General features: G+C 39.8%; 1 protein-coding gene across 3 annotated transcripts; it reads left to right on the forward strand.

The window, feature by feature from the left end:
- The first annotated feature begins 9181 nt into the window (after positions 1 to 9181).
- Positions 9182 to 34133, forward strand: pdgfab (platelet-derived growth factor alpha polypeptide b). 3 transcript variants are annotated; one of them, XR_002649464.2, is made up of 7 exons: positions 9182 to 9741; positions 10263 to 10368; positions 18022 to 18141; positions 20379 to 20569; positions 28084 to 28213; positions 28740 to 28876; positions 31230 to 34133. XR_002649464.2 is itself a non-coding variant. In XM_022666193.2 (6 exons), the coding sequence occupies exons 1-6, from the start codon at positions 9679 to 9681 to the stop codon at positions 31241 to 31243; spliced, it is 624 nt and encodes a 207-aa protein (XP_022521914.1). In that variant the 5' UTR covers positions 9182 to 9678; the 3' UTR covers positions 31244 to 34133. The 3 variants fall into 3 exon arrangements, 1 of the variants encoding a protein (XP_022521914.1); XR_002649465.2 differs by having other exon boundaries at positions 10281 to 10368; XM_022666193.2 differs by lacking the exon at positions 28740 to 28876.
- Positions 34134 to 72089: the final 37956 nt, after the last annotated feature.

Raw genomic sequence — 72089 nt, forward strand, 5'->3', positions numbered from 1 at the left:
GTTTTTGACACTGTACAAATTCAAATGCATACAAGTCCATGGAAATATGTTGGCTTTCTGATCTTTATATGTAGTTGGTTCAGTGTAGGACCCCCCCATATAGCATTTAAAGCATTTACAGTGCTACATGTATATGTGACACAAATGTAAGCTGTTTTACTGTATGTAGTTTGTTGCAAAACTGTACTTTTCACCTATGTAAGTACAATGAGAAACATCACAAGGAAAATCAGTTCACATACAAAGAGGAAACAAAAATGTATTTATTATTTATGTATCTAAGGGTCAGGGATTCTTAGGTGACCAAGGTGTACTAAATGATATAATTTGTGTTTAGTGATTTGTAAAGCTGTGATTTAGAATGATATCTGAGTGAGAACATTGTGAGGAATTGTGCTCAGAGTTTAGCAGTTTGGAGTCACAATGTTGAAACTTGAGCTTCATGTTTTTGGATTTGTGTGCATAGTTCAATGTTTTATGTGTATACAGTGTGGAAAAACTGTAACTGAAGGCCAAATTCCAAACACTGAATTCAGTTTTTCACACTTTTTTATTTTCTTTGGCACCTTTTTTTCTGCCAATATATTTTTGACTTGCTTCTTGAAAAAGCATTTTTTTAGCCCAGCAGAAAAATCAATAAAGCACAATACATTTACCATACATTTACATCAGCAGTGTAATAAATGTACCTCAGTAGTGATACACTAATTATAAATGTACCTCAGTAGTGATACACTAATTATAAATGTACCTCAAACAGTGCTTTTCACATCATTAATGTACCTCAGCAGTGCTGCTTTAATTGACCTTAATCCTCTGTTAAAACACTGAAAATAAACACTTAAATAAACAAATAGTTAAGAGCTTTTCACTTTTTTTGGCCAAATGCCCAACTTGATTTTTTTTTTTTTTTGTGATTTTCGGTTAAAAAAAAAATTGGTGCATCCTTAGTGAGTCTAGAGATTTTGTTATTTATTTGAAATACTACAATTTTATTTAACAAAATGTAACTGTGATGTGTGAATTGTTTGTATAAAAATACAAAAGATTTACCCTGCTTTAAAAATGGACAGAATTCAGACTTCAAGCTGCTACTTGTCATGCATTTTTTCCATTTTGTAGCTCAGTTACTGTATATCTGGGTTAAGTACTTATTGGAAATTATAGCTTTAATACATTGTGTCTGACATTATGAATGTCTCACTGCAGACTGAGTCACCTCTGTTCAGCTTTGCTCAGGTTCATCTCAGCAGCTTCCTCGCTCCATCAGGAGTTACGTGCTGCCGGGGAAAACTGAAGTCATCTGCTTGATGAAGAAAAAAAACTGCAGAACTTTATGGCCACGTTTACGGTACGCCAGCTTCTATAAAGCTGTTTATTGGGGTTGATGTTGTTAGGTACACACAGCCTAGTTGCCAGTAAACATGTTGTTAAATAGCGCGTGTGGCGTGGAAGAGCGTGCTATACCTCTCCTCCTACCTCCTTCCTCTCTCCTTTATTCCTCACTCATTCCCTCACCTATATGCCAAGTTTTTTTTACTCCTGTCAGGTCTCAGGTTTATCACTTTCTTCTTTTCTCCTCCAGCCTTCAGTCTTTTCTCACTTCATGGCCCAGCAGCCAGACCTTTTCCCCTTAACACACAATAAAAGCTGAGGTTGTAACAGAACAACAGGTATTTGGAATACCCAGGAACAGATTGGGCACTGGGTCTACTGGGCACATGATCAGGAGCTCTAGCCACTAGGGAGCCTCAATTCACATTGATTTATAATGTATGCTGGTGTTTACATTACTTTTGTGTCACACTATGTGTCCATAGCGAAACGGTCAATTGTGTATCGCACATTGATGCGTCTTTGTTATCATGAAGAAGCAAAAAGGGCATGTACTAATTATTTTAATTAATTATGGGTGTGTTTTGAGCGTAACATCAAATAAACCAATCCATAAGCCAATTGTCATACCCTTTAAGAGTCAGATGAGCTCTGACTTTGGCACGTTGGGATCTTAAGAGCACAGAGCTTTTGAGCGTCTCAGCAGAGGAAACTGACCGTCCATGCTAAAAGTCGAATATGCAGCTACACTAGCATTTCTTTTCTGTATTAAAGCTCTCAGTTAAACTCAGCACTCTAAAATATTCTAATTTAAAAATAATCAAAACTACCCTGAGATTTGCCTAAAAAAGAAATCATGATTTAAATTATGATTAATCACATAATATTGTTGTGATTACTACAATTATAAACAGATATTTTTAAGTGATTGATGTCATTTACATAAATAGCATTTTTTTGTTTGTGTGTGTGCAGAAGTGTTTGGGATGAGGGGCCCATTCAACATGAAAGATATGATTGGGTGGCTGAATGTTGACTGTTGTCAGGGTTTAAATCAGTCTTTGGTGCACCTGTATTTTCTGCCGCCAAGATATCAATACAGCAGACATTTACCTGAACACATCTCACTTCCAGACCACCACACCAATCAGTGTAGATATATTCCTAAACTCTGATGCTATTTAAACAGTAAAGAGGCAAAGCCTGAAAATATAATGTTGACAAGGTGCAAGAGAGTAACAAGCATAGGGTATATAATAGGGCTCTAGGTATTTTGTATTCAACAAAATACAACCAGTCAGTGTTGAAAAACATATTCTAAATGCATAGGAAGTGAAAAAATAGGTAAAAATTCTACATAAAGTTGCTTTAAAGGCAAAATGTGACTTCTTGTCTTCTTTCTTATTTTCTCTGGACACTGACATGACCCCTAACGGAAGAACACTTGATGAGGAAAGGTATTGACTTTGCTGTCATTAAAATGCCACTCCAATCCCTCTCTTTGTTCTCATGAAGTTGATAAATGATGGGCTGGAGCTCTGTAGAATCATTCATTTAGATAACCTGCTATTATTATAACTCTTTCTTATTGGAATTTCCTTTGTAGCTTTAATGGTAAAGCAGTTACATTCCAGTGTCCAATGGCGCTATTTAACAGAACAGCAAAAATACCCATGATGAAATAAATCAGCCAAGACATGCCTGCACTTACAGCTGAAGATCCAAAGCTAATATAATTGAGTTTGGACACCAATCTCATCTCAAAAAAAAAACTCCACAAAAAGAATCAACAATCTTTTTTAATTCAATCTTTTTTTATTATACTATATGATATATTGGTATCACTTTATTTGGATGGTCCAATATAGATGTCTTGTAGAATCTCACATTACTCACTATCTATCAAATTCAACTGAACTACAAGCTGAATGTAGATGATTCTATCTGGAGTTTAACCATAAACCTAACCCTTATTACTAACCTTATCCTTCAACTAACTCTAAAACCTAACCCTAACCCTAATATTAACCTACATACTTAGGTATGTTTTTACCTGGTTGACCAGCATTTAAACTATTTGGCCAACAATTATAAGCTTGGACCACCTGAAACCAGTAACAGCAGCATCATTACTTTACCTTGTGTTTGTTACCTTGTGTCTGTTTTGCTGTTTTTTTATCTTCTTAAATGCAGTAGCTAGCTAATGCTAGCATCACATTCATGCATAGATTTGGTTTAACCAGGCTCGTATACAAACACCAAGGCAGGGCAGCAGAAATGGGTTAATTGAGTGTTTGTAAAACTACAAAATTGTGATGCAGTCCACTTTCTGTTGTACTGTTATAAAAGGGTTATAAAAGACTCTTCATGACAATGACAACAATTATTTTTTTTTAGAGTAATACTTCTTTAAGACTCTATGTTTGTTTTTGTTTTCAACCAAAATGTGTAAAATATTTGAGATATTGTGGTGTAATTGGAGAAAAATCTAATAAAGCTGCAGTGCTAAGCACACGTTGTGTTCATTACAGCCAGCTAACATTTACTTGTTGGGACAGTAAAGGTCGAACAGGCTGGTCTCACAGCTGAAATAAAAAAAAGTCCTGCACTCATAAAATGTCTATGGGTTTAAGCCTAGTGTTTACTTGTGTAAACACTTGTGCTGTAAATGAGATAGATGGTAATATCTAAGTAATGTTCCAAAGCTGGAGGCAGCAGATATAGCATTTCAGCGTGATGCAGTCAGGTCTTATTGATCAGTGATGTTAACAGATGATAATTCATCCAAAGAAGAGTCTCTGTCATGCTCACTCAGCTCATCTCAGGGTGGAATCTCTTCACTCTGCCTCTGTTTCTGCAGTTTTATTGCTTCCACTGCTCCAAATATTATAAATGTAAGTTTGTTTCAAGTACTTTCACTGCATGGCTCGCAGCTACAAAACCTTCAACATGGTACTTTGATGGTATTATGCATAGTGTAAAGTCAAAACATGCTACAGACAAGAAACTATTATGACAGATTATTAAAAGCATGGCTGTGTTCTGTACAGAAAGATGGAAGAGTATTACATTACATTACATTACATAAGTCGCTTTTGTCCAAAGCGACTTACAATAGTAAAGTACAAAAGTAATAGAAGTTTAAAGGTAAAACATCTTTAGATAGGGCTTAAAGCAGGTCGAAGGGAAATAATGGGATAGAGGAGTGAAGGAGGGGAAGAAGGAAATGAGGTTAGAAGTAGTTAGTGTGTTAGAGGTGTTAAGAGAGTAAGTGCTCTTTGAAGAGCTCTGTCTTCAGGAGTTTATTAAAGATAGTGAGAGATTCTCCTGATCTGGTAGTAGAAGGTAGTTTGTTAGAGGTGTTAGGAGAGTAAGTGCTCTTTGAAGAGCTCTGTCTTCAGGAGTTTATTAAAGATAGTGAGAGATTCTCCTGATCTGGTAGTGGAAGGTAGTTTGTTCCACCGTTGGGGAACTCTGTATGAGAACAGTCTGGATTGCTTTGTGTGAATGTTTGTTTGGTAAAGCGTGATGACATTTACTGGAGGAGCGCAGCGGCCGGGAGGTGGTGTAAGTCTTCAGGAGTGATCAGTGCAGGTAGGAAGGAGCTGTTCTGTCATCACGTAGGCGATTGTTAAAGCTGTGAATTTGATGCGAGCATCAACTGGTAGCCAGTGGAGCTCAATGAGCAGCAGAGTGACATGTGCCCACTTTGGCTGGTTGAAGACCAGACATGCTGCTGCGTTCTGGATCATTTGGAGTGGTTTTACTGCACAGGCCAGGAGGCCAGTTAGTAGGGCATTGCGGTAGTCGAGGCGTGAGATGACGACTGCTTGCACCAGGAGTTGGGTGGCCTGTTGCGTCAGAAACGGTCTAATTTTTCTGATGTTATAAAGCACGAAGCGGCAGGATCGAGCAACTGAGGCCACATGGTGCGTGAAGGAGAGCTGGTCATCAACCAGAACATTTTTCGGTGAGAGAGAGAGAGAGAGTCGATGGTTATAGAGAAGTTGTGTTGAAAAGATGGTTTTGCTGGTATGACCAGAAGTTCAGTCTTTGAGAGATTTAATTGAAGGTGATGCTCCTTCATCCATAAGGATATGCCAGAGAGACACTGCGATATCCGTGCAGAGATTGAGTGATCTTCAGGTGAGAACGACAGGTATAGCTGGGTGTCATCAGCAAAGCAATGGTAGGAAAATCCATGTGAGCTGATAACCTGACCAAGAGAGGCGGTGTATATTGAGAAGAGAATTTGACTATTGGTTCAGTATTGATCAATACTGATCAATTCAGGGACTGGAGACCAAACCTTCTTACAGCACAGTGTGTCCAGTATTCAGTCATCACCACATTTTCCCTTAACTCATCCTCTCCTCTACTTCATCTTCCTCTGGCCCTTTGCTTTCCGGCAGGGGTCAGTGTGGTCAGCACTACCGTGATGAGGTGAGTAAGTGATGACACGTTTATCTCCAGGGAGGACCTTGCAGCCTTTCGAAAGAAAGAGGCTCGCTCATTGCTCCTCAGTTATTCATGGCATTCTGCAGCCACGGGAACAGACAGCAAAGCCACGGAAAGTTCAGTGGCACGGAGGAAAGTGGAATCTTTCCTTTCCTTTACAAAGAAGGTTCTGTGCGAAAACTGTGAATAAATACTGACTCAGGTGCCAAAAAGGGCACTTTTGGGCGACAGCATAGAAGAAGCATGTTTGGTTCCCTAAAGAACCTTTCATTGGGTGATTCAGGACTCCCCAAATGGTCCACTTTCTTTTTATACTGTATTTCCTGCCAGTTGGGTTGGAGTAGAATCTGGTCTGCCTGGAGATACTTGAGGACCAGTTTGAGAGCCACTTAACTTTAAAGAACCATGTGAAAGTGAAAAGAGCTCAACATTAAACAATTTTAACAGTTATTTAAAATAGTCAATTGGTTTGGAAAAAAGGGAAAATTGATTTCTTATTGTGTTCTGTTCAAATATGACAGATTTACAGGCTTTTCTCTGACGAACGTAGCTTATTTATTAATTAAGAAACTTTGTCCCCACAAGACAGACAAAAGACAGATAGAAAATGTTTAATTCATTTGTCTTTTGTACAGTCTTCGTGTTTCTGTTAAAAATTAACAACATTTGTTTTCCAGTACATTATTATACTCTTAAAGAGGAGACTATTCTTAGAAGAATATCTTGTTCTGCAGTTTTAAGACAACATTCCATTTCCATATTTTTTTTATATAAAATCAGTATTATTAAAACTTTAATGAAAACAGCACTATTCACACACACTTAGCAACACCTAAACAACCACCGTAACCACCCTAGCAACCATCAAACAACTCCATAGCAAACAGCATTGCCTGAAAGTGGAAACTGCTAATTTGACCAGTCATTCAGGAATGCATTTAAACACAAAGTTTGCTAATGTAATTCTGGGTCTATTTCATTAATTTACTGATAAAATTATAATCATATTCTTGTTAACCCGACATAAAGTAGTCTGTGATAAAGAGCAAAAAGCAAAATCATCTAAGAATTATGCTCTGTTTAATCAAGAGCAAGCAAATTAACGTAAAATAAAAATAATGTTCAAAGGAGCTTAACTTGATTAAAGATCTATCAGAATATTATGTGTTCATATTATGTAATTATTGATTTATAATCAACTGTTTTAGACCAGTCATTTTAACCAGCTTAATATGTTAACAGTCAGTATAAAATGAACACAGCAGGAGGGTTATTGTAACATAATGAATAAAACAAGCCCTTTAATTAGTGTTTGTTAAAGTGAGTAATAGTATGCAAACATATCATATAACTACTGGGAATTTGTCCAATGGCAAGAAAAAAAAAAATCAAAGCCTCAGATGTGATATTTGACCTCATTTGGAATTATCCAGATTGCAGTTTTTTCTAAAAATATCCATTCCCATATTTAAGGTGCATCATCACAAGGGGGTTTTCCAAGTTTTTAATTACAATTTTATTGGGAACATCTTGCTCCTAAGAATATTACGGCACTGTTAGCATGTGTAGGTGTAGCAGGTGTAGCAATAGATAAATTGTTCCATTTGCTCAAAATCCCCCTTTAAAAAAACTAGCAATTCATTTCAAAACAAAACTGAATTGTTTCTATTGGTCCACTTACTAGGTAAGTATTGCAGGTCAGCTGCATGTATATTTGTTATATGCAGCTTAATGCATTCAATTCTCGAAAAGCCCCTGAATTAATGAATATACAGTGATGGAATTATTTCCATTAGGCACCATGCCTTAACCTGACCCTGCTCAACTCATCTCTTTCCCCCAGAAGCTGCAGTGATTCCTGCTGTGACTTTACAACATCTCATAATCTACCAAACCCCAGGGCTTCTCTGCTTTCGTCTGCACTGCTAACACATTACTTCCACTGAGCATGTTTAGACGCGTTTAACTTTCCATTAGTGTCTTTGATCAGACTGGGCATATCATCCTTAATATCAAACGTCTGTAATAAAATTAGTTGTGGTAAAGGCCTAAAAAATGATTTTTAACTATAAACACTTATTTTGCTTACTTGTTTTTTCAGTAGATTTAGTAACTTTAACTTTAGTAAAATTTAACATACAGGTCTGGAAAAAAATAAGAGATCGCTTAAAATGTTGTGTTTCTTTGATTTTATCAAAATGAAAACCTCTGGAATGTAATTGGAAGAGGACGATGGATGATCACAAGCCAACAAACCAAGCTGAACTGCATGGATTTTTGTAGCAGGAGTGACAAAAAGTTATCCAAAAGCAGTATGTAAGACTGGTGAAGAAGAACATGCCAAGATGCATGAAAACTGTGATTAAAAACCAGGGTTATTCCATCAAATATTGAGGTGTAGTAGGTGTTTCTAATAAAATGGCCAGTGAGTGGAAGAACATGGTGTTGAAAGTGTTTCTTATAAAGAGTGACCAGTGTGTGGTAAACACAAGGTACAGTAGGTGTTTCTAATAAAGTGGCCAGAGAGTGGAAGCACAAGATATAGTAAGTGTTTCTAATAAAGTGGCCAGTTAGTGAAAGCACAAAATCTAAGAGGTGTTTCTAATAAAGTGGCCAGGTAGTGGAAGCCAAGGAGTAGTAGGTGTTTTTAATAAAGTGGATAGTGAGTAGAAGCACAAGGTGTAGTAGGTGTTTCTAATAAAGGGACCAGACTGTGGAAACACAAGGTACAGAAGGTGTTTCTAATAAAGTGGCCACTGAGAGGAAGCACTAGGTCTAGTAGGTGTTTCTAATAAAGTGGCCACAGTGAGTGGAAGCACAAGGTGTTAAAAGTGTTTCTAATAAAGTGGCCAGTGAGTGGAAGCACAAGGTGTTAAAAGTGTTTCTAATAAATTGTCCAGTGAGTGGAAGCACAAGGTGTAGTAGGTGTTTCTAATAAAGTGGACAGTGAATGGAAGCATTATGTGTTAATTTTTTTTTATAAAGTGGCCAGTGAATGGAAGCACTATGTGTTGAAAGTGTTTCTAATAAAGTGGCCAGTAAGTGGAAGCACAAGGTGTAGTAGGTGTTTCTAATAAAGTGGCCAGAGAGTGGAAGCACAAGGTGTTAAAAGTGTTTCTAATAAAGTGGCCAGTGAGTGGAAGCACAAGGCGTAGTAGGTGTTTCTAATTAAGTGGCCACAGTGAGAGGAGGGGTCTTTTTAGACTGATTATAAAATAATATGTTAAATTGGTCCTAATTCAGCTCTACACACAGACTCACTGGGGGGCGTGGTTAATTTCACATTCAGCGGCCAACCAACCAGCTCTGCGCTGGAGCGCGCGGGGGGAGGCGCGTGCGTGCCCGAGCGCTCGGAGCGCTATATGCAGCGGCGCGCGCTGGACTCCGCACTCAGCGCGCGGCGGAGAGTAGGACAGCGCGCCTTCCTGCCTCCGAACTTTAGAGAGAAAACTCCGCGAGCTCCAGCAGCTTTGATCTTGTGTGCGTGCGCGTGTGCGCGCTTTTATCCTCGGACACGAGCCTGGGAATTGAATTGCTTTCCTGAGGATATCTGAGAGTGTTCTTCTGGGCTGTTTGAGACGCTTAACGTTTAATTTAATCCTGAACTAAATTACTTTGTTAAATTATTTAATTGATTAATTTGTTTAATATCAGTCGTTGTGGTGAGTTTAGCTGTTGCACGTGGCTTCTTCGGGGATTGTGCAAGCGCTCTATTGGGAACGGTCACTTATGTCGTGAGAGGGGACGCTGGATTTTCACCCCCTTCCTCCAGCCCCCCGCCCTCCTCTTCCTCCTCCCCCCGGCGCTGTCCGAGGGATGGTGGTGGTCCCACCGCGCTCAGGCTCAGGAGCCCCGCGTTTCGGGGTGGACTCAGATTGAGGGGAGATGAAGACCACCACTCTGTGCTGCTGCCTGCTCTTAACCTGCCTCAGGATAAGCACTGCTGAGGTAATGCACAAACCTGCACACTCACACTCACTCACACACTTACTCACAATCATTCAGCAGCATGTCTGGGAAAATATATTCTCATTTTAGAACAATGCTGGAGAATCAAAAAGCCAGAACTGTAAAGACCCTCTCTTACTGGTTTGGTAAAATAATAAAATAAAATAATATTTTTTTAATACTATACGCAAGTATTCATTTTTTTTGCGTAAAAACTGCGCAACAAACTGCCACAGACTGGCTGTTGCTGAACACTGTAGCTAATATAATACTGCGTCACTGTGATCAGTGTAAGGTGGTAATAATTTACCCTTCAAAAGGTAGGATTCACTCTAAAGAGCACTACTACAACAAGTGCAGCTAAAGTGCGTAAAACACGTAAAAACGCCACTAAAAACAAGCCTCCAGTCACACACTAAAAATAATGCACCCACATTAAGTTAATACAATAAAATCTCCCCTCAAAACTGCTGAACTAACCCCCCTCTCCTGCACCGATCCCACCTTCACCCTGCCTGCAGGAGCTGGGGATTCCTCAGGATCTGATGGACAAGCTGGCTCACAGCGAAATCCACAGCATCAGCGACCTCCAGCGGCTGCTGGATTTACACTCCGGACACTCTGCAGGTACAGCTCTGCTTTTATTGCTGCTTTCCCTTTGTGAACTTTGCTCAGACAGCAAATGAGGTGGTGCATTAATCACGGTTTGTTATTGCATGCTGTGTTTTGCTGGGTAGCTAGGTCTGATGTCTCAACTTTCCCACGACTTTAAGGCCAATCAAACTCATAATATGAACTATGGAGCTAAATATAGCCAAAGTAGATTTCTCTGTTTCATATCACTTTCCATCATTAACTAGCAAAAGTATAGTAATAGTAGGAATTTGTGTTTTTAAATTTTGTGTTTAATTCAGTGATTTTAGTGATATGTAGTTGGAGTTTAAATGAAAAAACACTGTCTGAGCTTTAATTAATTAAAATATCAGTTTAATCTAATAAAGGTTTTACAGTATAAAAAGTCTATAAAAGGACTTTTATTTATTTTGTCTCACTTTTGTTAGTCTGAATAATTAAAATGATTACATAATAAATATTTATTTTATGCATTGTTGACAATGTTCATATTGGTGAATCTCTATTACTTTTATATACTGGCTTACATAGTCACTGCTGGAATTTTTATGATGTTGTTCAATATGTCAGACATTTTTACACTTGAAATACTGTTAAAAAAATACTGTAAAAAATATGTTGTTTATTTCAGTGGTTGGGTTTGTTGTTGCAGTAGCATAATTGCACAAAAATGCTGAACAGTAAGCAACTCCAAAGTCAGGACAGTTCCAGCTGACTCCAGACAGGGTGTGTTTTCCACACATTTTCAGCTGTATGTGCTCCCTGTATGACCCTGAGTGTGTGTGTGTGTGTGTGTGTGCTCTTGCACAGTTTGGTCGTAATGAGTTAAACATTCTCTCCAAGAAAGATAGAAAAACTAGACAAAACAGTCTGTCCCCAATGTTTAAAGTGCTGAGTTGGTTAAAATTGGTAGTGTGTATCTAGCTCAGACACAACACACTCGCAAGTACAGTAAATAAGTGTTGGATGGATGATGAGTTTGAGTTTCTCATGTTTAAACTGGTGCAAACTCTCTGTATATTAAAACAAGAATAGTAAAGAGAATAGTGTCACTATCGTTGCTACACCAGGGTCTACACTATTGGCCCTTTTTGAGCAAAAAACTCGGGTTTTCTTGGTGGAAATCCGCTGAACGTTTAACAAAAAGGTATGCAAACCAGAATGGAGTCGATGGCAAAGGACTATCAGAATTTTTAAAAAGTGGCCAAGATAATTGTTGCTAGAACCTGTGTAAAAATGTGTCATATTCTCATAAAAACCTGTAATATTGCTCTTACTGTTCAAAGTATAGGTTTCTTTGGACACTTAAGGGTTTTTTCAATTGGAAACTATAAAGAAGGTTCTTACGGTGCTTTATGGAACCTATAAGTAGCTTCTCGTGCTTCAAAGAACATTTGTTTCCCCCAAAAAATCTTAAAGATTTCTTTGTTTCAAATTGATCTTTCAGCTTGTCCAAAAAGAAATGTTCTTCATGGGCAATTTTATTTGTGCTGCTTTAATTTTGTAATGTGTGAACTAGAATTGGTTGTGCTAGAGAATTTTATTATACTATAGACTTAGTATAGTTTAGTAAAATGTGTTCATGGGAATAAAATCCTATAAACACAATGACATCATCAGTAAGCTACACAATAAAATAACTATTTTTACATCAAAAAACACTGCAAAAAAGTAAAATGTTGAAATTCCCCTTTTTTAAGGTTTAAACACAGACACAAAAATATATATGGTGTTAGTGTTAGCAAAAAAGTTCAGGTCACTCCAATAATGATCAATGGCTCAATCTGGGGCCCTGAAGTAACAGCTGGCTATGAACCTTGCTACTAGAATCTCCAGTTCACTGCTGCCTCCCAAAGGTAGAGTTTTTCTTCTTTATTTGAGCCTGCCTCTCTCTCTCTCTCTTTCTCTCTCTCTCTCTTTCTCTCTCTCTCTCTGGATAATGTTACAGTGTGTGGAGGCAGTAAATGTGCGTATATTCCCTGCAGCTTGTATTTAGACAGGCTGTTACTAAATATCAAACATGCGCTCCTCTGTGATAAGAACGCTTTATGTTTCCACAGAAACTCAGTGATATTCATAGTTGTGGTCGTGCTCTGCAGTACACTTGAAAAAATGAATATTTACTTCACACAGATGAATATAGCCTGGCATGTTAGGCATGCTGGCCCTGCTAGCATAAAAAGAATAGCTTCACTTTCATCCCCTGTTGAGAAGTATGTGTCCAGAGTGCAGGTCAGGCACGCTAACAGTCCCTCCGGAGAGATGACCGCAGCACAGTCAGGCTGTTTATAATCTAATTAAAATGCTTCTGGTGGTCTGTTGGGTGGGACAACTGTAATATTTAGTAACAGTAATAAAATTATTATCCTGAGATGAATCCTGAGATGAATCAGCCTGTCTGCCACAGTGTTCGTGACAGGGTGCGCTGATGCCAACGACAAGCCGTTTTTAGCCCTTTTGTTGCTTTGTATGCTAGACTGCAAAGTTAAAGTGGATTTTATGGACGAATGGCAGGTGTAGGTATGGATATGTGTGTGTAAACAGACACTTAAGACATTTTAAGACACTTATCTAAAGAATTATTGCATCACTACTGAAGACTATAACAATATAGTACAGTAAAATGCTCCAATTGGTTTCAGTCTTAATTTTTAAAATAATACTAACACTTCCAATGTAAACACCAGGGCAAATTTTAGAGACAGTGTGGTGCCGTAGCCACTTTTAAACCAAACACCAGATGCCTTCAGTGCCTTTAGGATGATGTAACACACCTGCCTGTGTGGATATAACTGCTGCGTTGGTTTGGCAAAAGAAACAGAATTAGACTGCAGAACATTTCAACCACCTCTTTGGCCTGACCACAGACCTCAAAAAACGTTATAGCTATTGAATCCTGTTGGATATAAGGAATAAGGTTCAGATAGAGAAAATAAAAACGTGTATTATTATAAAATGTTTTAGAAATATAGAGATATCATCATAATTTTTAATACAGCTGTATAACACATTAATATTATACTGCTTAAACCTAGATTTCTTGGCATCTCTTAACATAAAGGTTCATGCGTCAAGCAGAGATTCATTTAGGAACCTTGGTTTCGTGGATGTAGATCTTTAGGTTGCTGTTATGACAGAATCAAACTGTCATAATTTCATGTGTGGCCTATCATTAGCAAGTGCATGACCATACAATGTCAGATATTGTTTTCAGCACTAGTAAAGTACTTGTAAAGTACTGTAATGATGAGTGTTAGTGCTACTCTGTCTAACTTCCAGTTTCACAGTTTCACAAGTGTTTTGTTTGGCATCAATGCAAAAAAATGAAATGGCTGGGTCCTGATGAGCTGCTGTTGTGGTGTTTTATGGCTATAAAAACTATAAAAACCAGTGTGAAGCTGTAGACCTTTTGCAAATAGGAGAGATACCCACACATTCTGAAATCTAATGTGAGATCCCCTTTTTTAATCGATTGGGAATATAGAACACTGAGAACATATATGAGTATATATACATACAGTATGTTCCAAGTCCAGAACTAGTGTCGCCAGCATTTTTTCCCACTCCAAAGTTCACACAATCTGTTCCAGATGAGTTTATGACTTTATAATCATCGAAACTTCACACCTGCTTATGGCCCTCTAAATGAGTGATTATTTCTGCTTATATCAGTGATGAACTTTTATACTGCCTGTTGCCACAGTTATCATTCCAGTCTCAGAGGCAATAACAACAAGTTAGCCTTTAGCTCATCGAGCTCATCATGTCATTACTGCTTAAGTGGAATTGTGGTTGGAAGTAGTGATTAGACATTGGAATGCACTGATATGGGAATTCTGGCACAGTGCTGAGATCAGATATTTTGATAATGATTTTGCAGTGTACCTGGATGCATTTATAAAAATATTCTTAATACATGTTTGTCTTTAATTGCTTTAGTGTATATTATTACTTTTCCTCTTCTCCATTAATGACCTAATGGTACTGGAGCACTCTAGGAATTTAGGAGTCCAAGCACTGAAAGAAATGTTATGTTATGTGGAGTAAAATTTAATGTCAGAATTTTTCATCCATCATCATTACATAGGACCACACAAATAATTACATGATACCTTGGTGTTACCTTGGATACTTCTTGGTGTTAGCTTTCTAGTAAAGTGTTTACATTCAGATCATGGCTTTCTAGGTTTAGTCTGTAGTTATTGAATTGTAGAATTGACCCATAAAGTCACAAAGTATATAAAATAATAATAAAAATCTTAATTGTTATTGAATAATGTTTATGTTTACTACTATTATTACTTAAACGTATCATCTGTGAAGTTGAATTCGATGTAACCTAAATAAGTACAGCCTTGCTCCATTATGTTATTCTTTATGTCGCATGTTATAGCTACAATATAACTTTTTAGTTCAGGGATCATCAGTTATTGTCATGTTGGGCCAGAGTCCAGCACAGTCTGGTGATTTCTGTACTTGTATAACCAGGTTATTAACTGATGAGTTGAATCAGGTGTGTGGCTGGAATTTGTTGGATTTGTTACATTTAGTTTCTGTTTAAATTTTCCCATATTCCTTTGATTATACTTTACCAACTGTAGAGCAGTGCAATGCATGTGAGGTTCATACTTCATGCAACAGTCAGTGTTTAGTCAGTGTGCATGCATATAGTATATCTGTAATGGCAATGCTGTAGTTGACCAGCTTGTACAATTGGACTATTCTGTCACTATATAAAAGATGCTTTATACGTGTTGGATGCACTATAGTTTGTATGTTTTTTTAAGTGAGCATACATTTTCATTGAGAATGTAGTATACTTAAAAGTGCTCATCTCTGATTCATGTCATCATTGTAAACAAAGGGATTAAAGGGTTAAGAGAAGGGGAAGCTAATCCTGAGGCTAATCACTGGGAGATGGTAGTGAAAGCCTTAGTGATGGAGAAGCCTCCTGCTGTTCTGAGATCGTAGTTCTTTACATTCTGTGCACAGCAGACCACCGTGCTACAATGCAGCCCAGCCAGCCCAGCCCCCGTTCCTCGTCCCCCATCCCTCTCACTCTACTGCTCTATCCATCTCAGTCAGTCCATCTCTCACTGCCACCTTGCTCCTTTTTCCTCGATGAAAAGCATACAGCAAAGAGGCAGCAGGGTGCCGAGTTGCAGGAGAAAGCAGAAGTCATTCTGTAAGGAAATGCTTTCTGTTCTCAGCTCTGCTTCATTCACACCATGCTCCAGAGGGAGTGGCTGCTGGGACTGCCATAGAAAGAGAAAGGAAGACAAGGGGGATGGTTAAGCAAACTCTGCCGATGACCCGTAAGGATAGGCGTCTGTAAAGGTATTAATGCAGAAACTTGGGGGTCAAGGCCAATTCACACCAGAAGCATTTCTGAGAGAGTTTTTTACTGGTCCATCTAACAGGACAGAGACCACTATTTCTATCACTCCCTATGTTTAAATGTAGACAATAGTGCACAAACATAGCCAAACTACTCCATTTATTGCACACCAGCATGCTCTGACTTTATAATGTAAAAGCAGTGGCTTGGTCAATCTGAGAGTGATGAGTTACTGACCACAGGGTTGTGGGTTCAATACACATGTCCGCTAAGCTGCTACTGTTGGGCAGTTGAGAAAGACCTTTAGCTTTCTGTGCTCAAGTCAGTGCAATAGCATGGCTGACCCTGCACTATGAACCTGGCTGTCTAAGCTGGGATAAACAAAGAGAACAATTCCATTATACCAAATACATATATATATATTATAGCGATGATAAACCATAAAGATGGTTTTGCTGGTATAACCAGAAGTTCAGTCTTTGAGAGGTTTATTTGAAGGTCCTTCATCCATGAGGATGTACCTTATTGTACCTAACATACTGTTGAGCTATACTGGTTGAATCATGCCTATACAAAAAGCTGTCTGTATGTTATTGTGTACATTTTAGGACATCCTCAGACCACAACGTCAGCTCTCAGAAGTCAGACTAAACAATTTCAGTGTCTCACGATAAATCATGTGTGAGCTTATACATATGGCTAAATGAGCCGTTTCAAATGGCCCAGGGCTGAAGGGTTTTAGAGAAGTCGCTAAGTGACCTCATATGTTAAAGTGTGTGAGATCATGTGCTCCTGTGATTTTTTTTTTTATTTCTATCAAATTACCATTTAGTGAATAAAAGGTGAATAAAAAGCTGAAAGTATAAAACCACATACTGTCAGTAGAGATTCGACTATTAGAGATTAATGTACAAATAGAAACTTTTATTATGTGCTATGTTCTTTTATTTAGGGTTAGGGTTACTTATAGGCTGACATACAATAAATACTGCATAAACTGTTATGACATCAGACATTACTGCAAATATCATGACAGTGATATGGTAACCTGATAATGTGGTCATTACATCATTTGACAGTCTATGGCATTTGCCATGGCATGTTTATGTATTGTTAGTTCAGTGGGAGCAGTACTTAAATAAAGTGTTGATAAAGAATCTTTAAACAGTAAAGGCCGCCATTGATTTCCTTTGATAAAATCTTACTGAATCCTGCTTGTATTGATAAACTTTGATGTGTCTAGAACTTGAAGAAAGCCTAGAGTGACCTTGATTTCTCTGTGACTTACTAATTGGTTCTTCAGTCCAGCTCGAGAAGGCCCAGGCTGTATACACTTACCTACTACAAAGAGAAAAAAAATATATTTTGTTTATAGGTGATCATTATATTAAATACAAATGAATTAAAATTACATTCTCAGAAATCGTCAGGCCTACTCATGATACCCTAGAAGGTATTTAGTCTGGGATGTGTGTATAGCGAGTGAGTAGGGGGAGGCTGAAACTTCCTTCAGAAGATTTAGTGAATGGAATAACGCTTTTGTGGACGTGGCGCTTTTGTTTACTGCCGGAAAATGGATCTCGTTGCTATGGAGACAGAACGTGGCGTTGCTGAGGAGTTCTTGGTGCCGCGTAGCTGCCCTCTTGGCAACCTCCGCACTGGTGCAGTTGTGCTCAGAAGTCACATGGCTAAGGCTAAGTTTTGTCTGAGTTTCTGTGGTTTCTCACTGGCGAGTTATGTGAGGAATTCTTATCATGAATCAGTTTTAGAAGCTACAGAACTCTACAGAAAGATGAAGCTGAACTGAATGACTCATGTCTTTAAGCACAAAGTCAATGTCTACAAGGAAGAAGGTCAGATATATGGTCATGGTGGTCACCGTCTGCCCTAAAACTAGGTTATTTGTGCTTTAGTGATGTTTAAAGATGTATAATCTCCCTGCAGTCTGAAGGCAAGTCCAGTCACTCCCTGCTTCAGTGTGGTGGTATGACATCACCATTCCTTAGTCTATGGTAATCAAGGTAGTTAATTTCCAATTAAGCCGGTGACTAAAGCAGTCATTGTTTGTTGTGGAAAGAGCTTGTAAAAAGCTTTAAATGGGAACTTTAATGGGAAATTACTGGGCACTTTTGGTGCAGCCACTCATCACAGAGTAATTTAGGCTTCATTAAGCCTCAGGGAGTTTAGTAAGAGCTTTGAAAAAAGGCTTGTTGTAGACGAGGAGGTGACTTGCCTGTGGGATGATTTATTTTTTTCCCTTTTTAAGTCTGTAACATGGAAGTAACATGAGTGACTTGTGTTTTGATGAGGTTTGGGAAATGAAGTGATGGAGCACTCCAAACAGAAGCACCACCAGAAAGGCCACTCACACCACCACGGCTATGAGCTCAAGAGCAACCAGGTGCACCGGCGGCGCAAGAGGAGTATTGGTAAGTGTTGATTAACAGCTGGTTGTTTAAAATGGAAAATATGCCTTAATACTAATAGGCCTACATTTATAGACCAACACTTACAAAAATACACATACTTACAAGAACATTCACAAGAAGTCTTAACCATACTGTTTGTTTAAATTAAAGTTTCTTCTCTGCACTGCTAACTTACATGGGTTTGATTTGATCAAGTTTAAAAGTTGTAGTGCAGCCAGCCACCAGAGGGCTTAAGAGACCTCACCGCTGAGTGGTGGTGGGGGTACCTAAACTAAGATGAGTAAGGCTAAGCAAACAAAACTGTACAAAAAGCAAAGTAAACAAAACTGTAAAAAAAAAAAAAACATTTTCTTTCAAACAAGCTCTGAATATTCATCTACACATATTTCTCTCCTGATAACTGTTTATTCTGGTGAGAGCTACACTGAGTAACCCCTTAGTGTTCTGGTAAGCTCTGCAGGCTAGAGTTTGATGTACTCGCCTCTAAATGGCAATAGCTAGCACCTTGCGCAGTAAGCGACTAATGCTAATGCTGCTCCAGCAGTGCTAGCCGGGGTAAGCAGCAGGCCACAGGCCATCAATACTCACCTCTGCGATTAGCGGCTAATGGAGAAAAACTTGAAACTTGAAACCTGAAACTTCTTTATAACACTATAATTCAGCGGAATGGCTTTATTCCTTCGTACAACATGATTGGTAAAATTCATACATTAAGGTGCACCATAGGAAAATAAAAGGATTTAAAGTGTGCCTTATTGTGCGAAAAATACGGTACCATACCTCAGGTTTGAAACTGATTCCAAATACAACAGCGCCCCATTCAGTCAGTCAATCAGTGACTTCTAAATGCAGTAATTACTTGCATCAGTTGTGGCACATAAGGGTTGCATCATAATCATACATAATCCAGGTTATTTTGAAACTGCACCTAGATATGTAATTAAATAAAAAATTTCTGATGGCATGACTTCAGGATCCTTCCTTAGAATCCATGCACTTCAGTGATGGCTTTGAAGTGACACAAGGCTCAGTGGGAAGCACAGTCATTTCAGTCAGCCAGCTCAGAGTTAATTACCTCTGTGTTTATTTCCCACCAGTAGACAAATAATCTTGCTTTGATTCAGGGAAATGCAGCAAGTAGATCTGCCAGCCAGCTCTCGGATTGGCCATGCCGCGCTGCTTGGTTTACACAAGACATGGGGTGTAAATGTATCCGTGAGCGAGGAAATTCCTGACATTCAGAGTTCATGTCGCAGCTCGCTGAGCTAAGCGTTTAGACTAGCTGGTACCTCGTAGAGCCAGAAACATAAAACTACACTCATGCACTTCCTGACGTTCTATGTAGCCCCTCTATGTGTACACGGTCATGCCCATCATCAGAAAGATGCACTGTTTGATCTTAAGATTAGCCGCTATGTTTTATATCTGTGGCACTCAATGGGCCCTCAATGTCTGGCCGGAGCTGTGAGGCAGTTACTGTGCTCGCTAACTTATTTTAGAATGGCCACAGGGTAAATATGGAGGCTTGCACATCATATTAATAGCCTTCCTTTATGTCTACCCTCACTCGTGGGGGCCTGTTGGCTTAGGCTCTAGCTGAGGAAAGAGAGTAAGAGAGTTTGATAAAGAAGGAGTGCATTTGGCTCTGAGGTAACAGAGCAGCTCCAAATGAACAGCGGATCCTTCCAGAATCAACATAAGCTACTCATAAACCATATTTAATTCACTGTATGAAAGTATTCAGGTGAGGCTTCAGAGTTCAGTGTTGGAACACTTATGTACTGTGTGTACTTCAGTCACATGGAGACACGTATCAGCATTTAGTTCCTGGGTTAAAATCCAGTAGCACATACTTTGATAGATGTTCTGGTGACTTAGGGTCAGGGTTTATAATGCTGACGAGGCCTAGTCTTAGTTTGGAGTGTTGGAGAACTATTTGATGAGTATTTTAATCTAACTTTGCTAAAAAAAAAAACACTTATAGTGATAGTTAGCACCCCTTATATTTTCAGCTAATGAATGCACAAACATTTATCTTGTACAGCTGATATCTTGTATAAATAATGGACTTTTAGATATTTGTTATTTAAGTGTAAACATAAAACATGGCTAATTGGCTAATGAAGCATTTTTGAGAAAAGTGATAAGGCATTATATGATCTCCATTATCTGGACAACACTGTCAACATCTTCATCTTCTTAAACTTTTCCGTTATTTCCTTTCACGCACTCTGCAGTAGAGGAAGCTGTTCCAGCAGTGTGTAAAACACGGACGGTGATCTACGAAATCCCCCGCAGTCAAGTGGATCCCACAGCCGCCAACTTCCTCATCTGGCCCCCCTGCGTGGAGGTGAAGCGATGCACAGGCTGTTGCAACACCAGCAACATGCGCTGCCACGCCTCGAAAAAACACCACCGCACAGTTAAGGTACGTAGACCTTGACACACACATTCTCTCACACACACACACACACATTTACACGCACACACACAAATAGCACTGGTCCTCTGCAAATCCTCCAATAAACCTTACGTGCATGTTCTCCCATTCTTGTGCATGGGTTGTCCCCATGCAACCCCTCAGCTCAGTTCCGGGAAGGCTGTAGCGTCTGTGTCTCAGATTCACTTTCCTCTCTTTTGGACCGGATCCAGATCCCTCAGTTCCAGGCCAGAGGGACATACAGATAACCCACACTAAAACACCTGCTGCAGACCCACACAGTTAGCTCATGTCACAGTGTTCCTAATACACTACATCAGCATCAGTACACCAAAAAACTGCGATCATGGGTGTTGGTTTGCCTTCCTCTAGCAGTTTAGGCTTAGATATTTGTCTAATAGCTAGAGCTTTAATAGCTAAACATTGGTAGCTAATAATTTAACTGTTTTTTTTTTATTAAGACTTAAATATTACTTAAATTAAAAAAGCAACCTCTACAATTTATTCAAGTTGATCATAAAAATTCAATAGGATTTAGAACTAATCTGCTAAGCTGCTATAAAAGCTTTATTCTAGTGGTAGCTAGAAGAGTATTAGCATAGCATAGAAGCTAGCTAGCTTGGTGCAGCTTTAGCTGATGTTCAACTGTTCAACTCATTTTAAAGTTTGATTCTGTGTATTTTATGTTAGTATACTGTCATTAAATGGCCTAATTAGGTAAGTGATCATTGCTAAAAGCTAAAATGTAATGTGTCTAGCTAATAAAATTGTTTGGCTTGGGGCAAAGCTAGCTAGCTTATTGGCTAAGTTATATGAATGTGTTACCATAACACTAAAGTAGAGAGCTAGGATCAATTTTAGCTGTCTGGTCAGCCTTGTTCATTTGTATTTATATTTAGTATATTTGCCATTATTTTACTTGAATAGCTTACCTATGTGACACATGACTAATTAGCTACTTAAATTCAGACAAAACAATTACAAGCCTAGTCTTAAATACAAATGAATAGACTTTAAAATTTTAAAGGAGATTTTCAGGATAAAGGAGAGAAAAGATGAAGAGAGAATGTGAGAAATAGAAACAGAGAAATACAGAGGAAAGATTTAGAGAAGAGGCAGAAGTGCAGCAGTGATCTGTTAGTGTCTTGCGGCTCCAGAGCCACCTTTCTCTGTTTGTGCTTCACCGCCCATAAATCCCTTGCATGAGCCAGGGCAAAAATGTGTGTGTCTCTGAGTGTGTGTGTGTGTGTGTGAGTGTGTGTGTGTGCTGTAAGTCACTTCTTGGCATTAGTCCCAGTGTTCAGTCTGACAGAGAGCAGAAGCCTCAGTGGCTCTGGTGAGTGTGTGTTGCGAGGGCTACTGTTGGGGACATACTGTGGAAGTGTGGGATTTCAACATACAGGCAGTGTGTTTTACCTGGATCTGTTCAGCAGAAGTGAAAAAACATTTATATTAGAACCATTTTTGGTCCTTATATATATACACTAAAGTACAGGCCAGATGTGTTTGGAGGATATTTTATTAAATGCTTTAAACTGCTTTAGTATGTATGTTGCAATACTTTTGCACATACACAGCTTATCTAGTCCCTGTAGAGAAATATTCCAAATAGAATAAGGACTCTCTGGAGAAGATAAACAACCAAAAGCCTAGTGTCACCATGCCTGATGCCAGCTGTGGGCAATATGTATATGCACTTGTCCCCTCTGATTGGTCAGAGCTTTCTGGCGTGGGAGCAATAAATAAATATATAAATATACTGAGAAGATTCTGTGTTTCAGCATGAATATCTGTGTGATTTGAAGAATGCTGTACACTTGCTGCTGCACTTTTAAACACAGTGTTTTTTAAATGGGACGTGCAGTGTAGATGTATTTGTGAATGCAGTGAACACTGCACATGCCGCGCTCTTATTGTGTAAACAGCATGAAGCAGCACAGATAGCATTTGTTCATAGCAGCGTATTATCTGTCTAATATATCAGATTAAACTGCACCTTATCAGCAGTTTAACTCAATTAAAAATAAGTATATTTAAAAGGTGGTTGGATCGAGACCAGATTGCTGAGAGTCAAACTTGGTATTTTAAATTAATTTGTGTAAAACAAATATATAATAACACATTACTGAATCCATATTAATCACATACATTAATGCTTTACTTTGACAGCCGTAATATTTATATATTAAGCTGACAGGTCCAACCTGTGAGTTTTTATTGGAGAGGAACTGGGACGTGAGAAGTTTCAGGAATTAAAAGCAGGTACACACAGGTGCAGTGTCCTGCATGGACACTGTCTCTTGCCAAGTTTCCCTATTTTTCCCCCTCTTCTTCTTTTCCTCACTGTCCTTTTATACACCCTCTTCCTCTCCAGGTTTAGCTGAATGGTTCAGTTCAGAGTAGCTACTGGTTCCGCTGGTTTATAAAGACTTTATTAAATGAGCTGAAACCGCTTGGTTTGTCTTGCTCACCTGTTTTTAGTGTGTGTGTGTGTGTGGGAGGTGGGATCCTATGTATTTCTTTCCAGAGACAGTGCTATATATTGGAGCAGATGTACTTAATATATTTATTTATATATTTTTGCTTAAGCCCTCTTTCCCCTCCTCTCTGCTAAATGAGGAGCAGGCCTGCACAGGCTGCTGCTGTTCTGAGCAGGAATATAAAAAAAAACACACAGCCAGTGTAAATAGGCTAGGCTGCACTGTGTGTGTGTGTTGTGTGTGTGTGTGTTGGGCAGGGTTGCTGTACTTTGGTTCATTGCAGTGATAAGCTTGTCTCAAAGGAGAGGCCAGCGGCTGGGTGTGGAACGCAGTTCACAAACGGAGATTTATTAAGCTATACCTTTTATTAACACTGGAATATTTTCAGTTTACAGCATAACAGAGTATGAGTGTCACAGTATTGAGTTGTCAATATTGTAACAGTATAACAGTGTAGCAGTAACAGAATAACAGTTTATTAGTGCTGTATTTAATTGTATTATTATCAAAATAGTATAATAGTACAACAGTATACATATACATATAAACATATACAAATCTGTAAAGGTAGCAGTATAGTTATGTTACAGGTTCACATTAAATGGTATAGAAGTATAACATTATAAAAGTAACAGTATAACTATAATAGTAGTGTAACAGACAGTGTAGCAATCTGACAGAATAACAGTGTGATTGTATGTTATTGTTGCATTTCACTCTTTCCTTTTCCTGCTCTTCTGAAACTGGAATTGTTCTGATAGCATTCTTTCTGTCTTTGTTCTCTCCCCCCATCACCTCTCAACTCTCGACTTGCGCACACATTCACTCCTCCATCTCCCATCATTCCATCCCTTCCTCCCTCTATTTCTCTAACCGCATAAACACCAGGCTTATCTGACTTTAATTGTTTAATTCGTTCTTTCTTTCTTTCGTTTATTTATGTTTGATCCCCTGCGGCGATAAGCAATTGCTCACATGTCTGTAATTACAGTGTTTTTTTTGGGACTCATACTCTGCTTATCAGATTATCAGATTATCAGATTATCAGTTATGCTGCCATAATGTCTGTATATGCCTGCATGTACATGTATGTATTTATGTGTGAATTTGCGACTACAAAGAAATGATATGGTTCAATTCTTCTGGTCCACTTTTAAAGTACTGAAAGTTCCCTCAGTGATGTCGTTAGCTGAGAGCTACAGAAAGCCTCTGCCTGAAGCCTCTGAATAAAGAGGTAATGCAGTTGAGTCTTCTCCCCCAGCTCTTCTCCACCCTGCTGGAGCTGAAAGAGTGTGTGTCAGTCTGGCCTTTCTTTTCATGTCAACCCCCCCTCCCTCCCCTGTAGTTGCCATGACAATCAACCTTGACCAAGCCCAACTCTCCAGTTTCCTTTTTCTTCAGTTTAGCACATTCTCTCACAAGCAGACTGACACCCTGACTGACAGACTGCTTAAAATAGTGATTGACAGACCAGCTAACATGCTGACAGACTGACTCGCTGAAGCACTGATTGACAGATCTACTGATAGTTAGGCAAACTGACGAACATGGTTGCTAACAGACAGAATGACACACAAAACAACAGAGTGGACACACTAACCTATACACTGACCAACAGGCTAGACTGGAGTGATAGACTGATTGACCCCAGCTTGATTAATTGTGCTTCAAGTAGTGCTTTACAGTAGTGTGTATTAACAATATCAGTACACACAGCACACACTATATTAGGCGTATGTTATTGGGACAGTGGTGATAAACTGGTCTATTATGTCTTTCTAGTATTCTGACTTGCTGTTATTTTGTTTTGGCACCAACTCAAACAATTTCCTATAAACCACCTAGCAATATTATATCAACTGATTCAGATACCAATACATCCACTTTATAACCAACTAGCAATACCATTGCAACCACCTGTGAGATTTTAGCAACTTTGTAGTATCTCTATAGCACACACCTATCTTATATACGACCTTGCAGAACCTTACCAACCATCGGGCCATCTGATCAACCACCTGAAATATTGTTGTAGTTGCATATCAACTCCCACCTGTAAACACCAGATACTAAGTACAATGACAGCTGCATAGCAATAGTCCAGCAGTCAATGCAGTGGCAATACTATAGAAACAACACTCTACTGACCCATAGCAAGTAGAAGTGGGAACCATCTGTGTTTTGCACTAATTAACTTGTTAGTTTTGTCACGAATTATCATGATTCTTATTGGTGGAGGCTATTCTATTCATTTATAGTATATATTCATGAATAGTATTAGTGTTAGAACTTTTCATTGAGACTTTTCCTTTAATGCTACTGAACAGCGGCGGTTCTTAAGAACCGGTAATGATGCATGGCTCAGGTTTTCTCCCAGTAGTAACAGCTGGATACAAATCTTGCTACCACAGTTTCCAGTTCACTGCTACTTCCAAAACATAGAGGGTTTTTCTTCATTTGAACTCGTTTCTCTCTCTCTCTCTTTCTTTCTTTCTGTCTCTCTCTCAGCAGTGCCTTTTAATGCCCCTGAAGCCTAATTTGGTCACTGACAGATTGAATATCGCTGTGTTTATTTTCCTTTATTCCAATGCCGGTCCCACTCTGATTTCCCACTGCACACCTTCAGGCGTGTTTTCTTTGGAACAAGAAACAAAAAGAGCCCCTTCCCACCGAACCCATACTCTCGCTCTCTTCCTTTTTCTTCATCTCACTCTCTCTTTCCCTCCGTCTCCCTGTGTCTTCGGGGGGAATTCCCAATCCTGGCCGACTGCAGACAATAGTCTTCACAGTGCGAGTGGAAAAGGGGGTTTGAGGGGGTGATGGGGGACATGCTGGTGGATTGGTGGGGATGGGATGGTGTGAAGCACTTGGCTCGGTGTGTGTGTGTGTGTGTGTGTGTGTGTGTGTGTATTTGCGTGCTTGCATGGATTGTGCTGTCCGGTGCAGGGCTTTGGCTTTAAACAGAGGGTTAGCACTCTGATTTATAAATAGCACCCCAGGGGCCTCCTGCAGAGTAGGGGGCTTTTTATGGTGAGAAATGGAGTGTGTGTATGTGTGTGTGTGTGTATGTGTGTCAGAGAGAGAGAGAGAGAGAGAGAGAGAGAGAGAGAGAGATACTCTGGGGTTTCCAGCAACAGGGCTGTGAAATCAACTGCCAATTAAATTAAATGTCAGAATAAATAGCACGGGGGGCAGTTCCGTGGCCGGACACCTGCAGTCCCTGCTGACTGGGCTGGTCAGTGTGCAGATCAGCTCTGCAAAATCAGCAAACCCTGACCTGTCTGAGAAGTCAGAGACTCAGACAGCAAGAGCAGGATGAAACAGAGAAAGAAATGCAGCACAGTGTTTGCAAAGAGGGCAGGGCTTCCACAGTGTGTGTGTGTGTGTGTGTGTAAGAGAGTGTGTGTGCTGGTGTCTCTCAGATACAGCACTTGAATGTTTGGTCTGCACACACACTGAGGCTGCAGAGCCTCCTGTTAAGGTTTTAGGTGGTTTTGTTGGCACGAGTGTTGAGTACAAAATTCCCAAATCATTAGAACTATAGTAGCAATAACAGGAACTGCTACTGTGAAAAAGACATATTTATGAAAGGGACATTAATTATACATTTCCATTTTACATTAATTATACATAGTTGCTTGGCTGTTACTTTGTGGTCCGTAGGGTGAAAATTTTGTATATTTGCAAGGTGGTTGCTATGGTGTTGATACATGGTTGCTATGGGCAGTCAGTATGGTGCTTTCTAGTGGTTGTTGTTACAGTTGCTGTGTTTTATATGTTAGATGTCACTAAGTGGTTGCTGAGGTATCCCAGAAATGTAATATGGTGTCCAAGGTGGTTGATGAGGTGTTATGCCCGGTGGTTAGAATGATGTTGCTAAGTAGATGGTAGGTGGTTGCTGTGGCGTTGCTTTTGAACAGTTTTACATGTTAGCATACTGTAGATCAACCATTATAATGTAGTGTACTGTGCTGGTCAGTGTTGGGCAGTGCCTACAGAAAACCTGTTGAAAAATCATCCAGCAGCAAACTAACAGAGTGAAGCTCCAGTTTCCCACAGTCTCCTCTGTAACAAGAATCCTTGAGCTGATCTAGTGAGACACACACAAGACCTCTCAAGGCGTCCTGTAGTATCTGGCACCAAGACGGCATTCAGTAAGCCTTCAGGAGCCATGACCCTGTTGACAGCCCTCTGGTTGTCCTTCTTTGGTCCATTTTTGGAAGTTAGCCCACCAACCTCAGCATACCAGGACCACCCCACAAGACCTGCCACTTTGGAGATATTATGAGGCAGTCATCAGAGTTTGGTGGTCGTTTTTCCTGATTTTATTATGGAACCTTCAGGAACTGACTGTTCACATGCTGTCTAACAAACAGTACAGGCCAAAAGTTTGGACACACTTTCTCTTTTTCAATGCGTTTTCTTTATTTTCATGATACAGAAGAGATTCTCACTTAAGGCATCAAAACGATGGATGAACACATGTGGAGTTTTATGTACTTAACAAAAAAAAGCGAAATAACTAATATATTTATATGTATTTTCTAGTTTCTTCAAAATAGCCATCCTTTGCTCTGATTACAACTTTGCACACTCTTGGCATCATCAGTGAGCTTCAAGAGGTAGTCAATCACCTGAAATGGTTTTCCAACAGTCTTGAAGGAAGGAGTTCCCAGAGGTGTTTATTAGCACTTGTTGGCCCTTTGTCTTCACTCTGTGCTCCAGCTCACCCAAAACCATCTGGATTGGGTTCAGGTCCGGTGACTGTGGAGGACAGCTCATTTTTTGTTAAGTACATAAAACTATATATATATATATATATATACTGTACTGTACTCTATGTAGATCTGGACTCTCAGTAATATAATGTTATCACTGATTAGTATTTATATATTGCCCCATACATGCAGCACATGCAAAACAAATTACATTGAATATGTAATTCATCACATATATTTTACTTCTGTTCTCTCTCTCTCTCTCTGTCTCTCTCTCTCTCTCTCTCTCTCTGTCTCTCTATAGGTGGCGAAGGTAGAGTTTGCATCTCGAAAGAAGCCCAAGTTGAAGGAGGTGTTAGTGCGGTTAGAGGATCACGTGGAGTGTGTATGTGTGTCACAGCACCATGTGACAGAACATGTGGAAGCAGAAACAGGTAAGACAACACACACACACACACTCACACTGTATGGCCTGATATCCGAATGTAGTTCAGTATGCAGGAACACATCCTGTAAATAAAGCCTGCTCTCGGAGGGAGTGTGTGTGTATGAAGAGCTTATGATGTGTGTGTGTGTGTGTGTGTGCATTTCATGTGCTCTCGTCACACTTTCAGAGATGAAAGTGTGTGCTGATGTGCTAAAGTGGCTGAAATATTTACAGGCTGCTCTGCTTCAGAAGCTACAACTAACAAACTCTCTGTCTTTCTCCTCTTCTATTTGCCCTCCTTCTTCTTTTCTTCCCTGTTCTTTTCATCAAATGAAATACATTTAAATATATTCCAAACAAACTGAATATGTTTTCAATATATTTCATTTTCCTTTGGGGTTTACTGCTCTCCATCCTTCCCTCTTTTCCTTTGATACTTGTCTTCTTTCATGCTGTCCTGTACTAACTGCCCCCCCTTCCCCTGCTCCATTCTAACTGCCCCCTCCACCTCTTTCACACACTTATGTTTCCAGGACCCCTTAAGGTCAAAGGTAAAAAACGGAAAAACAGAAAAAAATCAGTGGCATCTCATCTCAGCAAGGATTTATTGGCGACGTAATAAAAACAGCAGGCGTTCCCTAAAGTGCGGCGGATCCGTGCCTACTGCAAGGTAGGACTGGAGAACCACTCCCCTACCCACCCGCCGACCGGCTGACACGGGCCAATCAGGGAAGAGACTGGCAGAGCAGATTGACTTTGTGCTTTGGCTTTGGCTTGGCTGCATGATTTCACTCCAGCGTGTTCACTTACACTCGCTCCTATGAGCACAGTTTATAATGCATGCTCACTATGTGGGGGTATTGTGTGTGTGTGTGTGTGTGTGTTTTGTTTGTGTTTATGTGAATATACTATGTTTTGATGTATTTGATCACAAGCACTTGTTTCCCCTTCTTTAAAATTGATTTTTTTTTTCATCTTTCTGTAATTTCTACTCTAAATTGTATAAAAATGTGTTCTCATTAACATCACAAAAATTTTGATTTTATTCTGGCATAGTCTAAATTTCATGATAAATGGAATGGAAAAATGACTTAATAATACCAATGGGGTTTTAAGGTGGTGTAAAATATATATTTTTTAATATTTTTTTTAAATATTTTTTTAAGGTTCTCCTATCGCCATTTTGGAGTCAAAAACACTTATTTTGAGAATGAAGTGAACAATAAATATTTATATTTATTTATAACTTCACTCCATTATAAAATAACCAATTACTGAAATTACAGAAAACAAAATAAAGGTTTTTTTTAACTCAAGGATGGACAAGAATATAGATTGTAAAGATCATAGTTAAGACTTTTATTTGTCTTTAACTAACTTTTCAGAAAATATTATATTTGTGCTAGCAATTGCGCATAGTATAAAAATGCATCACCCAAATGTTAACTACTGACAGTCATACTAAATTACATATTGACCTCCACAGTTCCCCTTAACTGCCAATTCGTATCATTCAACACTTTAAAAATGGCAAGCTCATCTGAGTGCATGTTTAATGAATGTTATTAAAAGGTTGTTAGAGTCAGATAATTTCAAATTCCAAATGGTAACAAGCCTGAATTATTAATGTAAATACTGAAAACACATTTTTATTTGATTCGCTACTGTATTTTCAACTTATCTTTTACAAAATGTAAGTTATTACTTTAAAAGTCTTACTTTTTTATGTAAGACTCTCGTCCTGTAAGGAAGTTATAAAACACCTTGAACCTTCAACAATGTTTATGTCCAATTCTTTCCATTCATAAATGTAAGAGATATTTGGTTATCTGTGATATAACCCTTTTATACAGACCAGCTTAAACGTTACAGTTCTAAAACATTCATTAGAGTAAACAGAGTATGGTCCCAGTCAGAAATCCCAGGCCAGTTTTTGTTACTGCAACGACAGAGGCGCACTAACAACAGTGCTGCTATTAAAAAGCACAATAGCACATTCATCACGCTCTGTGTTCATGCTCTCTGCAGTGTTTAGGATGGTAACTAGGCCACTGAGGCACAAACTTTGCAGTGAGGCTCGACAGAAACTTCAAACAGGAACAGCAGAACTCCAGATTTGATGTTTTGCCATTTACTCCCACCACCCTCACCCCTCCCTCTGTGTGTAACTAACTGTGTTGATTGTGAGTTGATTGTGTTTTAATTCACCAAAATAAGATCATCACATGAAGTGAAATTCTTATGATAAAGATTATGATATTATCAGAATTAGTTGTTTTTGTTTGTGTCTAAAGCCAGGTGTATGCTACAATACAGAGATCTAAATTACAAAAAACTAATATAAACTAAAAAAAAAAAAAAAACAATATTCCAAATTTCACTGTTATTTTACAAAGTAGACCAAAAGAAAAAAGCAAAAGTTAAATGGCTCATTTATCCTTTACAATAAATATAAGTGAACCAAATAAATGCAAAGACAGAATAATTATTACTGAACTGAAAGTACTTTAAGTCATATCGGCATTGTCCAAATGTTTCATTCTATATAAATTCCATTTTAATTAGATGGGTCTGTGTTTTAACCCCCTATGGCATGCCATTTGGTTTTTACACCATCATTTTAATTTTTGTAAAGTTTTTATTTGTTATCTGAGAGTATTATATTATGCAGCTAGCCCTGGATTGCAAAAGTGAAATTTGGTATGTTGTTTATAGCATTTCAATAATTATTATTACTATTAAATATACAATGAACAAACAAAGACGTGATGTCATACTTTGGTGGTGTATTTCAAGCTAAACTTTTTTAGTTAAAAGGCCCGTAGTTTGAGTCTGGTGTAGATCTCCAGAAAGTTTTGCCACAGAAAGCAATACTACATATTTGTGAATTATGTAGCATACCCCTGGCTTAACATATATGTTGTGGATTTAATGCTAACCCTGTCTGACTCTATTTCTGGCAGATCTTATCATTTTTGTAATGTTTGTACTGACGCTCCATCTTCTCTTATCTTCTCTCCTAGTGGACGTAAGGTGAAAGCAGGCCAGAGGAGGGACTGTAGCGACGGAGGGGCTAAAGCGAGGTCACTACGCTCCACCAGCGCTGTGGCCTTGACCTCTGCCACCCTACCCCACTGCGACCGTCACAACTAAAAAGAGATGAACTGTAACCTGAGATTCAAAACACCAGCCCAACACCAAAGGTGCTTTCTACCCCACCCCAAAGCAATAAACTCCTCCCAACACTGAAGACCACGACAGTGATGATGATGGTGATGATGATACATGATACACTGGCTGGAAACGACGATTATGAGTTTATTAAGGACTTAATGCTTGAGGAGAAAGTCTTTTGGAGTAGCAACATTTTGGAGTACTGAACTTTGGAGGACCTGCGAACATTACCACACAAAGTGGGCTTCAATCCATTCGAGGACATCTACAGGAGCCCGGATGAGACGGATTTATCAGATTTGTGGGATTTATCGGATTTGAAAAGGCTCAGCATGATGAACTCAAGTGAAAGACTGAAGCAGAGCCACATTTAGTGCTGAGTCAGGTGTTCCTGAGAGTAAAGTCGTGTTTTAAAAGGGAATTTTTTGGGGACGTTTATTTGCTGGACCTTCTTTTCTCAGCTGCACCTGGGCTGATCGAGCTGCTCTACAACTTCTCTGTTCTGTAGTATCCTAACTGCTCCTTCAGGAACTGCTGAGACTGCCAGTCTGAACTGTGTAGACCGGGAGGAAAAGTCTATTATGCAGTAGTTACTTAAGAATAAACTATTTATAGACTCTCTATCTCTCTATCTCTATCTCTCTCTCTCTCTCTCCTGATCTTTCTCTCCCAGCACAAAAACTACAAACCAATGTAATATCCGCATAAGACTGTTATCTTCTCTACTGCCAACATTACCAATGTCATTAACTGTCCATAAATGCTTTTTGATGATGTTGCTTATTATATAACAGCAAATGTTCAATCTCAGAACCAGCATATCAGCTGACAGAGTGTGTGCGATGGGAAGAACAGGTGTGAAGAGACCTAAAAGGAAAGATGTTTTATTTTTGTTAAGAAAATATGTGCTTATGTATATTCCAGCAGGAAGTATGTTTTTATTTTTATTTCTTTGGTTCTTGTTGTATGCTAACTAAAGTGCTGAGCTGAGAAACGCTTACTAGCCTTCACCCACTGAGAGGGCTAGCAGTAGACAAGAGTGAACTGTACTGTCGTTTGGCGAAATGGACAAAATTTGGATCGAAAACAGGGAACTGACACACATCTGATAAAGTTTGATGGTGTAAAATTTTACACCATATGTAATGTTCTAAATGTTGGTAATAGCAAGTCAAGCAGACTGACCACGCTGACTGACCAGCAGATACAGCACCAGACCTGCATTAATCATCTTAAACCCAACATTAAACAGCAAAACTACAGAATAATGCATTTTTAGTGCTGGTATGCTGGTCAGAACCGTAATGATCATGCTGACTGACCAGAAAAAACAGTTCCACACCAGCATAGACCATCATAAACCAATTAAACATGGCATAGACCAACAGACATGCTTCAGCCTAAGGTCTAAGCCTTTTTTCCATCGCTTCTCAGAAGGGATGCCAACAACTTTGCTAAAAACTAGCTAAGATACTAAGCTAATGTGCTCAGTGTGATCAATCAAACAACAGCCAGGGTTTTCCCAATCATATTCAAACAGTGTACTATTGCTAATAAGGTCACAATATAAAAGACAATGCAAAAAGTCGCTACACTGTCACACACTGGCCCTAGTGTATTAGCAATGAATGTTTTCTAGCCCTAAGCAATGTTCAGTTTAAAAGCATTGGAGATGGAGTTCTAATCTAAATGCTTTTGTACCAATTTGAGGTTCTAATTTATTGAGACATTATGGAAATAATTCATCATGTTCCAGGAAGGTGAGATACTGCTATCTGTTTCAGTACTCTTTTTAAATTGGTCATAAATAGTAGTTCAAGCGGTAGCCTGAGAAAAAACAAACCTTGTAATACATAACATTCAGCTCATGACATTTTTATACATGCTACAGGACTTCTGATACTTCAAGTTACTCCAATAACCTTAGCGACTTAGCAAGTTAAAGACTACACAGCTAACAGTAACAAAACAGAAGAAATGCCATGATATTTTACATATTTACAAATATAAAGTGTAAAGTTATGGTTAGCTCCTTCCTGATGGTGCCATAGCCATTCATCACCAGCAGTCTGTTAGCTAATGTAGCTGAACTGCTTATCAGTGTTCTCCTCCAAGCACACTGAGCTGTACAGCGATGCTCCTCTAGTGGCATTTTGATGCTTCTCATGTCCTGGAGGAAATGTGTGCTGGCCTTCAGTTAAGTAGCACTGTGTGCACAGAAAAACACCCATATGGACTAATTCCCTTTTCTTTTTTTAAAGATATTAAAAACAGTACTGAAACATGGCTCTACTTCCACAACCACCCTACCAAATGCCCTTTTCTTACCCCATCTCTTCTTGGCAGTACTTCAGAAGGTAAAGTAAAGCATTAAACAGAAAAGATATTGAGTAGTTTGTACAGAGTGTACTGGGTGTTCTAAAGGGATTCCTGCTGCTGTTTTTGTATTAAGAGCTCCAACATTTCACTGAATATTAGAGGTCTACGATGATGTAATTGGTGCTATATTTATAATGCAAGCTAGCAATGTATCATAGCCGACCTTCACCCTAGCCATTCATATAAACATTCTTTTAGGTTTATATGTAGAACAGGGACCATGTTCAAGGACTACACCATACATATTATCACTGAGCTTTTGTTTTTAATTTCTATGCCCTTGATTGGATGAAATAACAATGACTATAATTTATATATTTATGGTTTCAGTAATAAAGTACATTTCTGCTCATTAAACTTTATATAAAAGATAATGCACTTGTGTTCTTCTTCTTCATACAGTTGACACTGCATGTTCTATGTGAGAAATGGTTGTATTATTATTGTATTTATTATTTTGTTATACAGTGGTATGAAAAAGTTAAGGCAGCCCTGAAAAATGTTAAGATTTTCCTTTATAAATGGTTGGTTGTTTGGATCATCAATTCCAGTTGAATATATCATATAGCAGAAGACTGCAGTGACCTTCATACACAGGTGAATCCATTTATGAGAAAGAGTTAGGCTGCCAATTGCAGCTTCTCTGAGGAGTGGCAACATGAGAACCTCAAAACAACTCGCATGTGTAATGGTCAAGGTGTGGAGTACAATTTCACACAGAGCCAGATCACCTTTAATCGTCATTACAGGCTATTTGACATCAGGTGGCCCCAACTTGTCTAGACATACACTCTGATGCAGCATTCTTACAGGACAATGCTCATCCACATATTGCTGCCATCTCTGAAGAGACAGATGCTATGCCGTAGCCAGGTGCATTTCCAAACTGACCTGATTGAAAATGTGTGGGTGGAATATCACAGAAGATAGATAGATAGATAGATAGATAGATAGATAGATAGATAGATAGATAGATAGATAGATAGATAGATAGATAGATAGATAGATAGATAGATAGATAGATAGATAGATAGAATCTTCAAAAATCAAATTCACCAATCAAAGTAAGATAAAGACTTCTTTCATATTTACCAAAAGCATCTGCTGCCCCTCAGGCCTTTTGTAAAAAATATTCAGCGGACAGATGAGTCAGAAATTGAGCTTATTGGAAGAGAGGCATCCCATTACAGCTGGAATAAACATAACAGCATTCCTCAGTGAGAACAGCATCTACACTCAGACATGCTGGTGGCAGTTCTAAATTCATAAACCCATAAAAAGAACCATCATTTCTCTCCTCTACCAGACAGTCCTGCAAGAGAAAATATAAATAAAATAAAATAATAATAATAATAATAAGAAGAATAAGAAAAATATATAATCATTATAATGTATAAGTCTCTTACAGGACATTCAATGTACTATATAATTAAAAGAAAAGAGAGTCAAAGAAAATTAAAGGATATAACCCATTTATAATATAATATAACCGCAAAAATAAAGCATGCTCTATGAATACATTAAAGTATATTGTCATTGCTGTCCAATGAAAAACAAATATCTCCAAAAAAGCAATTTCACAGGAGAGAGAAAAAAACCTTCTAAACTTTCAATAGAAATCAATGTAAAAATAGTTTATTTCAGGTAATTTTTAAGTATTTCTATTGGTCCATTCATTAATAAATTTTGGTACAGTGTAAGGGATAGTTTGTCTGTTCAAATTATGTAGTAAACTAAAAATCCACAAAAATTAAGATACATGATTTTCTTTGGCCAGCGACGATATACAATGAGCCTGGACAAAAATGCAGAAAAATAACCTGGAGCAAGTTTCAAAAAACAAAAAGTCATTTCCTGTGAGAGTCGAGCATTTTAGTTGCGATTTGGCAACGAGAGGCAAAAGAGATTTTAGCTTTAAATTATGATGCAGTGCAGCAACACAGTAAACAGAAACCTATCATTTTTCTGTTTTATATGATGCATGTTTGCACATACACAGTGCCAATTCAAGGCAAAATGAAACATTGAGGAGAGTGCTGGGTGTGCTCATACACAGCCACACACAACAACCTGAGACCCCTTAAACTTGGAGTTGCATGAGTGACTTGTTGCTTTGCTGTGTGAATGACAGATGTTAATGCTGTGTGTAACACTGATTTGATTGCTTATGGACCAAGAATACTTGCTTTATGATTGATTTATGTATTAATTTACCATATTATATTTTAGCATTTTAGCCTGCAGTTCACCGTCACTTTCTACAGTATATCTCTCTCTAAGAGGCAGTTTACCAGTGACTTATAAAGGTGCTTGTAGACCAATAAATGCTGCAAAAATGTCTGATTTAAACAGGTGTGTTTCAAGCTAAAAAAAACTCTGCAAACAGTATGTAGAAGACAAGACTAATGTAAAATTGTGGTGAGGCATTTGAAGCACTTTTACATATACACACTAAGAAAAGTAAGTACAGATTTGTACTTAAAAAGTGTATAAAGCTTGTCGCTGGGGCTGTACCTTATATTGAGGTACAAATAAGTACATTTCAGTGAAAGTCCTTTTTTGTACCCATGTTTTTTTATGCCAGTAAAGATGATAAAGATTATAAACATTATCATCAACTGAATATGTTTCAAAAACTTCATGATGCAAAACTGTCTGGCTTTCAAATAAAAATGTGCAATTAAAATATTTATATTGTTTATTAATACAGTGATACAGAATACTTAATGTACATTTTGGCTGCAGGTTAAATGGTACAAATTTGTACTAATAGCTGTTAGGAATGATTTTGTACTTCCAAAGACCAATATTGTACCTTTGAGGGTACAATTATGAAGAGTGTACCTTTGAGTACAAAAAAGTACTCGTTTCATACCTCTGTTTTTTAGAGTGTAGAGTACCAGTCAAAGGTTTGGACACATTCAGTGTTTTTTTTATTCCATCATTTGATCTTCCATTATTATTTATCAGTGTTACCAGCTTCACAGAGTATTTTGGTTTGTTTAACATTTTTAAGTTACAACATGATTTCTTATGTGTTTCTTCATAGTCTGGATGACTTCAGTATTCATTTACAACGTAGGAAAACAAATAATAAAACCACACAATGAGAAGGTGTTGAAACCGTTGACTAGTACTGTACAAATAGACACCTTATGGAGTCTCTTTACTGTTATCCACAGTTTGCAGTTTTGTTTCCATAGTTCTATAGATAATAGTGGCACTCAGCAGTTTTTGGATCAGTGTATTGCAGACAAACCAAGTCTCCCTGAAGCTGCGGGAGTCTCCCGCATTTCGGAAGTGGCTCCCGGATGCCCGCGAGTCACATATAATCTCCTGGAATTCAGAACGAGTGCCCCACAAACGCGCACTGCAAGCAAACGCGCACTCAGGCCACAGACTTTTATTCTCTAATCGCGTGTGGGAAGGAGAGAGAGAGAAAACAGAGAGGGTTCTGATTGGCCTGTTCTCTGCAAAGAGTCTGTGAGACAGCCAATCAGTTTTTAGTGTGGGCGGGCAGTGTTTTTCCCCCCTCCCGGACGGGATTTGTTCAGAGAGTGAGAGAAAGCAGATCTTGGCAGAGGCAATATTAATAATTATTGTAATATGATACCAAATGTTTTTGATTTTGTGCAATTTCTTATTGTTACTGTCAGGCCCGTGCAGCCAAGCCAAGCACTCTATGCCCAAATAAGGACATTCCCCTAAGTAGAGCATGCACACACACACACACTCTGAGAAGCACTCCATGCCCAAATAAGGACTTCCTCTAATCAGGGCACGCACACACAGCCATCCAGCCCTGATTAGAGATCAGAGGCACCTGGGCAGAGTTGCTTAAAAGCACGCTGTTTCTCTCTGCTGTTGCCGAGTATTGGTCGCTCACATGGTCTGTGGTTCCTTGTGGTTCCAGCCTGTTTGCTACTCTACAAAGCGTTCTTATTCCCAAGCCTGTCCTCCCTGGTTCCTGGTGTTTCCCTGGACTCCTCCCTGCCTAAGTATCCCTGTTTAATTTGGTTTTGTTTGTTTGCCCAGTTTACTTTTTAGTCTAGCCGTTTTCCTAAGCTCTGCTTAGCAGTTCTCTGTTTGCCATTTTTTAGTCTAGTGCTCCCTTTGTTTTTCCCCATTCCCTGTACTACTTCCTGGTTTCCTAGTTTCATTTATTCCTTGTTTTCTTTAGTCCCTGTTTCTTTTGGCCCAGTCCAGTTTACTTTGCCAATTTTTATATTTGTTTCTTATTTTGCCCAACGTTAGTGTGTTGCACTCACCCCTTGATTATTGTTTATTTTGTAGTTTTGTTGTTTGACCTCCCTGAAATCAACTTTTGCAGCTTGGGATGTCTGGTATTGTCTGTGTGTACTGTGTTCTGCTGCAGCTCAATGTTAAATTTAGCATTGTGGTCTGGATGGACTGTATTTAGTTTGTCACCATGTTTTAACACATGGTTGTGGTAAGAACTAACAAAGCGGACTATTTTGTCTTTCTTAAGTAGATTGAGTTTGGAAAAGAGTTTAACCCTTTGAACCCTAGACTGTTTTGGTGAGTTTTTTTTCTCCGTTTTTGTCGGTTCCTCTCTCAGGTCTTGTAACACAGTAATTATATCAGACAGACACATGCCCTGATCTCTTTTACTCCAGAAGACATACGGCTGCTGAAAAATATAATCATATATATATATTTTTTTAATGCTTATTTTTAAATGTTTAGACTTTAATTATATTCACACCTAAGATTTATTTTCAAAAATTGTTAGACTAGAGTGTTTATGAGTTAAAAGCATAAGAATATTGATGATAGTTCATTACATGGCTTTTGACAAAATACATGAAGAGCATCAGGCAGAGTTATTTTTCTTGATAATCAATAATCACACCTCTAGGATACATGTAGATATGAAAACCTGACACTCAGAGCAGCCTATGCCTTTCAGTATTTTGATCAGGACACACAAAGAAAACTATATACAAATATGTAAACTTTTAGTCTAAATAAAAAAAAAGTTTAGAGCAAAAAAACTGCTTAGTTAAAATGTGCAAGTAAAATAGAAACTATAAAAAGTAGTGCGCACACCATACCTAGCTTTAGTTTGCATAAAGCAGGTAGTTTAACTCTTTTTCTGTGGACACTTTTGATTCATTTACTGATATTTGGTTTGAAACATCATATAAATATGTTTGAAGCACTAAAAGTAAATAATATTGGTTGGGGAAGGAGATCTCACTTTTTTAAGAGTTTTTCTCAATGGGTTTCTTGTAGATTTAGCTTTACCGCTCTGGGATATTATTGCTATTTTTAGAAAGAGTAAGTTCCGCCCTTTCTAACCATATATAAATTATGTTTATGTGTGAAGGAATTCCTGAGTAATTAAGCTGAGAACACAAGGTGAGATTTTGAACGGAAAATCCGTCTGTAGGGTTCTAAGGGTTCTAAAGTTTATGGTTATGCTTTAGATATTAGATAAAAGATTAAAAGATTCTGAAAAATACAGAGTACAGGGAATACAAAATAATACAGATACAGTCTCCCATTTTTTCACTAATGTTTGTAAAGGAAGACTGCATGGCTACACAGTAAAATTAGCAGTGCTGGATCAACACCTAAAGAGTTAACTTTAACACTCCTTTGGAGCATATATGGTCCCAATCTACAGAGAGTAAAAACTACACTGATATCAGTGTTAAATGTTCAGTGTTAATATGACACTGTGCAGTGTACTATTTACTTATGCTAGTGTTGTTCATTAGTGTTATAGCAACACCTAAAGTGTTAATTTTACACCGTTTGGAGTATGTACACAGGAAAAAGACAAGTGTTAAATTAACTCCCACATAGTTGACTTTAACTCTTTTTTTTTTTAGGGAGTTAAATCAACACTTTCAAAATAGTTAAACATTTAACGCCTTGCTAGAGTTCCTTTTTAACTCACATTTGTTTTTCTTTAACTTCCTAAATTGTTACACTAACACTGGAAAGAGTTAAAAAAAATGATAAATGAGAAGAAGATTAGTCAATTAATATGACTGTTTATTATTTAATTATTATTGAGGACAGGTTAGCGTGTAACTTTCCATTGTATTTCTTAGTGCGTTACTAACACTTTATCACAATTTACTGTACAAAGGATGGTAGCTTGCTCTTACAGCCTACAATATACTGGCTAGACAATCAACCATTAAACAAAATATAACACAATACCCAATGGAAGGTAGCCCTGGTGGGCAATATTTCACACTGATGGTAAGTTAGGATCTGAGGGACACACCCATTATGCAAATAACGTGTTTAACTAGGCGGAGTTTAATTAAATCTCTCTGAAATTGGCCAGTATTTATTGGGTTTAGTGGGATTACCACTGAAATATTCAACTCTGTCAAATAACTCCAACACTGAACACCATTTAACACTGAATGAGTCAAAATTACACTTTGAGAGTAAAAATCAACTCTTAGCTGTTTAACTCTGAAATTTCAGCTCTCCTGTTTTTGCTGTGTAGGTGGTATCAGGAGAACTGAATAAAACACCTCTATTCAGTGGTTAAGAGGTGTGTTCCCATACTTTTATACACATAGTACATGTAAACATGTTCAATGTTTTCTAAGAAATGCTTATTTTAAACATTAGGCTTGTTAGCACCAGACAGAAACTATAGTATATACCATGTTAACAGCTGATTTCAGGTAATTTGCTTCATCACTGATTCATACTATCCATTGCTTCCTGTTAAATCTTCTGTATAATTTGTAAGATCCTATAGATAGATACAATAGCAGAGATAAGCTGTTGTATTGTGAACTGTAGGTTGTATAAGCCTGAGAAAGTGTTTACTCTTCCTGCCCATCACTTGATTTAAACCAGACCATGCATGTTAAGCATTATCTAAATAAACTGTATTATATATTTAGACCACTTTTGCTTTTTGTGCTGCTTAGAATTCCTCTGTAGTTTTCGAGATTTCTCTTTAACCCATTACCATCAATTACATTATAAATAGTTCTTTCAGAATAATTCCTCAGACAACAATGCAAGAAGAAATATTTTAATCTCAAAATGATTTAACAATTAGATTTTGAATACAACGATAAGTTATATTCATTGGCCGAGGTCATGTCACATCTAGACCCACACAGATCCTGATGTATGTGGAAGGCAGGAACAGAGCCTACCCTGAACAGCTGACGAGACCATCTTGAAGGTGCTGGAAAGGAACTTAAGAAGTACTAAAGAAGAAATCTGAAAGCATTGGTTGCGTTGGCATCCCATTACATACACTAAACAAAAATATAAATGCAACACTTGGTTTTATTCCAATTTTTCATGAGCTGAACTCAAAGGGCCATTCCACTGAATGGGTGCCATTTTCGTCCCCAGGAAATTACATGTATAAATGTGCACACAAAATAACTTTAAAATACATTTTATTAATAAGCATATTGTCTTGTACATTGACCTAATGGCAAAAGTAAGATATGTAATAAAAAAAAAAACTACTTACTCTAACATTAAACTTGACCAAAACTGTATTCAGGTGGAGCCCTAATGAGGACGATGAGCATGCAGATGAGCTTCCGTGAGAGGTTCCTGACAGTTTATGCAGAAACACTTTCCACTCTCCGAGTGGCTGGTCTCATACAATCTTAGTGTAAAGGTGCTGGTGTGGTTACACAATGTCTGCAGTTGCAAATTCTGCAAATTCTGTGAAACACCTTTGGAGACAGGCTATGGTAAAGAAATTAACCATTAATTTACCAGCAACAGCTCTGGTGGACATTCCTGTGGTCAGCATGCGAACTGCACACTTCCTCAAAACTTGCAACATCTGTGGCATTCATTGTCCTTGGTGGCAAAACGGCACATTTTAGAGTGGCTTTTTATTGTGGCCAGCCCAAGGTGCACCTGTGTAATAATCACTGTGTCTAATCAGCATCTTGATATGTCACACCTGTGACTGGTGGAGGGTTTATCTCAGCAAAGGATGAAGTGCTTACTAACAAAACTGAGAGAAACAGGTATTTTGTGTAAGTAGTAAAAGTCTTAGATCTTTGAGTTCAGCTCATGAAAAATGGGAGCAAAATCAATTGTTGCGTTTACATTTTTGATCAGTGTAATATGAGGTTCTTCTTTACAGCTATGATGGAGAGGAGAGCACAACTGTAAATAAATGTGAATAAATACAAATATAGATACAATACATTTCTACCTCCCACTCTAAATACACCGTCTTTAATTAATGACTTAACTTAACTATTTAATGTTCTGTCTAGTTCCTCTTCATTCTACATTAAGGTCTAGTGTATTTTCTGGCTTATCTTGTTTATGTTTAAAATGAATACATATAAAAATATATATGTTAACTCTGTTAAAGTGAATGATTCCTCTGTTGGATACAGTACATGGGTCTGGACAGGTAAACATACCAGTGTGTATTTTGGTAAACACATTTACTCTTTTGTAGTTACTGTTTACATCTGGCAGGTGACATACTTGAACACATACTGGCCAAACATACTTTATGAGGATGCTTCACATATTTTACGACCATGTGACTTGTGGGGACAGACTACAAATATTTGGCCAGCACCTGTCTCACACACTCTTCACTAAAACGTGCACTGAGGAAACTCTAAAGGTATGAGAGACACAATTGGAACGCAAATAAAACTTTATACATTTAATTTCATATTACATACAAATAACACTGTATGTGTACAAAACACATAGTTGAAAAACAGGCCTTAAATCAGCGTTTCATAGCTGTAAAAAATGCATGGATGTTTTCTTAAGATCTCCAATGTCAACAATACAGTGCAAAAGCACACTTCAGGTGACTCTGTTTGTGGCGTTCATACAGCTTCTCCTTGTGTAAAGTGCGCTGTATTGTTGACCGATGCACAGTGACACCATCTGCAGCAAGATGATGCTGCAGCTCTTTGGAGGTGGTCTGTGGATTGTCCTTGACTGTTCTCACCATTCTTCTTCTCTGCCTTTCTGATATTTTTCTTGGCCTGCCACTTCTGGGCTTAACAAGAACTGTCCCTGTGGTCTTCCATTTCCTTACTATGTTCCTCACAGTGGAAACTGACAGGTTAAATCTCTGAGACAACTTTTTGTATTCTTCCCCTGAAGAACTATGTTGAACAATCTTTGTTTTTAGATCATGTTGTTTTGATGAGCCCATGATGCCACTCTTCAGAGGAGATTCAAATAGGAGAACAACTTGCAATTGGCCACCTCAAATACCATTTCTCATGATTGGATACACCTGGCTATGAAGTTCAAAGCTCAATGAGGTTACCAAACCAATTTTGTGCTTCACTAAGTCAGTAAAAAGTAGTTAGGAGTATTTAAATCAATAAAATGATAAGGGTGCCCATACTTTTGCACCGGATAAATTTTGGTTTAATGCATATTGCACATTTTCTGTTTCTGTTTGAGTACAATAAACCTCATTTCTATCCTGAAATATGACTGTGTCCATCAGTTATTAGATATATCAAACTGAAATGGCTGTTGCAAACACCCAAATATTTAGAAAGTTGTTAAAAACAAAAACAAATTCTTCTACATTTCAACTTTGCAAGACATAAATGCAAATATCATAGTTTACAACACCAGTTCCAAAAAAAGTATGAGGTGTGTTGGATGGAATGTGTAAAATGTGAATAAATAAAATAATAAATAAAAACACAGGGCAATGATTTGCAAATTTCATAGATCCATATTTTATTCAAATTACAACATAGAACACAAAGCAGATAATACAATTTTAACCATTTTATGAAAGATTTTATAAGAATATTGGGATAGGGGGAAGAAAAATGCTGTAAAAGTATGTGGTATTTAGAAACAGCTGGAGGAGCAATTTACAACTGCATCCTATGACTCAGTCTAAAAAGAGTATTTTAGAGAGGCAGAGTCTCTCAGAAGCAAAGATGGGAAGATGGTTATTAAGCTGCTAATAAAAATGCATCTAAGAATAGCAGGGAAAAATCTGACAAAATACAACATAAAATTGTAAGGCCTATTCTTAATAATAAAAAGTTAGTTTAACTGTAAAATGGTGTAATAGTATTATTATGCCAGTATTACTGTGGCACATTATCTTAAAGCATCTTTTGGAGCCCAGAAGCAGGAAAAAAGCATTTTCTATAGTGGTGCTTTAAAATGACAATATTATCGTTTATCGCAATAATTTCTGGGACAATATATCGTCCTGAAAATGTTGTTATTGTGACAGTCCTAGATGTTGTAAAAGAACTTACTCTGGGCAGATAGTACTTACTCTGTTGTATACAGACAAGACTTTAACCTTAAAGCTAATCGCACCCTATATGTTCCATATGTATAACCCATATGAAATTGCAGCCATCATTAATGATATAATAATAGCCTAGACTCACACATTACACTATTTTAATACTGGTAATAGTATTAAAAGTTGGTTGCGAGTGAAGTGCAGGAGGACAGATTCCAGGAGAATTCTCACGGTCAATCTTTTGACCCCTGTCCTGCTGTGAAAGCGAGTTGTCAGAAAGCCGTCAGCAGAGTGAGAGAGACACGGAGTAAAGACAATAGACAGACAGTAGTGTGTGTTTACACAGGCATGTTTTGTGGTTTTCTGTCCACTCAAGTGTGTTTTTGTACTCCTTCAAATTACCAGAGCGGACCGGACATCCTCTCTATAGAGAATGTCCATCTGTCTTTGTCTCGCATCTCTTCCTTTCTTTTCAGCTCTCCTGCTCATCCCGCTTTGATCGTTCAGAGGTGGGCACTTACTTGCCTGTGGCTTGAGGGGGAACCGAGCGTGAAGGCTCAACCTGGGTGGTGTGTGCAGTAGAACCAGGGCCGCCGCTCTGCATATGCAGACAACGCAGCCAGCGTTAGGCCTCAACCATTTTGCAGTTGCAGGGAGCCAAATTGACTGAGAATGAAATGTGTTGAAATTATGACATTATTAAATTTAAAACCCAATGTGAATTATTTATGATACGCTCATCTTTTTTGTCTTTAAACATTGCATGGGGCACCTACTCTACTACTTAGAAGCGGCACGTTATTATTTTTGTGCATAATATAATGCCCCCACCCCTATTGCCTGAAATGGCACGGCTCGGTTTGCTCTGTTGGTTGTTGCCAGATGTGACATTTTCCAGTCAAATAAATAATCAAAAAATGCATGGAGGCGCTAAATCTTGCGCATGTTTAACCATTTTTAAAGTGTATGTGGCCATTCTATACAAAAACTTGTCCAGTGCAATATTTGTGTAAGTTAAAAACTTAAAATAAAATAAACAAATAGGATGAAAAATCGTAACTTATCTGGCAACCTTAGTCCTACTCCTAACTAAAGTAGCAACGCTACTTGAGTTTGGCAGGAGACAAGTTGACCGCGCGAAGTTGCTACTAAATGGTAATTCAACTATGAAGCGACGGTTTGAGTCTGGAGCTGAGAAGAAGAAAAAGAAGCAGAAAGATGAGGCCCATGCATCCCTTTCTGGTGAGTAACTTCGATGATAAAGGTTTAAATAGTTTTGATTACTTCATGTTCAGTGGTGTTGCCTGAGCTAGTTACGTTGGCTTTGCTGATTTGGTAGCTTTAAACGCTTAACTAGAACTTCCCTGACCAGTTATGCTTAGGGCCTCCAAAACCTTAGCAGCGGCCCTGAGTAGAACTGAATGCTGGATGTTAAGCAAAGCTGTTTCAGACCAAAGAACCTAAACCTGATCTAGGTTTTATAAGATTTAAATCTGAAAAAAAAAAACACAAAACCTAGGTTCTGTTTAGGTTTTTAAAAAACTAAATAGCTAAATCGAGTAAGATGCTTTCCCACACAATTTATTTATCCTTCTTATTTATTCAAAAGTGTTATATTTCTTTATCTGTAAGTACACTATGACTTCTATTATATTTAAAAAATGTCCATATTCTGTAAATAGTTAAGGAAATGAACTTGTCATTAATGCAGGTCATGTCATGTAAGCTCGTTGGCTTGATCCAGTTTTTTAAACTTTACGCTTAAACCTTGACTCTGTTTCTGTCATGGTGGGGTACAGAATACAGACACTCGCGGAACCAGTTAAGGATTTTATTAAAAACCCACAGGGTACAGAGAATGAGATTAGCAATGCAAACAAAACACCAGTAAAGGTATACCTGGGAGCGAAGAGCTTAACAGGATAGTGAGGCAGTCCAGTGGTCATACACGAAGTAAGCAGTATCAGAGGCAATCCAAAAACAGAAACGATAAACAGTCCAATGGTCATATACGAGGCAGGCAGTATCAAAGGTGATCCGAAAAACATAAACGATAAACAGTCCAGGGTAATACACGAAAAAATCCACAACGAAGGCAAAGGCAAAAATCGGTAGTCAAAAACAAAAGGCAAGGTCATACACAGAAAATAATCACAGAAATAACGCTTTGTAATGTCGGACGAAACCTAGGCAATACGCGGCGCAGGTGAGCGTCTGAGCTGTACTTTTATACTGGTGCTAATACTCAGGGCTTCCTGGCCGGGGTAGGTGAGGTGTCACGTGATCAGCAGTGTGTGTGTTGTCAGCGGGTGGTGCATTCTGGGTATTGTAGTTGTTAGGCTGACAACCTCCGTTGGAGACCAGTATGGAAGGACAGGAAGTCCCTACAGCACCAGACGTGACAGTTTCAGCATGTTGGCACACCACAATGCATCCCTTTCCTTTTTTACGAATTCTGTCAGAAGATTGTTTTTTGTATGATTAATTGTATAAAAATAATATGTGTAGTGCAATTTTGTATAAACATATAATTTAAAAACTTTTTTAATGTTTTGATGCCCAAAGGGTACAGTACCAGTCAAGTCAACTACTTAACTAAATAAAGGTAAAAAAATACTTTAGCAAATGAAATTGAGTAAATCTGAAATATTTCAAAAACTTATAAAGTATCCTCAAGTGCAGCTGAATAGAACATCAAAAACATAATGATGAAACTGGCTCTCATCAGGACTGCTCCAGGAAAGGAAGACCAAGAGTTACTTCTGTTGTACAGGATAAGTTCATCAGCGTTACCAACCTCAGAGCCCCAGATAAGAATTTTCTTATGATCAGTGAAATGAGATGATCAGAAATATAAAATTGTTGATGCTGATAATAAACACAGATCCTCTCTGCCCCAGAAGATTTTTTGTGTTTCAGCTACTTTTTCATACTTTGTATGATACAGCTTTAAGTCATGTAGGTGGATTGCATGGCTTCTGGTTTCAAATGTTCTTGAGCCAGTGCAGTGATTTCCAGTACAGAGTCATGTCTATTGCTCAAAGATCACAGACACACAATGTTTAGCAGATTAAAAACAGCTTTTATACAGAGCCCCTAAGTTGACATCATGTTAAAAAATAACAATGTGTGGCCATGACTTATTAAGGCATGGGAACGAGAACCCAAGGCATTGGCTCAAATGCAGACAGTATGCAGACCTGTTTACCTTCCTCAGACACGCATATTGTGCACATCCCCTGAGAGCTGCTTGCTTTATTAGCTGTGAAACAAACTACAATTGACTACGATTTAATTAAATCATTCCCACACCTAAATAAGTTGTGGCCATGCCTTATTTATCTCATTCTCATGCCTTAATTATCTCATTCCCACAAATTAGGATCTTGTGCCTTTGCTTTAATTATCTTGTTCCCACACATGAGGTTCTCATTCCTATCCCTTAATAAATAAATGTCCGCACCTTAATTATCTCATTCCAATGGCTTAATAATCTCATTGCCATGCTTTAAGATCTCAGTCCCACACCTTAATTATCTCTTTCTTGTTCCTGTGCCTTGTTCCTAAGCCAGAGACATGCTTTAGGATCTCATTCCCATGCCTTAATAAGTTGTGGCAAAGCATTATTATTTTTTAACATACATTTCACCTGAGGGGCTCTGTACTTTTAAACTTCACCCAGTTTAAATATTTTGGCTAACATTCTTCATTCACAAACCAGCAACAAAGCTGCAAATATGCTAACTGGTTACCCTTATAGCTAATGTAAATAATGTTTTAAAAAGTTGCATTTTACATTGCTTTAATGGTTATTAAAACATTACCTGAATTAAGTATTATTGTTAGAATACTAGCTAAATAAACCACCAAAACTATTCCACTGTTTTGCTTTCTTATTTTATACATTAAATTTAGCACTACAGTTCAGTTCTACACACTGAATGTTTAATGTTTTTGAGAGTGAATGACTTTCTAAAGATTTTGTCCCAATTGACAGGTTTTTAGAAGGGGTTTAATTTTGTACAATCTAATGCTCATTCTAACTTAGAGATCTGAGGCTTAACTCACATGAAGCGACTTGTGAATTTATACCCCACACACGTCCACGTGTTTTTGTGCAGAGGGAAATGTGCTGGTGTTCAGTGGAACTGTGCAGTTTACACACCGTCCTCTCTGAGATGACACGCTAACGGAGATAAAAGCACGATGACAGCACACACAGAGACCACACACTTTCATTGTGTTAGATAAACACGGATGTGTGCACAGACACTCAGTTTCACACATTTGTCTTTTACAGCTTCTCATGTATCATTAATGTGTATAAATGCAGTAAACCTTCCTGCTGGTTCTGCGGTTAGATTCTGACACTCTTTAATTACCCTTAAAGCTGCTCTATTTGCAGAGACCAGAACATACTGTTCAGTACAAAGGAAACAACGCATATTGACTCAGTAAATACTGAGTTATTGGAAGACAGAAATAAACAATAATTGAGCGATTCCTTTGTTGACGGTGTTCAACATGATCAAGAAGTTTGGTGCCCGTGGCACTGTAGTTAATCTCCCTGCATGTGGATGGAAAAGCAAAACTGATGAAAAGTTACAACACAGTAAAGACAGCTCAAATCAATTGTAAATTGGAAATGTCCTGCAGGCTCAGGGTGCATCAGTCTCAGCACAAACTATTCATCATGCCATATCAGGAGACTCAAGTGGACCACACTGCTGATACAGAGACAAAAAAAGCTAGACTGCAGTTTGGCAAAATGTATGTCACAATATAGGGCCAAGAAAATACATGTGTACCTGCAATCATTTTCTGGGAGAAATACTTTTTGATTAATTCCTTTTTTTTTTTTTTCAGAAAATTAATTTTCTGACCCAAACCCTCTTTTATTGCTATTTGTAGTGCTATCATCACTGACCTTGAATTTAAAGCTGACACAAACTAATCAAATTCTCCAAAAGCTGGGTTGCCAGGTCCTGAAATCTGTCTAAAACCAACTGTTCAAAATTGAAACCAACTGACCCAAAATCTGAAGCTGTCACTGTTGTTTGAAGCTAAAAGTTTTTTTTATTCTGCAGAATTTACTTTGCAATCTGTTTCCCTATCCTGCCTATTCTTTCAGGCTCATTAGTTGACTTATCATGACTTAATTTTAAGCTGGCGACATCTGATAAACTATCTGAAGGTACTGTGTGTATAAACAGTGTTTTTAATAAGCTACCTGTGCAATTTCAGAGTTCTCACGGCCCCTTAGAATTCTACCAGTGAAGTGTGAAGATACTTTGAGCTTGTAAATGGTGTAAAAATAGTGATTTCTTTGCATGGATAACACTATGCCCGTAATCACTAACATTGTGAGCCTGCTGTATTTGGAATGCTGAGGGGGAACATAGGTGGGCTATTATCATGAGTGACAGCAGCATGTCTTCTTCTTTGCATGGTACAGTTTTAACCTGCATTTTTAATTACACAGTGAACTGTTTTCACACACAATCATTTCTGGAAGTGACTTCCAGTACAGAATCATGTTTGTTTTAAATGTAGAGTGCCAACTTTTTTTGGAATTGGAGTATAAGCATTAAAAAGGTTTGTCAGCATTTTTCTTTTCTTGTTTTTAAATCCAATATCTTATGTGTTAGCTGGAAGTTAGTTTGCGAAAGGAGTCATTTTCCTCTTTTCAGCTCTGACGAATGCATTCTAAACCCACTAATCTGACCAATCACGTCTTCTTAAAAGCTAAACTTGAGATTCTAAATGTCACTCTCATGTTAGACAGAAAAACACCAAAAACCCCTTCCTTTCACTGCATGTTTCTGCAGGTTAAAGCCTGGGAAACGGTCAGAAGGCCTGCAGATGGACAGGTACAGATTCTGCACTCTTTGTTCTCTCCTGTTGAATGGAGGGCTTTAGGCACTTAACTGCTGAAGGAAAGGTATTTAGGCAGGGAGAATAAAAAGGAAGGGGGAGGTGTTGTTTACAATAATAGGGTGATTGAGGGCATTAAGGACAGACAGAGAGTGATGGATCCATATGCGTAATCCCCGCCTTAAACCGATGGATGATTAAGTGTCGAGTTTTTTTACTGTAGACCCCCATCCTCCCACCCCCCACAGTACTGAGTAGGTTTCCTGCAGCTAACGCTCGGTGTGAGTCTATACACACTCACACAGTGAGAACCAATAAAAAACACTCCCATTCATTTCTGTCTCCATCACACACACACATACACACACACACACACACAAACTGACTCATGCAGCATCACTGATTGTTTTATAACTTTAATTTATTAAATCATATAGTTTAAATAAGGGTTACTAAATATTTTAAGTGCATTCAATGAGCATTTAAGGTGTTTTCATTCGTCCTGTTAACATTAATGTGTTAACACATGCAATCAATCTGTAAATAAATTATTAATCTGGAATGTCATATTTTACCAAGTTTGGTAAAATAGCCCAAGCGTCCCACCGGTAATTTACCCTTTTTACATAACCCAGTGATGGCTAAGAGGTTTTATTTAACGATGTAAACACAGCGTTAAAACTACTTCTAATAATACATATAAGTTCAGAATGTAAAAACCTATCTATTTATGCCGAAATATGAATTTATTCTCCATTTGTAACTCCCTCGATCTCTCTCTCTCTCTCACCCACGCACTCAACCGCATGTATTTGATGCTAAAGCTCCTCCTTCAATGTTTACTCAGCACATTAAAAGATTTTAATTTAAAAGGCCTTAATTTTAAATTTTTAGTAAACTAAAAATAGCTCTAGTCTGTTTGCCAGGCATAGCACTATACACAATCTATTTATCTAATAAAAATACAAGTAAATATCTGCATTTAATTGAATCATTTATATTTCTATGTGTTATAAACATAAATATTATTTAATTTTGTCTGTATTGCATTTATATCAATTAACATTTAAATATCCACTATTAACTGCTTAGTCTTCAAAGAAAAAAAAGTGAGATTAATCACAGTTAATCACAAAATGTTATTGTGATTAATTAGATTCATTTTAATACATTTCTTTAAGAGTTTAAGAGAACACTTCACCTCAAAGAAAACCTACTCAATTTTATTGGTTTTAAATCATATTTTATGTTTGTTTTTTAAGTAACTGTTCTTATATTGCTCCTCATTTTACTAAGTATACTTCATGCCCCTTCCACAAATATATATATATATATATATATATATATATATATATATATATATATATATATATATATATATATACCTAATAACTGCAAAAATCTAGTTCTTGCAGTCTATATTTGTGGTCAATGCAGCCAAGCTTCTTCTCCCCAACAGCCATCACTCATTGAGATTAGCAAGAATTTGAAAAGATTGAAAGATACATCACATGTCTCAGAAAGAGCATCATGTGGTGAGAAAGATCTAATGAGTGGGTAAGCATTCAAAACTAATACTGGAAAAAAATTAAGAAACAAAGCTTTACCATGTTTAAATAGTGTTCAAATTGGGTTTTTAGGTTTCAACGTTTCAAGTGCTAAAATGTTAATGTTTAAGTAGTTAAATAATGTTAAAAGTGTTTAACATTTTTAGAAGAGTTTAGAGAGTGAAAATAGTGTTTAATAAATGTTTGACGAGTGATTTAATTATCAATAACAATGTTATAGTGTTTTAATGAGTATTTAATGTTGTAATACAGTAATTTGACAATAGAGGTCAGTAATGTGAAGTGCTGCCACCTACAGTCTCCCTGTATGTTACCTTTGTTTTGTTTTTTTGTTCTGAATAAAACATGTGAAACCTCAACAGGTTATGGGCCCAGTCACACAGCTTAAACTGGCTGTTTTACACGGAATTTGTGTGGTATAAACGGTGTTGTGGGATTCACAATGGAAGATAAGCTGTTTATTGAGAAGCTGAGTGGACCAGAGAATTGGGCAACATGGAAATTTCAAATGGAGCATCTACTGAAAGCTAAAGGACTGTGGGGCATGCTAATGGAAACAGACAACTTAGCAGCAGATGCTAATGTACAGGTACAAGCTGAATTCACAAAACGGAAAGAAAGAGCATTTTCTATGTTAGTGCTGAATGTAAGTACACCTCAGTTGTATCTGATTACAAGCTGTCAGACTCCTAAAGAAGCGTGGGACACGCTTAAAAGACATTTTGAGAGAGATACTCTTGCAAATAAGCTGTTTCTAAAGAAACAGTACTTCAGGTGTGAGATGAAGGAGGGAGAAACCATAACTGAGCATTTAAAACGAATGAAGGAGCTAACTGACAAGCTAGGAGCTATAGGGGCTGTAATTGAAGAGGAAGACCAGATTGTAACACTGCTAGGTAGCCTACCACCAAGCTATGCAACAATTGTTACTGCACTAGAGACAAAGAATGATAGTCTGACACTGCAGTTTGTGCAGCAAGCATTAATAAATGAAGAGAAAAAGCGATTCCATGCTAATGATAATGTAGGCAGTACTGCATCGGGTGGTGCATCAGCTATGTCCACACAAGTTCGTGGAGATATGCAGGCTAATGCTAAGGCAGTGTGAGCTGACAGTTCTAAATGGAAATGCTATAAGTGTGGGAAAGAAGGACATTTAAAGCGGAATTGTCCAAGCATGAAAAATAAACATAAAACCCACAAGGCTAAAAGCATGATGTGCGAGGATGCTGACGACTCATTTGAGAGTGCCTTTGTCACTAAAGAGGCTAATCAGAATGAGAAGTCACAGCAGACCGATTGGCTGATCGACTCTGGAGCATCAAAGCACATGACCTGTCATAAAGAAATTCTTCAAGACTACCAAGAATTCACCAAACCACAGTCAATGAAACTGGGTGATGGCAGAATGGTTGATGCTCAAGGACTTGGTAACGTCAAACTAAAAATGACTTTCAAAGTTAGTGATGTCAAAGATGTCACCATGTATGATGTGTTGTATGTTCCCAAGCTATCTGGAAATCTCTTCTCAGTGGGAGCTGCTGCCAGAAAAGGAAATACTGTGCAGTTCAAGAAGTCACGGTGCTACATTTGTGGTGAAGATGGAGATCTTCGAGGAATGGGAACACAAAGATCGGATGGATTGTATCAGCTGGATGTCAAGGGAAGTTCTCCCACCTGTCATGGTGCGACAAGTGCTTCAGTAGCTGCCAGTCTATGGCATCAACGACTGGGACACACCAACAAGTTGAAGGAGCTTAAACCTCTGGTACATGGAATGGACTTTTCTGCAGAGAAAGAAGTTTCTTTTTGTGAGGCGTGTGTGGAGGGCAAGCTGTCTAGAAAGCCTTTTAAGCCAGTGGGAGAAATTCGTTCCAAACGTAAGTTGCAGCTGATTCATAGTGATGGTCCCATGCAGACTGAATCCATAGGTGGATCAACGTACTTTGTGACATTTATTGATGATTACTCAAGATGCTGCAAGGTATACTTCATGAAACAGAAGAGTGAAGTTCTTAACAAGTTCAAAGACTTTGAACAAACATTCTCTAATGAGTGTGGACAAAAAATCACAAGACTGAGAACAGACAATGGAGGGGAATACACATCCAAAGAATTTCAAGAATACTTGAAAGCTCAAGGCATCCACCATGAAATGTCTGTACCTCATACACCTCAGCAAAATGGTGTAGCAGAAAGAAAAAATAGGACTTTAGTGGAAGCAGCTAGGAGTATGCTGTCTCATGCAAAGTTACCAAAGACTTATTGGGCAGAGGCTGTCGCAACAGCAGCTTACATGCAGAACAGGCTTCCCACATCTCTTCTGAAGCAAGGGACCCCCTACCATAGATGGTGTGGCAAGAAACCGAACGTGAGTCACATGAAAGTATTTGGCTGTGTGGCCTATGCTCATGTCCCAGACATAGAGAGAAGAAAGCCAGATAATGAATTAGATTTTGACTGGAAACAGGAAGTGGAAGTTTCTTGTTCATAGAATCAGGGTACCATGAACACAGAAGAAAGGGGAGCACCAGGTGATGACACTGTCAATAAAGCTCCAAGAGAAAGCAGCAGAATCAGAAAGCCTCCAAAGAGGTATGGATATGATGAGTTTGCTGACATAGTGACTGTTGATCATTATGCCAATGTAACCAAGCACACTAAAGGAAGCAATGAAGAGTCCTAATGCAAAGGAATGGAAGGAAGCAGCTGACTTGGAATATGAGTCCTTGCTTGAAAATGAAACCTGGGACTTAGTGGATTTACCAAGAGATCGAAAAGCCATAGGATCCAGATGGGTGTTCAAAGTCAAGCATCATAGTGACGGAAAAGTGGAGAGGTACAAGGGCAGGCTTGTCGCTAAGGGCTTCTCACAGAAGTATGGCGCTGACTACAAAGAAACATTTTCACCCGTAGTACGATTCAGTTCAATTCGTACACTGCTGTCCTTTGCTGTTCAGAATAACCTACATGTTCATCAGATGGATGTCGTAACTGCATTCCTAAACGGACATTTGGAGGAAGAAATCTACATGGAGCAACCAGAGGGGTATGTCAAACCAGGCCAGGAACACTTAGTGTGTAAACTGAAGAAGTCGATATATGGGCTGAAGCAGTCCCCTCGCTGCTGGAGTAAGACATTCACAGAGTTCATGAAGGATATTGGATTTAAACAGAGCACATCAGACCCCTGTGTGTTTGTGAGATCTCGACAGGAACTAGAGATACTTGCTGTGTATGTAGATGATCTGATTCTGATCACAGAATCAATGGAAAGCATGGATGAGTTGAAAGATGCTCTGAAGGAGCGCTACAAGATGAAAGACATGGGTGAGCTGTCCTACATATTGGGCATCTCTGTTGTCCAAGACAAGACAAAGAAATGTGTGTTTCTTCACCAGAAGCAGTACATTGAAGCCATTCTTCAGAAATATGGAATGGATAACGCCAATCCAGTTACAACTCCAGCTGACGCAAACGTGAAGTTACAAAGAAATGATGGCGTCAGTCAGCCAGTGAACTCAAGTACTTATCAGTCCATTGTAGGTAGTCTACTACATGCTGCAATGGCCACAAGACCAGACATTGCACAAGCAGTAAGTGCTGTGTCAAAGTTCAATGCAGATCCAAATACTGCATATCTGACTGCTGTGAAAAGAATTCTTCGTTACTTGAAGGGCACTGTGAACATCGCTCTCAAGTATGAGCAGTCAGAGTCTGGAACTTTAGTCGGGTTCTCAGATGCTGACTGGGCTGGAGATCAAGATGATCGTCACTCTACAACTGGTAATGTCTTCCTACTGGGTGGAGGAGCAGTGAGTTGGCTCAGCAAGAAACAGTCAACGGTTGCATTGTCAACAGCTGAAGCTGAATATGTCGCTCTCAGCCAAGCAGCACAGGAATGTCACTGGCTTACACGACTACTGAGTGATCTCGGAATGAATGCTACACCTAGCGTGATCCTGGAAGACAACCAAGGAGCTATTGCCATTGCAACGAATCCAGTTGATCATTCAAGGACAAAGCACATTGACATTCGTTACCACTACATTTGTGAATGTGTGCAGAATGGACAAATTCAACTGCAATACTGTCCTACAGATGACATGAAGGCAGATATCTTGACCAAGCCATTAGCAAAGAAAAGGTTTGAGTACCTGAGGAGAGAGATTGGACTTTGCAGTGTGTAATTATGTTTAGGTGTACTGGTTAATATTGGATAGCCAACTTTAAGCAAGGTTTAAAACAAAAGAAAAAAAGAATCTTGATTGTTTGAGTTAATAGGACTTAGTGTCTCGAAAGTGTTTGAGTTTAACAACTTTTCTAAGCTATACAATTTAGTAACAAAAATTGTTTAATTTCATTGTAAAATTAAGTGGGAGTGTTGCAATATAGTAATTTGACAATAGAGGTCAGTAATGTGAAGTGCTGCCACCTACAGTCTCCCTGTATGTTACCTTTGTTTTTTTTTTGTTCTGAACAAAACATGTGAAACCTCAACATTTAAGTATACTGAAAGTATACTAAAATGTTTATTTATGCTTTATTTAAGCAACTCAGAATGACAGATGGGCTTCAACAGCAGGAGACCACTCGGGGTTCAGCTTCTGTCAGCCAAGAACAGAAAGCTGAGGCTGCAGTGGACACAGACTCATTAAACCCTAGACAGCTGAAGATGCATAGCCTGGAGATGCATAGCCTGGAGATGCATAGCCTGGTCTGCTGGATACTGATTTATGCTGAGGCTCACAGATGGTAGAGTCAATGGTAGAATGTGGCACCCATAGATTCAATCTGTCGACTCAAGTTGCTTTTGTGTTGACTGGTAGAAAACAAAACCATTTATTCCTATCAGCATAACTGCTCCAACGCATGTGTTTATTTTTCATTACATCATTCTGAGGAAACTCTAGATCAGCAGTTACTTAATGCTCAAAAACAGCAACAATGTCTGTCAGCAACAATCAGGCCACACTCAAAATCACTGAGATCACATTTTACCCCATTGTAATTGATGTGAACATTACCTGATGCTACTGGCGATCATCTGCATGCACTGCACTGCAACCCTACAACTTGCTGAATATAAAGCTGCATTCAGATTAGATCGGCCTGTTCCAAACAGAAGCCCCTATTAAAAGAAAGCAAGAATCCTTGAGGGCAATAGGTTTAAAAACATGTCTTTTTTACACATTGTGTCTTCTGAAAGACTCATTAGAAGACCATAAGAGCATCAACTGGGACAGGGCTTTGGTAGTTCTGACATGAATCCACTTAGTGGTTTTAGCCTTGAGTCTAGCATAATTCAGAATGCTTCTTTCTGCACTATTAGCCAGTATGCTGCTGTTCATTTTTCCATTACACATAAACGTCTGACCTTTACATCCTATTGATTTTTTATTCCTTTTCAGAAATTGTGGAATTAAGTACACTTAACTATTTGAGACGGTGTACTGTATATCCTGTGTATTTATTCCCTGGATACTGTAGACTCTGTAAAAGCTCCCACAGTTTGAACTTCAATTTTTCCCTCCTTTTTGGGTGGGGATTCAAAATGGAAAATGGAAAGGATTTATGATGCGTGCATGTGTGTGTGTGTGTGTATGTGTGTGTGTGAACGTAGGTGTGTGTGTGTGTGTCACATCACAGTGGCTGCTTTGTGTAAAGCCCAACAGTCAGTACTCTGTGTGTGTGTCATGAAACAACTCTTCAAATGACAAGAGGGAGGCTGCGGAATTCCACTGCTGGAAATTCTCTGTAAATTCTGACTCGTGTCTTTCTGTTCACACTGATCCATCAGTGTATAAGAAGATTAGTGTTTGACCAAGTGATATTTCTGTTTTATTTTACCTGTTGTTTTTTTTGTGTTTGTGCTGAGATACTTTTGTGTTACCAAGACATCAAGAATTAAAGAAAACAAAAGGAAACTCAACTGGTCCGTGAGTACACCTAAGTAATGTGGATAATGGATTGGCTGCCCACACGAAGTGGTTTAATTAAAAACAAAATTTTGCCACTACATTAAGTCAAAAAGCTGTCTAAGCTTGCTGTGGAAGGTAGGAAGATATCTAGCAACATAAACGTTTGTAAAACGAAGTTTAAGGAAGCTAGCTTGGATGACTAAGCAGAACTGGAGCTAACCAAGAAGCTAAGTGAATTGAAGTGTATTGAGCTAAGCTAGCTAAGCTAAGTGAAGGCTACGTTTGCCAGCTATGGAAAGCTAATAAGGTGCTTGTGCAGATACTTTCTAATCACTTTGAATGAGGAGAAGTTCGTTTTGGATAAAATTGCAGTGTGTTTTGTGCTAAGCCAAACCTGAAGACAGTTGTGCGCTACTGAAACAAAGCAGTTTAGTGGATTAGCTGAGTGAAAACCTCGTGAATAATGGCGGACAAAAGCAAAGACGTTCCGAGTGACGTGCGTCATGAGGAACGACAGAGGACCATGACAGCTAAAGGAATGGAGGACAAATTACATCGTCTGACAACAGCCAGAAGAGGTAAATTAGGACAAATGACAGCAAAATCAAACGAAATAGAGAGGCTCTTGCAAGGTGAAATTGTGCCAGCTTTGGAAGATGTTAAAAGAGAAATGAAAGTTTACAACAGGTTGTATGAAGAGTTTAATGAAGGCAATCAGGCAGTTTTGCTGTATCTTATTAATGAAGAAGAAAAGGAGGCTGACCAACAGCTGTGGTTTCAGCCAAAGTCAGAACAGTGCTTACAGTTTATGACTAAAACAAAGAATTGGATTGAAGCACAAGTAGCTGATCAAGAGATAACACCAATGGACAGTGTTTCTAGAAGTTCAAGGAGATCAAGAGTGTCAAGTACATCCAGTCAATTACGAGCTAAAGAAGAAGCCAACAGAGCGGCTCTCATGGCACAAGCGTCTGCTTTAAAGGAAAAGCAAGCGTTGGAAATGAAAGAAGCTGAAATTAAAGCTGCAAAAGAAAGATTGGAAATTGAGACTGCTATAGCAATATCTACTGCCAAAGTAAAGGCGTATAAAGAATCTGAAGGGCAGGGCCGCTGCTAAGGTTTTCGAGGCCCTAAGCATAACTGGTCAGGGAGCAACCCCCCCCCCCACCCCCCCCAAAAAAAAAAAAAAAAAAAAACACACACACACACACAAACACAAAAGGTTTACGCAAAATTTTACTATTTATTAAAATTACACATGTAACTGTGAATATTTACAACGTTATAAGTAAGGCCAATAACAGTGAAGAACAGCACAAGAGTACTATTTATAATGTATAAATAATAAATGAAACGATGCATGTCTATTTTAAGCAGTGGACACGTCATTTACACAAGCCAGCCTTAAAGGTTATGAAATTATTGTTTATATTCGTGGTGTATTTATATCAGCCTGTCAAAATCTATAGAGCTGTCTGATCCTGCTGTCATACAGACCATTTGGATAGTGCACTGACGGCATTAGTCAATAGGTAGGCTACTCTGTTTATTAATTTTTTATTAAAGTCACTAAAAATCTTCAAACTACACTACTACTATTTGCAAACGTGCCACGTGCCTTGCAATGCCCAGATTAGTTTCTAGTTAAGCGTTTAAAGCTACCAAATCAGCAAAGCCTACGTAACTAGCTCAGGCAACACCACTGAACATGAAGTAATCAAAACTATTTAAACCTTTATCATCGAAGTTACTCACCAGAAAGGGATGCATGGGCCTCATCTTTCTGCTTCTTTTTCTTCTTCTCAGCTCCAGACTCAAACCGTCGCTTCATAGTTGAATTACCATTTAGTAGCAACTTCGCGCGGTGAACTTGTCTCCTGCCAAACTCAAGTAGCGTTGCTACTTTAGTTAGGACTAAGGTTGCCAGATAAGTTACGATTTTTCATCCTATTTGTTTATTTTATTTTAAGTTTTTAACTTACACAAATATTGCACTGGACAAGTTTTTGTATAGAATGGCCACATACACTTTAAAAATGGTTAAACATGCGCAAGATTTAGCGCCTCCATGCATTTTTTTATTATTTATTTGACTGGAAAATGTCACATCTGGCAACAACCAACAGAGCAAACCGAGCCGTGCCATTTCAGGCAATAGGGGTGGGGGCAGTATATTATGCACAAAAATAATAACGTGCCGCTTTTAAGTAGTAGAGTAGGTGCCCCATGCAATGTTTAAAGACAAAAAAGATGAGCGTATCATAAATAATTCACATTGGGTTTTAAATTTAATAATGTCATAATTTCAACACATTTCATTCTCAGTCAATTTGGCTCCCTGCAACTGCAAAATGGTTGAGGCCTAACGCTGGCTGCGTTGTCTGCGTATGCAGAGCGGCGGCCCTGCTGAAGGGGCGACTGTCTCAAGTGAGTGGGGCCAAAGCAGTACCAATGCCGCTTGGTGATTTTAAAACTGAAGATGGATATGGTGCTATGCAAAACATTTCAGCCACACCAAAATTCACGGACAGTGCAAGGATATTCACTGAAAGACTTACAGACCAAATGCCTACTGGGTACCCAGGAGCATCAGCTGGTGCCACACCGAAACAACCCAGAGCTCCACAGCCGTCACAGAGAGCTACACCGACATCAATGCCCAGAGCTACCCCTGAAATGCCTAGTGCTACGTTGCAAACACCCAGAACTATGCTGCAGCCGCCTATCCAACCCAGAGGTACTTCATACCAAGACACTGCTACCAGTGAGATGTATCGTATGATGCAAAAACAGACAGACATTGCAGAGATGCTTGCAAAAAATCAACAGCTGTTCCGCTTACCTCAAAGAGACGTGCCAGTGTTCCAGGGAGACCCGCTGGAGTACAGGTCGTTTATGAGAGCCTTCCTTCATGCCATTGACTCTAGAGCAGACAGCGATGCTGACAAGCTATACTTCTTGGAGCAATACACCAGAGGTGAACCTCGCGACTTAGTGAGGAGCTGTCAGCATATGCCTGAACAGTGCGGCTACGCTAGGGCTTTGAAGCTGCTTCAAGAAAATTATGGAAATGAGCTGAAGGTGGCTACGGCACTGATTGAAAAGGTGTCCAAGTGGCCTCAGATCAAGGCTGAAGATAGTAAAGCACTGAGTGCATTCTCTGTTTTCCTGGTGAGCTGTCGCAATGCCATGGAAGATTTGGATTATTTGGAAGAGATGGATAATCCCACTACCATGAGGGCCATCATTTCTAAGTTGCCGTTCAAGGTACGAGAAAGATGGAGAGGTCATGCGTATGACATCCAGGAGAGGCGTAACAAAAGAGCAAGATTCACAGAGCTGGTGAACTTTGTAGAACGTCAAGCAAAGATTGTGTCTGACCCACTTTTCGGAGATATTGACGCCACAACAACAGATAAGGCCACAAAGAAACCCCATCAGGGAAACAAACTAAAGAAAGAAGGAAAGCAAGGAAGTAGTTTTGCTACTAAAGTTAACCAAGTTAGTGTAAGCGAGTCAAGCAACACAAAGTCAAAGTCAGCTGTGTCACTCAGCAGTGCCTTTACAAAGCCCTGTCTGTTTGGTGAAAAGAATCACACATTGCAAGAGTGTTGCAAGATTAAAGAAAAGGTGTTTGCAAAATGTTTGCGCTATGAAGCATCCAAGCCTGCTGCATTTCTCTAAGGAGGTGACAAATAAGAAACAAGTTGGAACTGATGCCAACAAAGACAGTGCTGCCAGTAAACCACCAGAGGTGTCAGAAGAGAATGAGACTAGTGCCTGTACTGGGGCTGGAGACAGGTGTGTGCTTGCCATTGTTCCTGTGCGTGTGAAAGTCAGGAAGAGTGACAAGATTGTCGAGGTCTACGCATTTATGGACCCCGGCAGCTCTGCATCATTTTGTACAGAAGCGTTGGCAAGGCAGCTGAATGTGCAAGGCAGACGCACTGATCTCACGTTGAGTACCATCAATTCCAAGGGCAAGGTGGAAAGCTACGTTCTTACAGACTTGGAGGTTAGCAGCCTTGAAGACAACAACTTCATCGCATTGTCAAAGGTTTACACACACAAGAACATTCCTGTGTCTCAGGAGAACATTCCACTTCAGAGAGAGATGTGGCCATACCTCAGTGAGGTTAGGCTGCCTCAGATCGATGCTGGAGTGGAGCTTCTCATTGGAACCAAGGAATACACCATCTTGGAGCCATGGAAAGTGATCCCAAGTAAGGACAACGGACCATATGCTGTGAAAACTGCACTTGGATGGATCCTGAACGGGCCGCTTAGAGAGACAGACACTGCAGCTGCCGATCATGCACAATCACATGCTGCTGTAAACAGAATAGCTATCGACAGTGTGGAACGTCTGCTTATTCAACAGTATAACCATGACTTTCCTGAACGCCACTGTGATGAAAGATCTGAAATGTCTCAAGAGGACCACAAATTCATGGAGTCTGTGTCTACCTCTGCCCGTTTTATGGATGGACATTACTACATCAGTTTGCCAACAAAGACGTTGTGCGTCCAGATGCCAAACAACCGCAGTTCAGTGCTACAACGTGCATTGAACCTCATTAACAAGCTGAAACGTAATCCTGAGTTCCATGAAGAATATACAGCCTTTATGAATGACATGCTGCGTAAGAGGTACGCCGTTGAAGTTCTTAAGGCACAACTAAACTGCCATGATGGAAAGCTATGGTATATTCCCCATCATGGGGTATATCACCCACAAAAGAAGAAGCTCCGTGTCGTTTTTGACTGTGCAGCCAGCTACCAGGGAGTCTCACTGAACAGTGAGCTACTTCAGGGACCGGATTTAACAAACTCATTGATAGGAGTTCTTCTCCGTTTCAGGCAAGAACCAATTGCCATGATTGCAGACATTGAGGCTATGTACCATCAAGTCCGCATTCCTGAAGGTGATACAGACCTGCAGCGCTTCCTGTGGTGGCCAGCAGGAGACCAAAAGTCAAGAAATCGTTGAGTACAGGATGACAGTCCACATTTTCGGTGCGACTTCTTCTCCTAGTTGTGCAAACTACGCACTTTGAAGAACAGCTACGGAGAACCACAGCAGGTCATCACCAGAAGCTATAAACTCAATCCTGAACAACTTCTATGTCGATGACTTATTGACATCTGTTGCCAATGAAGATCAAGCAGTCAAGCTGAACAAAGACCTCACAGCACTTTGTGCCAGTGGAGGATTTCGTTTAACGAAGTGGACAAGCAACAGCTGAGCCTTGCTCTCCTCTATCCCTGACCATGACAGAGCAAAAGACAACAGAAACCTGGACTTGACTCACGACACGCTACCCATGGAAAGAGCTTTGGGTGTTCTATGGAGCACTGAGTCTGATGCCTTCAAGTTCAGGATCAACATCAAAGACAAACCTGTCACAAGAAGAGGAATTCTCTCGATCACGAGTTCCATCTATGATCCGCTCGGATTCCTCGCTCCGGCAATTCTTCCTGCAAAGTTGATACTACAACAGCTGTGCAAAGAGGAACTTGCTTGGGACGAGAAGATTCCAGAACAGCTCAGTAAAAAATGGAACAATTGGAAAAGAACTACTACGGTCTGTGCTCAAACAACAGACAGTCAGTGATGAATGCTTGCTGACACTGATGTGCGAAGTGGAGTCAGTGCTGAACAATAGGCCACTGACCACAACGACAAATGATCCAATAGATCCTGAACCGTTAACCCCTAACCACTTGCTACTGATGAAGAAACAGCTAGTTCTTCCTCCTGGACTGTTCCAGAAGGAGGACTCCTATTCCCGCCGTCGATGGAGGCAAGTGCAATATCTTGCTGACATGTTTTGGAAAAGGTGGGTGCGTGAATATCTACCCATGCTGCAGGAGCAGAAAAAATGGACCAGCATCAAGAACAACTTGAGTGCCGGGGACATCGTCATGATCGTCGATGATACTGCACCAAGAAGCTCGTGGGTACTGGCAAGGGTTCAATGGGTGATTCCAGACACCAAGGGACTTGTGCGTCGTGTGGTCATCAAGACAAAGACCAGCACCTTAGAAAGACCTGTTGACAAACTTTGCCTTATTTGCGAAAAGGACACGTGAGGTAAAAAAAAAAAAAAAGGGAAGGAATGTGAATGCTGCAAATTTGTGAATGTTATCTCTGTACTGTAACTGATGTGGGTTTTGTTGATTGGGAAGTCCTGATGTGTGATTTTCTTTTGGCTCTATAGTATTGTAGAGAGTAATTGTTAGCCTTCATGTCTTACAATTAGGGGCTGGAAATGTTAGAGCCAAATTATTGAAAGTAATTTTTGTGAATATTTTTGAATGAATAATGAATAATTTTCTATATGCCAGAATAATATTTGTATTGTTTTTCGGACTAGTTATGATTTACCTATGCTGATTTAGAAAGTTAATGTTTATGCTGCATTTTGATTGGTTAACAGCATTCTGAGGGATATGTGTAAGGGAGAAGGAGGGAGGAGCCGTTTGAGTTGACTCTTCATGTCCTGTCTGTTCTCTTGTCTGTATGTTCTCATGTGACCCGGCTCCTCTGTGTTTCATTCCCAGTGTTTTTCCACTCACCTGTGTTCATTTGTAGCTCCGCCCCTTCGTCCCAGGTGTTTCCTGTTTCCTGTGTGTGTGCACCTCTATTTAAGGTCCGTGTTCCATTTCCCCGGTGTCGATCCTTGTACGTTTATCGTCTGTCAGTGCTCTATGTGTTCCCCAGTTTCCTCAGTCCTGTTTTCAGTTTATTCCATGTGTATTTTGTTTTTGTTTTCGTTAATAAATCCCTTTTTGTTTGCATTTGCGTCCGCCTCCGCGTCCTCCCTGCACCCGCACCTGACAGAAGGATCGACCAAATATGGACGCAGCAAATAAGTGGACCGGCTCCAGGTTGGCGATTCGCCGTGCACCATGCGGGACCCCGGCGTTGGAATCCCCGAGGCCTAAAGGACGCCACAGGCCTCGGGGTAGACGTTCTAAGGGGTCCCGCCAGCATAAAGAGGATCCCTTTACGGGGGAGGATTTTCTTGGGGGGGCGCTAAGGGTTGGTGCGGTGAGCCTCGGGTCTCATCCCGTGTTTGGCAGTAGCCATGAGTACCCAAGGCAAGTGGCGCGCAGCCCGTGGGACTACCTGGGATGTGCGCCCAGTAGCTCCGAGGAGGAGGAGGAGCTCTACCCCGCACCAGCCCGTACTCCATTGCCGTTTCCCCCAGGGGCTGTACTCTACCCGCGCTCAGTGACTTTCGCGGCCGAGATGCCGCGCTCCGTGAAGCCAGCGGATGGGACGCCACGCTCTGTGACTCCCGTGGCTCATCCGCGCTCCGAGAAGCTTGCGGCTGAGGCTCCGCGCTCCGAGACCCCCGCGGCTCATCCGCGCTCCGAGAAGCTCGCGGCTGAGGCTCCGCGCTCCGAGACCCCCACGGCTCATCCGCGCTCCGAGAAGCTCGCGGCTGAGGCTCCGCGCTCCGAGACCCCCGCGGCTCATCCGCTCCCCGAGACTTCAGCGGTGGCCGCGCCGCCCCCCGAGAAAGCGCCGGCGGCAGCGCCGCTCTCTGAAGCTCCGGCTAAGCTAGCTAGCCTGCTAGCTCCACCGCGCTCTCAAGCCCCACCTGCTTCCAGCTCTCCAGCCCGGCCGGATTCCAGGTCTGCGACTCCTGCTCCGGCCGCCTCTGTATCAGCGCTGCCCGCGGCTCCGGCCGCCTCTGACCCTGTTCCCGCGGCTCCGGCCGCCTCTGACTCTGTGCCTGCGGCTCAAGCACCAGCAGCACCCGCCGCGCCTGCTCAAGCACCAGCAGCACCCGCTGCCCCAGCTCCAGCACCAGCAGCTCCCGCTGCTACAGCCTCAGCACCAGCAGCTCCCGCTGCTACAGCCTCAGCTCCAGCACCAGCAGTGCCTGCCACCCACGTGGTACCCGCTGCCTTTGACCCTGTGCCCACGGCTCCGGCCGTCTCTGATCCTGTGCCCACTCCTAGAACTTTGTACATCCCCAAGCCAACTCCCAGAACAATGGTTGGTCCCAAGCCCCGTGTTTCCAGGCCTGTCCCGGGGCCTCCTGACTTTGCCCCCAGTACTGTGCCCAGGCTGTCCCCACAGACTTTTGCTGGTCCTGGGCACCCTCCTGTGTTTTTTGTGCCCCTTTCTCTCCCTGTCATGGTCCCCGTGTCTGTGTTTGTTCCTGTTCCTGTCCCCTGTGGTTTTTCTATTCCTGTCCCAGTCACTGTGTTTGTGTCCGTCCCCGTCAATGTTCTCGTCCCTGTTCCCGTGTCCGGTCCCGTCCTTTCTCCGTCTCCTGTCCAGTCTCCGTCCCCGGTCCAGTTCCCCATCCAGTCTCCGTCTCCTGTCCAGTTCCCCGTCCAGTCTCCGTCTCCTGTCCAGTTCCCCGTCCAGTCTCCCGTTCTGTCTCCTGTCCAGTCTCCGTTCCCTGTCCAGTCTCTGTCCCCTGTCCAGTTCCCTGTTCAGTCTCCGTCCCCTGTTCAGTTTTAGATAGATAGATAGATAGATAGATAGATAGATAGATAGATAGATAGATAAATAGATAGATAGATACTTTATTGATCCCCGAGGGGAAATTCTTGACATCCAGCAGCAGGTGTGTATAGTACACAAAGTTATAAAAAGATAAAAAAATATATAAATGATACATATAAATACAACAAAATAAAAAATAAAAAATAAAATGAAATTATAAAAGTACAGTCTTTAGTGTGTGTGTGTGATGTAAAATGGAGGTAGTGCAGTTGAACACAATAGACAGCGAACACCAGTTGATGTGCATAAAGTAAGGATAAGGATAACTGATGTCAGCCATACAGAAAGTGCAAACACAGTTATATAATAATTTAAATTTAGCAGTGCAAATGATACGTACACAGTAGATGAATGAACTAGTGAATGAACTACTAGTGCAAAAAAGGGTAGAACTATAAAAATAGTGTTATGGGGGGCATCAGCATGATAGTGTGACCATAGATGGGGGTATGTCCATGGTGTGGCCAGAATTGCTGGAAAGAAAAGGTGTCACAGAGTCTTCAGTTTGCTGTGCTGAGATGAGTTGAAAAGTCTTATGGCCTGAGGGACAAAAGACTTTCGAAGTCTGTCTGTGGAGCAGGACTAGGACAGCAGTCTGCCGCTGAATGAGCTCCTCTGCCTGGTGATGGTGCTGTGCAGAGGGTGGTGAACATTGTCCATGATGTTCAGCAGCTTGCTGAGGGCTCTCCTCTCTGCCAGTGGTGTTAAGGACTCCAGCTCTAGTCCCAACACAGAACCAGCTTTCCTCACCTGCCTGTTCAGTCGTCCAGCGTCCCTCTTGCTGATGCTGCCTCCCCAGCACACTACAGCGTAAAAGAGGACGCTGGCTACCACAGACTGGTAGAACATCAGCAGGAGTTTCTGGCAGATGTTAAAGGACCCAAGCCTTCTGAGGAAGTACAGTCTGCTCTGGGCCTTCCTGTAGAGGGAGTCAGTGTTCACTGACCAGTCCAGCCTATCGTCCAGGTGCACACCAAGGTATCTGTAGGACTTGACCACTTCCACATTGACCCCCTCGATGGAGATTGGCTGCTGAGCAGAGGGCCTGGACCTTCTGAAGTCTATGCACATCTCCTTGGTTTTGGAGATGTTCAGCTGTAGATGGTTCGTTTTGCACCAAACCACAAATTCCTCAACCAGGTTTCTGTACTCCCTCTCATCACCATTACGCACACACCCCACGATTGCAGTGTCGTCAGAGAACTTCTGCATGTGGCATGACTCCGAGTGGTATTTGAAGTCTGATGTGTACAGTGTGAACAGGACTGGAGAGAGAACAGTCCCCTGTGGTGCTCCTGTGCTGCTGATCACTGTGTCAGAGGAGCAGTCCCTGATCCTGACATGTTGTGGTCCCCCAGTAAGGTAGTCAGTGATCCAGGTGACCAGGTGCATGTCCACCTCCATCTTCATCAGCTTGTCTCTCAGCAGTAGGGGCTGTATGGTGTTGAAGGCACTGGAGAAGTCGAAGAACATGACCCTCACAGCACCTCCCCCCTTGTCCAGATGAGAATGAGCTCTGTGCAGAAGCCCTGTCCAGTCTCTGTTCTCTGTCCTGTCTCGGTTTCAGTCCCCGGTCTCGGCTCCTGTTTTCCCCGGCCTGCCCCCGCCGCTGGCCCCCGGGGTTCGTTTTTACGCGCCTCGGGAGCTGCGCGTTTAGGGGGAGGTTTCTGTCATGTCCTGTCTGTTCTCTTGTCTGTATGTTCTCATGTGACCCGGCTCCTCTGTGTTTCATTCCCAGTGTTTTTCCACTCACCTGTGTTCATTTGTAGCTCCGCCCCTTCGTCCCAGGTGTTTCCTGTTTCCTGTGTGTGTGCACCTCTATTTAAGGTCCGTGTTTCATTTCCCCGGTGTCGATCCTTGTACGTTTATCGTCTGTCAGTGCTCTATGTGTTCCCCAATTTCCTCAGTCCTGTTTTCAGTTTATTCCATGTGTATTTTGTTTTTGTTTTCGTTAATAAATCCCTTTTTGTTTGCATTTGCGTCCGCCTCCGCGTCCTCCCTGCACCCGCACCTGACAGCGTGCAGTGATGGAGGCATATAGCTTTTTGACCTTGTCCGTGTCCGTGCATAAGAAGATTAGTGTTTGACCAAGTGATATTTCTGTTTTATTTTACCTGTTGTTTTTTTTTTGTGTTTGTGCTGAGATACTTTTGTGTTACCAAGACATCAAGAATTAAAGAAAACAAAAGGAAACTCAACTGGTCCGTGAGTACACCTAAGTAATGTGGATAATGGAATGCATGGGAGATGGATACGAGTCAGAAACCTTAGGCTGCCCACACGAAGTGGTTTAATTAAAAACAAAATTTTGCCACTACAAACTTCTTCATCTATTTCTCCATTATTCCCTCTTTTTCTCCACTGTCTTTACTGATGTCTCAGTTATCATCAGGATTCAATTATTCATTATCATGTCTATCCATCCCTCCATTATTAATTTTACTAATTTGTTTATTCTTCTCTCTATTCGTTTCTACATTATAATCTGTATTCTTTTCATAATTATTTTCTGTAATAATTTCTATATCCATATGTTCATTGTCATCTCTGTCCATTCTACTCTATTCATGTTTCCTTGATTATCATCTGATTTAATTAGCTAATAAAATGAACTGAATCTGCGAACAAAGTCCAAAATCTTAAAGCAACTACTTTTCTCTTTTTCTCTTTTCAGTTTTCTCTTTCGATTCTCAGCCCCAGATACATAATGTATTTCCCCCAAGCATTAATAAAAACTATTAAGGGGCCATCTAGTGGACATAATAACAAAGTGGATAAGAGTAGTTGTATTCCACCGACCCACAGTCAGACAGATTGTACACAAATGGAGGGAATTGAAGACCATTATTATCCTACCCAGGAGTGGTTGACCAACAAAGATCACACCAAGAGCCAGGCAAGTAATATTGTACAACGATACAAATAAACCCAAAGTAACTTCTAAGCAACTAAAGGCCTGAAAGCTGCTGCTCTCCAAAAAGGTAACTGTATCCCATCTGCACTTTGCTAACAGAAAAAACACAAATGCTACTGGAACAATGATTTGTGGACAGATTAGACCAAAATAGATCTTCTGGGTTTGAGTTTGGTATGTTGCATTATGTTTGGAGAAAACCCTGCATTTCAGCGTGAGGGTGGCATCATGGTTTTGACCTGTTTTGCTGCATCTGGGCCAGAACAGAGTGCTATCAGTGATGGACCAATGAATTCTGAATTACACCAGCACATTTTAAAGGAAAATATCAAGACAGTTATACATTAGCTGACTCTTAAGAGAAGGTGGGTCATGCAGCAAGACAACGAACCTAAGCACACAAGTCGATCTTCCAATGAATGATTGAAAAATAATAAACTTAATCTTTTGGAATGGCCAAGTCAAAGTCCTGGCATTAATTCAACATAAATGCTGTGGATAGAGCTGGGCAATTTAAAATATTGTACTATCTTGTGATAAATGTGTTATTGGAATTAATGAGATGCAACTCTGAATGTATCATGCATTTATCAGTGCCTAAATAACACATTAACCAAACGCACAACTGATTAAAGTGTGATTTGTCTTGTTTAATTGAATAAAGTGCAGAATGTTTTAAATAAAAAACACTGTATTTGAATAACTGTAGTGTATGAATAATCTTTTTAGGAAGGCCAATAATAAAAATTGCCAGTACCTGGCTACCCATTGAGTCCTAGTTACTATTGTGACCTATAAATGCTTGTATAAATGCTTAATGAATGATCTAAAGATGATTCATGATTATAAACTTAATGAGTTATTATTTTGAACTTTTAGAAATTGAAGTTGTCTCAATTGATAGCCGTAGTGGAAAAAAACAGCTCATACCAGCTAAAGCTGGTCAAGCTGGTTGACCAGCTTTACCAGCTTAAGCTGTGTTTTGGAACCTGGTAACTGGTTTCTAGCTGGTAACTGATTCATAGCTGGTCAGAACGTCTAAAACCAGCTACCAGTTACCAGGTACAGACCAGCTACAGTGAGTCCAAGAAGTATTTGATCCCTTGCTGATTTTCTTCGTTGGCCCACTAATAAAGACATGATCATTCTATACTTTTAATGGTAGATGTATTCTTACATGGAGAGACAGAATATTAAAAAGAAAATCCAGAAAATAAATCTAAGGAATATATATTAATTGATTTGTATTTCATGGAGTGAAATAAGTATTTGATCCCTTAGTATTCATTAGCAGTTCTGGCTTTTACAGACCAGTTAGACACTCCCAATCAACTTGTTACCTGACCTGAAGCCACCTGTTCTCACTAATCACTTGTGTGAAAAACACCTGTCCGCAGAATCAGACAGATCACACAGATTTCAAGTCTCCAACATGGGTAAAACCAAAGAGCTGTCACAGGACCTCAGAGTCAGAATTGTTGACCTTCACAAAGCTGGAATGGGCTACAAAAAGATTAGTAAGGTGTTGGATGTGAAAGTAACAACTATTGGTGCAATTATCAGAATGTTTAAAGAGTATAACATGACAATCAACAGACCTCGGCCCGGTGCTCCAAAGAAGATTTCGCCTCGTGGGGTGGCAATGATGCTGAGAACGGTCAGAAATCGTCCTGCAACCACTCGGCAGGAGTTAGCAAATGACCTGAAGGCAGCTGGGACCACAGTTTGCAAGGAAACAATTGGCAACACTTTGCGCAACAATGGATTCACATCCTGCAGTGCCCAAAAGGTACCCCTGCTGAAGAGAGCACATGTGGAGGCGCACCTCAAGTATGCCAATGATCATTTGAAAGATGAACCAAGTTATTGGGAGAAAGTTCTGTGGTCAGACGAGACCAAAATTGAACTTTTTGGCCTCAACTCCACCCGCCATGTGTGGAGGAAGAAAAATGCTGCCTATGACCCCAAGAACACTGTGCCCACCGTCAAGCATGGAGGTGGAAGCATAATGTTTTGGGGGTGTTTCTCTGCCAAGGGTACAGGGCTACTTCACCGCATCACTGGGAAGCTGGATGGAGCCGCACAATGTACCGCACAATCCTGAGGGACAACCTCCTCCCCTCTGCCAGGGATCTGAAAATGGGCCGTGGTTGGGTCTTCCAACATGATAACGACCCTAAACATACAGCAAAGGCAACAAAGGATTGGCTCAAGAAAAATCACATTAAGGTCATGGAGTGGCCCAGCCAGTCGCCAGACCTCAATCCGATCGAAAATCTATGGAGGGAGCTGAAGGTCAGAGTTGCCAAGTGACAGCCCACCAACCTTCATGATTTAGAGAGGATCTGCAAAGAAGAGTGGGCCAAAATTCCCCCTGGTGTGTGTGCTAAACTTGTGGTTAACTACAACAAACGTCTCACCGCTGTGCTTGCAAACAAAGGCTTTGCCACTAAGTATTGAGTGTGTTTGGCAAGAGGGATCAAATACTTATTTTCCTCATTGAAATACAAATTAATTAAAATATATTCTTTAAAATTATATTCTGGATTTTTGTCTTGATATTCTGTCTCTCCATGTTAGAATATATCTACCATTAAAAGTGCAGAAGGATAGTGTCTTTATTAGTGGGCAAACAAAGAAAATCAGCAAGGGATCAAATACTTCTTGGACTCACTGTACAAGCTGGTTTTAGATGTTCTGACCATACACCAGTTACCAGCTAGAAACCAGTTACCAGGTACAGACCAGCTACAAGCTGTTTTTAGATGTTATGACCAGCTATAAACCAGTTACCAGGTACAAACCATCTACAAGCTGGTTTTAGATGTTCTGACCAGCCATGAACCAGTTACCAGCTAGAAACCAGTTACCAGGTACAGACCAGCTACAAGCTGTTTTTAGATGTTATGACCAGTGTGGTAGGCCCCTGGGGTAGGGGGGCGTGACCACTGTGACCCGGAAGGAGGAAGCTCACAGAGATAAACAGACACGGGGATTAAATTAACTCAAAGCATACCTTTATTCGGCTTTTAACGCCCTCCACCACACCCAAAAACAACTCAAAAGAACATAGCCCAATGGGGCTCTAGAGTCTGTATAATTACTTTAGTGGTCGTTTAAATTAAAGGTCCGTGCAGCCTCAGCCCTCAGCTCCCCAGTCAAAGTTTCCTTCAGTGAGCTGAGTTTTATACCTGTCCCAGCCGGCTGCTTAATCAGTCCTGAATGCACACCGGCTGGGACAGACATGGCTGTGAGTTCTGGCGTGGGGCGG

Source organism: Astyanax mexicanus, chromosome 19 (assembly GCF_023375975.1).
Source record: "Astyanax mexicanus isolate ESR-SI-001 chromosome 19, AstMex3_surface, whole genome shotgun sequence".
Taxonomy (NCBI): Eukaryota; Metazoa; Chordata; class Actinopteri; order Characiformes; family Acestrorhamphidae; genus Astyanax; species Astyanax mexicanus.

What these genes read in the sequence shown, in the direction of transcription:
- pdgfab (XM_022666193.2), top strand. Translation starts at nt 9,679, where the DNA reads ATGAAGACCACCACTCTGTGCTGCTGCCTGCTCTTAACCTGCCTCAGG. An exon ending in ACACTCCGGACACTCTGCAG is followed by an intron (nt 10,369 to 18,021) that starts GTACAGCTCTGC and finishes TGTTTTGATGAG; the next exon opens with GTTTGGGAAATGAAGTGATG. An exon ending in GCGGCGCAAGAGGAGTATTG is followed by an intron (nt 18,142 to 20,378) that starts GTAAGTGTTGAT and finishes CGCACTCTGCAG; the next exon opens with TAGAGGAAGCTGTTCCAGCA.